The following is a 72,089-nucleotide window of genomic DNA, read 5'->3' as shown; positions in this document are numbered from 1 at the left end:
TGTTCCTGCCGGGATGCCCGCTACTGGTGAGACAGAGGAAAGGGAGTCTAGACAGGCCCTTAGAAAGCAAGCAAGCACCAGGCAATTGCTGGAAGCACCTGGATGAGTGGGTCTCTGGAAGTCCTAGTCATAATGCCTATCATCTTCTGAGAAGGGTGGGTCCGGTTAGATTCACTGCTTTGAGTTTCTAGAATGAGAGGGTCACGAGCGTGTGAGTTGTAGTCTTCCACTGGCATTATTTTGCGTTAATAACAGTCACAAAACCCAGTGTAACTCAAGTGCCCTCCCGGGCTGCCATAACCTCTAAACCTCCAGAGGGAAAGCCATTGAGCAAAAGCTTCTTTGACATTTTAGCCACTTCTGCTAATACACAATAAGCACGCAAGTAATTAGAGACTAGTTTCGTTTATTTAACACAACTCATCCTTGCTCTGAGCCAGAGAAAGCCCTGATGCTGCTGCCCAATTATAGGTCAGAATAAATGACTAAGGCAACAATGTGGGGGAAAGGCTGCAGAGAGACAAAGAAGAGAAATGCCCTCTTCAACTAAGAGCAGAGAGAGAACAAACTACGAGCATGCTTAGAGGGTCAGAGCACAAAGCGAGCCTGGAAATTTTCCCAGTCTTATGTGAGAACCAGGAGGCAGGGGTGAGACCACTGAGAGCATTTAGGGTTTTCACTCCACAGGCAACTTAGAGACCCATGGGGGAATCCCCTGAGGACAGGGGTGACATTGTCAGGAGCCCACCAATGACTCTTTGTCCCATAGTATATATGGGACATATTGGAAATATATGGGTATATATTTCCCTTTCCATGACCGTTGGACTTTTGACCTCTTTGGCCTTTTCTGTAGGGTTCGTGCACTTCAACCTACTGAGATCGTAAGTGAACTCTCTGGTAAGCAACTGCCCATTCCTTCTGAGCAGTCCCAGCAAGGACAGCTGAGCTCTGGGCCAGCTGCTTGCCTGACAAGCTTGCATTTCCAAGTCTGTCGGGCCACCACTCATACTTCCTTCTACTTAGATGGATCACATGCTCAGGTCTGTTTTACTGGTGGGTCTTCTATGCATTTCCTAGGGTTGCAGCAAGAACCAATTCTGAAGGCTACAAGTCCAGAGGCTCTACTGGAGGATCCTTCCTTGCCTCTTCCAGCTTTTGTTGGCTTCTGGCATTTATGACTCGTGGCAACATGACTCTAGTCTCTCCTTTTGTCTTCATGTGGCCTTCTGTGTGCCCCTGAGTTTCAAATCTCCTTTTTCTTTCTCTTATAAAGACAATAGCCATTGGACTTAGGGCCCACTCTAAGTCCAGAATAATTCTTTTCAAGATCCTTACCTTAGTTACAACTATTTTGGACCTTCATTTCAAATAAGGTCACATTCTGAAGTTCCAGGTAAACATATCCTCTGAGGGACACAATTCAGCCCACTCCAAGACTATCATCAATGATCCTGGTTCTTAATCCAAGGTCCCACTTCACAAAGTATGCTCTGTAGAGCCCTAGCTCTTTGAGATTCTTTGAACATAAAAGGAGGAAGGAAGGAAGGAAGGAAGGAAGGAAGGAAGGAAGGAAGGAAGGAAGGAAAGGAGGAAGGGAGGAAAGAAGGAAGGGAGGAATAAAGAAGAGAAAGAAAAAGAAAGGAAAGGAAGGGTTAAGATGTTCTGTGGTCAAGTAAGTTCAGAAAGCTGTGTTCACTCTTGAAAAATCGCAAATCACAGTGGCTTATTAAAGATTTGACATGTCCTGCAGTTAGGAAGCTGTTTAACTTTGTCAAAGTCATTGTTTCCCTAAACTTAATTGACCAAAAAGAGCTTCTTCTTTATTTTTAAAATTTTATTTATTTATTTACTTTTTAAGTACCACATTATTAATGGCCCACGGGATGAACTGAGAAGTACAGGGCCCATGAAGTTTCAGTAGACAAACAGGAGCCTCAAACCTCAAACCTCTATTATCTAGTCTTTACTAAAGTTTTTCTTGGTACTCAGCAATAGTCCATGGCTGGCCCCCTCCATCTTTTCTGTTCACCAAGTTGTAAACAAGCCCAATTATAGCATAACATCATATCCCATGAATTCAGCCAGGCTGTAGGACTGGTCTCCAGAGGCAGAACAAGTTTCATAAAAACATGATCGTTTAAAGTCTTTGCAGGGAGTTAGTTTGGTCCAATCCCAGAATTAGGGAAAACAAGCTCATTTCATAATTTTTCCATCATTTCTTGGTCCAGGGGCTCCTTCCTTTTGGAGTTAGGCTTGCTGATGTCTCGCACCTTTTCACTCAAAATAGGATTAAGTTGTCCAAAGATTGACATTCCGATCCTGATTCTACCAAGAAAGGCCTGAAAAGCTTTGTGCAACTCACTGAATATTACAATGAAGCTTCGGTTCCTCAATCTGAAAAATGGGTTCATTTAGTTTAATGACCTCAGGGGATTATTTTTGAAGATCACATTTGAAAATAGATATGAGAACATGTTACCAGCTTTAGAGAACCATCTCCTCACAAGAGTTTTCATGGTTATTCTACAATAACTTTTGGAAAGAAAGTTAGGAAAGAAACCTATCTTTATCTTTGAAAGAATTAAGACAGAAACTGTTAAAATAACGGTGCTCATATATAAATTATACTTGAGCTGATTTTGCCCATTAATAGTGTTTTAGGAAGAGCAAAATCTCTAGTATACCTTGGGAGCAAGAAGGAAAGAAAGAAGCAAGGGGAAGGAGGAAGACAGGGAAGAAAGGAGAGAACGAGAGATGAAGGGGGGAGGGAAAGAAAGGGGGGAAAAAGAAGAGAAGGAAGAAAAAAAAAAGAAGAGAAGGAAGAAAAAAGGAAAGAAAATCAAGAGAGGGCCTGGCTAGGGCCAGCTTCATGGACAAGCACCCCAGGCGATAACACAGGGCCCCAGATTGGAAGGGCCCCGCACTTGCCTTAATGCTCTGCTGTCACCATCTTGAAACTCCTAATAATTTTGAACAAGGGCCCCAGCATTTGCACTTTTCCCTGGGCCCCCTAAAGTACATAGCCTGTCCCAGGCCCCACCCTTCTTCCCTCCTAACCCTGTGAGAAGTTGATTGAGAGACCCCTTCTAGCTGAAGCTAGACAACATTCCAACTAAATTGATCCTACAATTTCATCTCTGCAAGTAAAGCTCACCATTAAGGAACCCCCTTCCAGCTCACCAAACACTAAAACCCAATCCTTGGAACCGCTCCAAGTCCTGAGTCCCTTCATATTTTAAGTTTACGCATTTTGAAAAAACCCAGGCCACAAAGCCAGCTAGACCATTTTAAATTATGGGTGTGGCCCAAGTGTTATTTTTAAGCCATTAAATGAATCCTTTCAAAGCTTGAACTCTCGCAAAGCTACTTCTGTGCCGAAAGCTTTTTAATGATCAGAAAATGGGAATTTGCAATAAAAATGTTGACACAAGCCCACTGCAGGGCTTTCTCTGCTCTCAACGCAGCACGTGGGCACTATGGGAAAACACAGGGCAAGAGCGCCTCACTGACAAGAAGCAGAGTCTGAGCAGGCGTGGAGGTCAGCGTCTGTGAGTTTGCCAAGCTGGGATGGATTATGTCACAGGCCTCTGCTGAACAGTCATGCCAGTTCTGTTGGCCAGTACCGCCGCATGTTTATAGTAACCAGGTATATTCAGATTTTACTTGTTTTATTATGCTTACGCAGGGTGTGCAAGAAAATGGTGTTGGCTCCTACTTGCCAACTCCTGCTTGCTCCGAGAAAGATAAAGGTTAAGAGAGACTACCGAGCGGATCCATGTTGATGTTCAGAAATTGTCATTTATTTCGGTCATAGAGTTTATCGGGTCACTTTTAGGGACCCCTGAGTTCTCTTTCTCCCCATCTCATACTTCTTCCTTTAATTTTGTTTTAATATCTTGGGTATTTGGACATCGCCTTCGTATTTTTTATGATCTTGTTCTTTCAGGTTCAGAAAGCGAATGCTGGGTACTTTCCTCCCAACATCCACTTTGTGGAGAGTGGAAGTGGAATCGGTGCTTTCCTTTAATGGCGACAACAATGGTTTAATTTATGTGGCACTGCATGTTGCCAAGCCATCTCAGTTTGTACCCCGTCCACATCACCAATGACGGCACATCTCACAACAATACTTGTTAGCGGCTGGGACCGATTCAACAGATGGAGTCCAAAACAATGTTTACACAAGTTCTATAAAAATAGTGGTTTTAACAACACATTGGCAATTTTATGGTAGATTGAAGAAGTAAAAAGAACCTACTTATCATTTAGATTAGTTTTTCCCATAAGATTGTGAAAATGTTAAGAGAGATTAATCTCAGAGGAAAGAAAGAAGAAAGAGAAAGAAAGGAGAAGAAAGAAAGAGAAAGAAGAAAGAAAGAAAGAAAGAAAGAAAGAAAGAAAGAAAGAGAAAGAAAGAAAGAAAGAAAGAAAGAAAGAAAGAAAGAAAGAAAGAAAGAAAGAAAGAAAAAGCGAAAATACCTGGTATGGATTAGAAATAGGGGGTATTCAAATGGAGGGAAATCTTTCAGAAAATATAGAAGGTTGAGTATGAGACTTTGGTTTAACCAAACTGCGTAACATCTACAGTAAAATCATAATACTTCTTAGGCGGTAATTGGTATCTTTGCCATCCATCAGAATTCAATAAGAATTATCATCACGATTGGAACTTAAGAGACGATTGAAAAACTTCACTAGGGATTAGGCCTCAATGTGACTCAGAAGTTAAGCATGTAATCTACATATAACCGCAAAAATCCTGGAATTCTAAAATTAAGAAAATTTGCGGGAGTGGGGGTCATGTAGTCTAGCACCATCCGATGGAACTCTCTGCAGTGCCGGACACGGTCTAAATCTGCACTGTCTGGTACTTTCACCACTTGCCACGAGTGGCCAGCAAGCATTTGAAATGTGGCTAGTGCAACTAAGAAATTACCTTTTTAATTTTATTACATTTAAATGTACATGGCCACAGGTGGTGATGGCTACCAGAGACATGAGCATCAAAGAGGTTCGGGTTCAACCTTCTGGTTGCCGAAGAGTAAGGGAGCAGAGGGGCCAAGGCCTTGTGCAGTCTCACGCAGACTTAATGAAAAACAATCCATCTCAAGAGAAGGGGGCACAGTGGTGAGCCCCGGTTCCTGCTCCATAACAACATGCAGAATGGCTCCAAGTGAAGCGGGAAAGATCGGGCCACATCTTATATGTTTTTCATAAATCTCAAATGAAGCAAGTTTTAGCTTTTGACAGATTTTTCCTGATGTTACACTTTTTCATCCTGTTGTATACAAAGTCCGAACATAATTGTAAAACTCTTGAATAGGTGAGGCAAGTTAAAACTTGGTCGCTCTATGGTGGTCTCCCAATTTGTTTCCTTTTGTATTTTTACTGATCTGAGAAGTCTAGTTCCAAAGTCTTAGGATCGCGTATTAAACCCCAAGAAGGCAGCTCTTCGGAGTCGCTTGTACCCTCTAATTATGTCATAATTTCTCAGAAAGTATTCATTTCTTACACCTCTTTTAAAACCTCCACAGTGTGTACGCAATTGCTAGACACATAATAGACATTGAATAATTCCTCACTGAACAGAAATAGATTTTTAAAACGATGTCCTCTCTCATAATGCAAGCATGCAAGTTATCTGAGAAAAGTAATATTTTAAGCGATTGTCGGTCATTAACTCAGATTTTGCCATAAGAAGTACTCTAAATATAGAGCATTTTCTAACTCATAAAACCCTTTCAGCCACAGTCTCTCGTTTAATCCTAACAATATTATGAGACATAAAACAGAAAACGGCTGCGATTCTTGCGCTGCAGTCGGAGACCAGATTCAGAAAGGTGAAGTAACTTACCCAAGGGTTCACAGGAAATGGGTGTGGGGCCGGGGCCACAACCGTGTGCTGACTCAGAGGCCAGTTCTCTTTCTAGCGCATCTCAGAAAGAATGAGGGAGGAGATGAAAGCTGGAGGTAGACCAGCAATGTCTTTTCAACAAACTCACATTTAACAAACACCCTTATGGGGCACCTTCTGTGTCCATGTTCCAGGTGGTGGGGGAAACACAAAAATAAGAGGTTCTAACACCAAGGGCTCTCCAAGAAGTTCCCCTGAGAAGCAGGCACTGCAGAGAGAGGGCATGTACTGAGACCAGACATCAGCCGGGAGGAGTGACATTGGAGGCATCCAGGGTGCAAGGCGCTGTCCCAAGAGGAAAAGCCCAAATGACAGGGACAAAAGTAGGTCTGATGCACCCAAGGCAACAGGAAGGCACTGGATTCTTACCCCTCCACACGCACAGATTTATTGTGATGTAATTGACCCATAACATTGTGCAAGTCTAAGGATACAACATGATGATTTGGTACGGGTTGATATGGGCAAAATAATTACCACAAAAAGATTAGTTGACACTTCTATCACCCTCACTTAGTTAATTTTGTGTGTGTGTTGGCAAATTTAAGAGCAACTTTCTTTTTTTTTAAAGAGTTTTTATTTATTTATTTGAGAGAGAGGGAGCAGGGGAGGGGCAGAGGGAGAGGGAGAGAGAGAAGCCCAAGCAGACTCCCTGCTGCGTGCACAGCCCGACGTGGGGCTCCATCCTAGGACCCTGAGATCATGACCCAAGCCAAAATCAAGAGTAAGAAGCTTGACCAACTGAGCCACTCAGGTGCCCCTGAAGAGTTACTTTCTTAGCAACTTTTAAGTGTATAATACAGTATTGTCAACTATAGTCATCACGCTGTAGAACAGAATCCCGGAACCTAATTATCTTATTACTGGACATTTGTACTCTTTGACTAACATCTCTCCATTTCCCCCCACGCTCCCACCCCTGGCCACTAGCAATCTACTCTTTGTTTCTATGAGTTCAGGTTTTTTTTTTTTTTTCCAATTCCACATATAAGTGAAATTATGCAGTATTTGTCTTTCTCTGTCTGGTTTATTTCACTTAGCAAAGTGCCCTCAAGATTCATCTGTCTTATGGAAAATGGCAGAATTTGTTTCGTTCTTGTGACTGAATAATATAATAATATAATACTCTACTGCATAGTATACATCCATCGATGGACACTTAGCTTCCATGTGTTGGTTATTGTAAATAATGCTGCAGTAACCACAGGACTGCAGAAATCTCTTCAGGATAGTGATTTCTTTCAAATACTTAACCAGAGTGGGTTTGCTAAATCTTGTGAGAATTCTATCTTTAATTTTTGGAGGAACCTTCTTAGGTTCTTCCACCGTCTTCCATAGTGGCTGCACCAATTTACACTCTTGGCATTGGCGTTTTAAAAGAAGAGAGTGACAACAGAAGAGGCCTCTGGAAAATGAACGAAAGTGGAAATCAGCATCCCCTGCTGCCCAGGCACTTCTCGGTTTCCATTGCGCAGCTGTGGCAATTGTACAAATGCACACAAACAATGGAAGCAGCTCCTTTGTCTCTAGTGATTGTCTGCGTTGCTAAGTGTCCCCTCCTAAGGTAGTCACCGTGTTGGGTGTGGCCTTTCCTAGCTAGTTAGAGCAGGCCACATCCTCTGTTGCCAGTTCCTCTAGGCTACTCTCCAGATCCAAAGCCAATTCCAGGATTGTCCTCCAGTCCCAGGCTGAGAAGGTTGTTTGAAACACAATTCACAAGCTCCATCAGTGAGCTGCGGCGGGGGCGGTACTGGATTACCATGAGCCCATTTGCCACATCCCCCAAAACAGCTGCCAAAGAAGAAGAGTCTGGAGGCACAGGAAAGAGAACGGAAGTGAAAGAAACAGGAAGGTCAGGGATATGGCCGATACTGAGAAGGAAGGGAGAGAGAGAGCAAGAAGTAAAGGTGCAGCTGTGGGGAAGGAGGTGAGGGACAATAAACCATGGCATGAATCCCAGAGTGCTCTGAGAGGCCTTGAGAAGCTGTCTAGATTCTAGAAGGAATACACCCAAGCCCTGTCTCCAGGCTAAGAAGGCAAAAACACTCTTTGGAATTGATGAGGTCTTTTCTTTAAAATATTTGTAGACGGTAGGCATCATCTCTCCTAGTAGCCAGTTTCTACATCTTATCAAAGGGGTGGCTAACGGAGTGCTTCCTTGTACCAATCAAACACCCCCCACCACCCCACCACCCCCTGCTTTAGTGTTTTGTTTTCTCTGGCTTAGTCACCTGGGACATTTAGGGCCACTGACTGGTGGTAAAATGGGCTCCCACCCTAAGATTATTGGGCTCTTCCTAATGACTTATGACATATAGCCTTTGCCATGATTCATCTATTCCCTCGACAAGCACTCAATCATTTCCTACGATATTCCAATCACTCCTACTCAAAGCCAACGTTAATACTTAGGCCAGTCACTTGTAATATAACACGTTACAAACAGGATCACTTCTTAAAAAACCAGTGTTATTCAGGTGAATAACCAACAGATGAGTAGACACACACCGATTCAGTTTCAACTAAAGTGTTTTTGTTTTTTTTCTTTAAAGGCTCTCCGTTCTAGATTCCTTGTGACTGTCCCTCTGAACCTAGTCAGTCCATGGACTGAGGACATATTTCCCCAAATTCTTTTGTGACTCTGCTAAACCATTCCTTACTCAAACCTAGGTTTTCTACAAACTCTACCAGGTACCTGAAGAAAAGAAAATTTTTGTTTTTGTTTTTGTTTTCTGACCCTTGCTCCTCCTCCCCAGGTCGCCTGTCTGTGTAGCTGAGCCCCACTTCTTTCTGACCTGTCCCGACACACCAAACAAGAGGCCATTTCTGGAACTGAGCTCCTATGTGAATCAATTCTCTTCTCAGTTTCTGTAACTGGCCTTTCTCTTTCACAGGGACACCTGTTCTTCACAGTTGCATCTAGAACCTAGAGCCAGACTGATGGGACCAAAGCATCTCTTGTCTGTCGATTGCCAATAAGCTCTTAGCAACTGACTCAGTCAGTTTATGATTGTTCATTCATTCATTCATTCATTCATTTACTCATTCAAAACATTTATTGATTACCTACTCTGTATCAGACACAATAGATGCTAGGGCAATAAACACAGGAAGGGAGGGAAAGAGAGAGAAATAGTGAGCCCTGTATTCTAGGAGTTTATAGTCCAGTGGAGATCAAAGGTAAATAAATATTTATAATACAGTGTAACTAGTACTATGATAAGAGAAAACATAACTTGCCAAATAAGTGTAAAGACCATCCAACCTACACTTAGGACCGCCCCCCCCCCCACCCTAAGAGATACCATAGAGGCCTATGGGGTTGACATTTCAATATTAATAGAGTTTCTTTGTTCCACAGTATTTTTCTTTAATGTACCTATTTTCTACCTTTTGAATTTTGGCCATCACACGACATGTATGCACCACAATGGTCATGCCCATTTGTCACACGTCTTCCTGATTCCTAGTGCCTCTCCTCCCCTGCCTCACTGTCTCCTTCCAAAGGCACCATTGGTCCTTCACTCCACAGGCTGATGCCTGGCATGGCAGGGACTCTAGATCCTGCTTCTTACAGGCTGTCCAACATGCTCTGCATCACCCTTGTGCTGCCATATTTATCCTTCTTTTCTGCATCTTTCTGCACGAGTGACAAAGATAACACTGAGGATATACTGATGAGGAGATAGACACAATCTTTGCTTATAACTTTTAGGATAATTTTAAATTTTCATCACAAAATCTTTATTGTTACAATACACAGATTTCACATTGGGTTTGATATTCTAATATTTTAAGGGTTAACAGCGTATAAATCCTGATTTGTTAAATCTCTCTCTGCCTAACTCCAACATGTCCGGTGAGCCCACTATGGAAAAAAGGAATCCAATCCATGTATGTAATTCCAGTTTCAGTAACAGCTAGAAAGTTATTGAGAGTAATTTGGGTTGAGGGATTTGCCTCATTGCCTTAACAAGAAAAAAGTTGCAAGAGACACTGTTGTTTTTCTAGAGAATATTCTGTGAAGTTGGCTAGGGCTGCTCCAGGAGCACCACCACTTAAGCCAGAGTGTACACTGAGGAAAATTTCAAGGTGGGAGAAGCAAGCCCTCAAAACACAAATTGTTATTTGATTTAAAGACCTTTCAGGATTAGTGTGCATGGTTCTAAGACCCTTCCTGAGTCCTTCCTGATGAAGGTACGGAACCTTCCTGTTAGCCCCAAGACTCAACCTTCTGAAGAAGATCCCATTAGGTTTGGCCTGCCCAATAAGTTCAATGGTTACCCCAGGAGTCCTGCTTGGTTCTTGTAACACTGGTTCTCAAACTTCAGTGTGGATCAGAATCATCTGGAAAGCTTGTTAAAATATATCCTGTCGGGCTCCACACCCAGATTCAGTAGGTCTGTGGTGGGGTCCCAGGAATCACATTTCTAATATGTTCCCAGGTGCAAATATTGTCAGTCCAAGGACCATACTTTGGGAACCACAGGTTTACAAAAGCCATAATATAAATCGTCGCCAATTTGCAATTCCCATCATTTTTATCATTGTTACATATTGAGTTCCTCTGGATTGTGTAGGACTTAACCAAGTAAATCAAAGAGAAAGTATAATTTGGCAGTGACACAATTACTAAAAGGTTTACAATTCTATACATCCTTCCAACAGCTGTGTTCTGTATCCTCTTCTTCCAAATGGATTTGAAAAATTCCATAAACATCCTTCAAGTCTTACTGGGCTCCCCTCAGACCCCCATACCACCCCCCCCCCATGTTTGCATGGGCCTCCCCACGCCTTGCTTCCTCCTGGTCACCAGGCTCAATCATCAGTTCTTCCAACTGCTCTCACCATAAAGGAGTACAAATGCTAGCCCCGCAGGAGACTAACTCAGAGCCGCTCTATCAATACAAACTTTTGAATGAGAAAAAAAGTAAGAGAAGCAAAGTGGAACATCTCTTCTGGGTGGATTGCCTGATTCCCTGTAAGCCCAGGATTTTTTTTTTTCAACTGGGGCTTATGAAAATCTGCTTATTTGCATGATCTTATTGGGCAAGTTTTTAAAAGCACATCCTTTCCTGACAGAGCTACCCTTCTGTCCTTTTCTCACTTTATGAGAGCCAGTTGTCTCAGGAAAATTAAAAATACTGACAAGCTTTATATATGTTCACTAGCTTTAAGGGCTAGAGGCATAAATATTTGACTTTAGCATGTGCTTGTTTATTAATTATAGGTTAATTTTTATTTGAATCACGATCTCTCTATCTGCCTACACAACAATGAACATGTACATTCATTGTTATCACTGTTTGCATCAGAGAGCCATTAATCAATCATTAAAAGTTGCTTCATATCATCTGCAGAAGATTATTAATGTCTTATTGTTGAAAAGCTTACCTAAGCTGATGTTTGCAAAACTGAAACAGTTCATCACATTTGGCATATTTTGGTTTTTGCTTAATACACCAGCCTATCTTGTCCAAATGAAAGTATCAAATGACAAAGATCACACTGGGAAAATACTGATGGAGAGATAGATGCACAGAGAATGTGTCTAGTTGAAAGCATCCAAATATGTTTTCATTGGCCAGAATCAGTAATGAAGGTGTGTAACTAAAAGAAGCTGGGATAGTTTCATTTTCAAATTTAGTGTTTAGCCCAAGACATTTCTATTTTTAAAAACCCCTATGAATATTTTTCATTTCCTATTTTTCTGTTTGTTAATAGTTTCACAGCTTTTCACTGCCTTGGATTGTTCCAGGTGGATGATATTTTCCAAGTTCTAACAATATGCATCATTCAACCTTCTAAGTAAGAGTTATTAAATTTTTTCATCTCTCTGTCTCTTCAGCAGGTTCTCTGTGCTTTAAAAATAAAGTAAGACATATCTTTTAAAAATGTGAGCCACATCCTCGGAAGAAGTTTTATGTAGTTGTCAGAGCAAAGGCCTGGCTCTCCAGAGCCTTGGGTACGATTGCCTGCTCCGCCACATTCTCTGATTTTGTCACTTATACCCCCAGTGCCCCACTTTTCCCATCAGCAAAATGAGGACGATATTACTTCTCATAAGTGTGATGGGAATGAATCTGTGTTGGTAAAATGTCTTGAAGTTCTGTGATGAAAACAGATAATGTGAAACCAGTTATTTGCCCAGATCCTTATTCCCTTGAGCCCAGTGGGAATTAAAGAAATACCTACTCTAGGAGGATTCAGAAGGGTGAGGCCCTGGCCTCTTGTTATGATACTTATCCTGCAAAGAGAAACAGGTCCTTAAACATTTGTGTTGTATTGTGTTGTTTTGCTTTCTTTTTGTTTTCTCCCCACTAGTGAACTAAGAAAATGCTGTAAGATCCAAGGGCCACAGTTATATACTCCGATCCAAGGAAATGAAGCACCCTGGCATATCATCCTCTGTTACTCAGTGGGAGAATTTCTAGATCTTGTCCTCAGTAAATTCATTAAAATGAGAAGAGAGGCTTTTTGTAAAACATTGGGCAGGATAAGAAAAGTCTGGAAGAATTAAGTTGAAAAAAATCATAATCCATTTTCCTGTTGAGAATATCAGGGCTGCAGAATGTGCTCAGGTGAAGGAAATGGAAGAGCATGCACCTTATTTTAAATATAGGCACAGCAAATAAATAAATAAATAAATAAATAAATAAATAAATAAATACATACAGGCGCAGGCGTGTGTGCCTGAGTGCTCAGTTGGTTGAGCACCTGCCTTTGGCTAAGGCAGTGATCCCAGGGTCCTGGGACCCTAAGCCTAAGCCTAAGCCTAACACTAACAACCCTACATTGGGCTCCCTGCTCGGAGGAGAGCCTGCTTCTCCCTCTCACTCTGCCATTCCCCACACTTTTGCTCTCTGGTTCTATCTCTCTGTCAAATAAATAAATAACATCTTAAAAATGATAGTAATAAAAAATTAAAATTAAAAAAATAAATGTGTGCACGCACACATGCACCCATACACTTCTATACCCGTAGAAGTAAAGGAAATAAGAAATTAAGGAGAAGAGAAAAATCTTACTGTGAAAATCTCTTTTCTATGATGATTTTGGATATAGGGAAAGCAAAGGCCTTCAAGAAACATTTTAATGTTAAACAATATCCCATCTATCGTCTAGAGGCAATTTGACAGCTGGGGATTGAACAGACCTAAGTTCAATTCCTCACTCACTGTCCTCACAGATGACAGCCAGTAAGCTTCATGACCCAGTTTATTCTGCAAACCTAAGACTGTAATGATTTAATGAGTAGCTATCTGTAAAAATGGTATCTTTGTTAACCTTTGTTCCATGAAAAAAATAGGCAGTGAGAAACTTGGAAAAGGGTAAATCTTAAAAGCTTTGGTGGACAGAAGGGGAAAAGGCAAAACTTTTATCAAATGTTCGCATAAGCCCTGTAAATTAAAGACAAAATAGTAGTTCTACGATACAGCATAAGTAACATGAGAAATATTCATTTAGCATTCCACTTATTATAGATCTCCCAAATATAAGAAAACCAAACAAGGTCAATGAGTCACAAACTGAAAGCAATTGAATGGAACCCAACCAATCATTTAACTTCATGTTGAATTGTACCAATGAGAAAAAAAAAAAAAAAGCCCTGAAAGTGACTTGCCTAAGGTCACTCGAGTAGTAGCAGATGGGAAGAAACAATTCAGATTTCATGAATCTGGGCCTATTGCTTTTCCTACCACACTTCCTCCTTCCACTTCTTTAAGGAATATTCCTTCTGAGACAGACAGAAAATATAATTTTATCATCTTAGCTCTAAATTTGTGGTGTGCCCACAAATTAGAGAGATACTCATCCTCAGATTATTAAAGGTATTTCATTTAAGAGTTTCAGTCATTTACTTTGATATAACAAAAAAATAAGCACAGCTATCTTTACTGATAAAGATGTCCCTGTTCGCCAGGGCACAAAGCCAGATGACATTTCCCATCCAGCCTTGCAGTTATATGAGCCCATGTGATTGACTTCCAGCCAATGAAATGTGAGAAGTGACACATGCCAGCTCCCAGCCAGGCCTGTATAAACCTCCCACCTGCTATCCGTCATATTCTTGCAACATTGACCAGCTTGATGCATGCGAGGCTGGTGTCCTCAACAGTCCCAAGTTGAGGATTGTACAGTCACAAGTTGAGAGGAGTCTGGGTCCCCGAACCCACATTTGGACGAGGGTCACCTCACCCATCATGAACGCTTATTTTAGTCTTCACATAGGAGAGAAAAGAACTCCTAAGATTGGCCTCTTGGATGTAGAGACATACGCACTAAATCAGTTAATGGTATCTTCCCTCACATACAAACTCGAGCACAGATTATTTACCCATTTTTGCAAGTGCCTGTGTGGCTTTCTTCCATCTTGCAGAGGTCACGTGGCATTCCTCATAAAACCGTGATAAAAGCCACATCGATTTGACATTATCTTTTAAGACAGTGTGGCACAACATGAAAATAATTCTATTGTTGATGGCAATGAAACACATATCTAAAATAAGACACGGATGATTCAAATAAAAAGGAGTAAAAGTTTTAGGATGTGCAGATACTTTTAACTCAGCTCAAGCTGCCGTATGGTTGCCTCATGCCTTGTATTTCTAATTACATTTACAAGGAAATTTGGTCGTCAAATTAGGCTTTAATCCGACAATTCCAAAGTCACATAAATTAGTGGACTAAGCAAGAGCTCATGGCATCTGGATGATTTGAAATGATGTGTGTTGCAAATGGAAACATATCGTTTGCAAATGCCCATTTGAATAAAAAGCTCTATAGCTTCTACAATCAAAGATATTGCAAAGATAAGCCTAAATATAGAAATACAGAGACATATGTGTGACTTCAGACACAGGAGGGTGGATTTTTGTGACATGTGTGAATTGTCTGTTGGAAGCCTTTTTGTTTTCTTTTTCTTACTTTTATCTTCTGCCTTCCCCGTGGCAGCTCTGCTGTTGGGATATGAGCAGTGGCCACGTTTCTCACTCTTCAGGCATGTTTTCTTTGGGACCGAGGTTCATTCTTTAGCCTTAATAACTGGGAGAGGAATTCTTAACCTAGACCGTAAAATTGTATTATTATCCTATGAGGTTAAAGGCCCTTTGTAACTATGCACACTTAACTTCTGACCTTAAAGAGATTTTACATATGTAAAACTCTCAACGGGGGAGTCTGAAATCATCCTCAAACTAATCTATGCTGTATTAACAAATTGGAATGGATATTTAAAAAGTACAGTGGCAAAATTGCAACTCTGTGGCTATTAAACCTAATTTGTCCTAAATCCCCGCTGATGGATTTATGCCCCCTGTCTCTTTGGAATCAAAAGCTTCTCCAGAGGATAAACTAAAAGAGGCTAAATAAACATCAGCAGACTGAATGGATGGCCTACTGCAATTCTGTGCCTACCGAGGTATCTAGCAACAATACAAGCTCTGAGAATAAAAAGTGAATCACCGAGTATTACTTCACGGAAGATTATAATAAATTCGCTGTGGTGCGTCCTTGCAGTTATTTTATGACAGTAAGAATCACATTGTACAAATATACTGTGGAAAATCAGCGTCTTCTTTAGTATTTTAGAGGGACACTTGATTTGAAGACATGAGGTGAGTTCACCTAAATAGAAAAGTTGGCCCTGTATCAAATGGATGAGAATCTGAGGGGCTAACCTTTCAGTATTTCTGTTCAACATGTCCCTACAAGATGTAGGATTTTATTTAAGAGAGCCCCAATGGCTCCTAATTTTGGTCAGGTCCTTTGCAGTGGAGGTACCTGATTACATTTCGGAGAAGAAAGGGCAAAAATTCAAGCTTGTTTGAAATAAACACTTTTACTTTCTTTTTCTTTTAAATATTTTATTTACTTGTTAATGAGAGACACCAAGAGAGAGGCAGAGACATAGGCAGAGGGAGAGGCAGGCTCCCTCTGGGGAGCCTGATATGGGACTCAATCCCAGGATCCCAAGATCACAACCTGAGCCAAAGGCAGATGCTCAACTGCTGAGCCACCCAGGTGCCCCTTTACTTTCTCACCTAAAGGGTTATGTCCCTCTCCAACCTCAATACAAATAAAGAAAGAAATAAAAGAGTTTTTTGAACATCCAAGTCAGTGTCTTTGAGGCACGCACAACCTCTCAACTCTGTTTTCTTCTACAAGAGACTTCTAACATTTTGCCAAGGTAAGAGCATCAGAAATACCGTAGCCACAGAGTTAAATTTTCCATAAAGAGTTGTTGGTCTCTTAGATTTTCTTCTTGTTGTAGTTCATTGTCTATCCAATCTCCATGTAACCCTATTTAAAAACAAAACAAACAAATAGAAACATAGCCACCTACCCTGGTTACCCAGAAACTTTAAATTTGGAGAAAGGTACCAGAAAAGTTTTCAATTATTACATTCAGTATGCCTTTGGCTGCTTAAAAATGGAATCTGTCACACGAATACATGGCACCACAATGGTGTCTTTGGTTAAGGAGTCAGACCACCAGACTAGACAGCTGCTCATGTGGACAAATGGAAGACAGCCTTCTTGTTCTTGTGTCAGAAACAGGATCCCAGAGAGGAGCAGCCATCCTGAAAGGATCTCTCAGAGGTGGCACTGGCTACTCTGGAGAAAGTGAAGAATGACTACCTCACTACAAGAAGGCGGTGTTTGTCCCTTGTGTCTGGGATTTATAAGCTAAGAACTGTGTGGCCTAATTCTAAAGAGATAGCTCCAAAACCGAATGCTTCTGTCTTATTTGCGAGACATCACTAAGTTCTTCTAAGTCAAATTTTCCCAGCCAAGTCTTCCTTCAAAAATGTCCCTTAAAAGAAGGAATATATGAAAATCAACTGTATTTATATATGTACTCGAAGCAAAAAACCAGAAAATCAAATTTAAAATAACATTTAAAATAACATTAAAACTCAAAATACTTAGGAATATATTTAACAAAAGATGTGCAAGACCACTATATTGGAAATTATAAAATATTGCTGAGTGAAACTAAAAAGGGCCTAAATAAATGAAGAGATATAACATAGTTGCTATGAACTGAACTGTCTCCTCCCCAAATTCACATGCTGAAGCCCTAATGTGCAATGTGACTCTATTTGGAAATTGGGCCTGTAGGAGGTAATTAAAGTTAAATGAGGTCATAAGGGTGGGGCCCTAATCTGATTGGGTTCGTGCCTCAAAAGAGAAGTAGGAGATACCAGAATTCTCTCTCTCTCTGCCATTTGACGACATGGCCACAATAGCTGTAGGCAAGCAAGGAAGGTAGACTTCAACCAAAACCTTGATCTGGGACTTCCCTGCTTCCAGAGCTGTGAGAAAATATATTTCTATTGTTTAAGCCACCCAGTCTATGGTATTTTGTTACAGCAGCTCGAGCTAAGACAATAGTCTTGGATTTCAAAATTCAGTGTTACTATTAACGCTAACAATGTTAATATATTGAATATTAATATTATTAAGATGTCAATTCTTCCCAAACTCACCTAGAGATTCAATGAAATCATGGTCAAATAAGTTTTCATTGGCTTTTTTCCAGAAATTGACAAGTTGATTCTAAAATTTCCCTGATGATAGAACCTAGAAAAGACAAATCCCGAAAAAGAGAGGCAAAGTCAAAGGACAACCCTTGTCTCCAGATTTAAAGATTTTCTCTAAAACCAGCAATCAAGACAGTGTGCTATTGATGAAAGGAGGTCAATGCAACAGAATAGAGGGCCCAGAAATAGGCCTACACATACCTAGTCAATTGGGTTTTGACAATGATGCTAGGGCAGTTCTGTGGGAAAAGAAAGCGTTTTTAAAAACTGGTGCTGGAACACGTGGATAGCCACATAAAACAAAATGAACATAGACCACTACTTCACACCACAAACAAACAGTAATATGATATAGATCATAGATCTAACCATGAAGACTAATACTATAAATTTTCTGGAAGAAAATGACATTCATATCCAGAAAATAATTTTCCAAGAGGACGCAAAAAGCACTAATCACCAAAGAAAAAAATTATAAGTAAAACTTCATCAAAAATAAAAATGTCTCCTCATTATGAGCATTACAAAAATTATCCTTTCAGTATTTTCTATTTGCCCCATTCTAGCTGTGCGTGTGTGTGTGTGTGTGTGTGTGTGTGTGTATAGCAAAGGATATGTATGCAGCATATATAAAGAATTCTTACAACTCAGTAATAAGACACATCATTCAATTTAAAAAAAGAGAAAGGACTCGAACAGACACATCACAAAATTTCAGTAAGACCTGAAAAAGTGTTCAACATCACTCACTAATTGTCAAAGAAGTGCAAATTAAGTCTTGGTGAGGTTTCTCTTCACATCCACTACCGTGGCTACAATTAAAAAGACTGATAACACTAAATTGGTAAGAACGTGGTATAACTGGAATTCTCATATATTGCTGGTGACAGTATAAAATGGTACAATAATTTTGGGAAAATTAGAGTTCTTATAAAGTTAAACATATACCCACCTGCCAATCCCATTCTTTGAGATCTACAAGGAGGAATAAGAGCATTAAGTTTGCAAGAAGTCTGTACATGAATGTTTACAGCTGCTTTATTCATAATAACTGAAAACTGTAAACAACCCACATGTCATCACCTAGGAGAATAGATAGAGCAATCGTAGTATATTTATACATTATAATAGTATGCAAGTAATTAAAAGGAAGAAACTACTGAAACACAGTAATGTGGATGAATCACATAACCCTTATGTTGATGCACAGCAAGACACAAATGAATACCTACTATGTAGTTCCATTTATATGAAGTGCAGGAATAGACCAAACTAATCTATGATATTAAAAGTCAGAACAGTGGTTGCTTATAGAGATGAGGATTGATTGGAAGAAAACACAAGGGAAATTTCTGGAGTGTTGAAAGTGCTCTATTTCTTGATAAGGATGTTTTGTAGCATGTGTATATATATTTGTCAGAATTTATAGAATTGTACACTTAAGATCTGTGAATTCCAATGCACGTATATTTTATCTCAAAAGAAATGTAAAAAAGAAAAATAGTGAAGGAGAAGTACACTAGAGGAGATCTGAGCTGCTCCAAATTTTGCGAAATACCTAATTCTGCCCTCCAAATGTTCTCTAAGCTCACTAAATATTCCTTCTCTACCACTCCCTCCCCATCTCAGGGGTTTATCTAGTCTCCAAAAGGAGAACCAAGCTATGAAATGTTAAAGTTACAGAGGAAAAACACCAAGACCAGGCAGGAAGAGTGGAAACATTTTATTCTATCATCGCAAATATTTAACACTTTTTAGAATTAAGTGTATCTCTTATCGAGTGATGATGACTAATTATAATGATGATAAGTCATTAATATTTGTATAGTGATTTATAATTGACAGAGTGTTTAGTATGTGAGAGAAGGTATGCCTTGGTGCTACTTTAAAATCTACAGCTTCCATTTGTTTGTTTACTTTTCTAAGTGTTGTAGCCTCCTTGGAGTATTCATATTTCCAGCTAATGAATGAACATCAGAGAATGATTTGTTTATCCATATACCTGTACCCAAGAATCCAAAGAATCACTTCCATCTCCACTTTTACAATCACAAAAAATCAATTCTGCTTTATTCCTTGGGTTCTAAAACTTTAGGATCCAGTGAGTTGGAGTCATACTGGATGATTCAGTACTTTAGGCTCCTATTTGTTACTCATTTATTCACCATACAATTATGTAAGTACTAAGTACTGTGTGCTGGGCGTTTTCTCAATATTGGAGTTTCATTGTAAATAAATCCAGAGTCTTTGCTCTCAAGGACTATCCTGTAGCAGAAATTTAAATAATACAATACAAGTGTAAATAAAGACATTTCAAAATGTTACGAGAGTACAAGTGAAGGAGGTCTAACTGTGTAAGGTCCCTACCCTAAATCTCTTTGGAATGAAGTAAGGTGTACATGAACAAAGAAAATCATGCAGAGTGGGATAGAGCTCCATAGAAAGCATCAGAGGTGTTACACCCAAGGCATTCATGAAGAAAAGCATGATTTAGCCTGGGGAAGGTGTATGTAAGATGGAAAGGAGATTAGGGTGAAAAAAAAACTATAGGCAGAAGAAGGAACATAAGCAAAGACAGAAGCCTAAAGGACTAGGTGTGGTCCTTTCTCCAAGTGTACTGGGTGAACAGAGGCACGGTGCTCTGGGTAAGAGAGGATAAGCCCAGAAAAGGAACAGGATCGAATCACAATGGACTTGGTATGCTAGGCAAAGAGCCTGGAAGTTGTTTTGTAGGCTAAGAGGAACAGTTACCACTTTAAAAAAAGACACTGACAGGGTGCCTGGGTGACCTAGTGGTTGAGTGTCTGTCTGCCTTTGGCTCAAGTCATGATCCCAGAGTCCTGGGATTGAGTTCCTCATTGGGCTCACTGCCGGGAGCCTGCTTCTCCCTCTGTCTATGTCTCTGCCTCTCTCTCTCTCTCTCTCTCTCTGTCTCTCTGAATGGATAAATAAAATCTTTTTTTAAAAAAATAAAATAAAAAAAAATTAAAATGACACTGATGTGATCAGGTAAGAACTCTAAACTATGCCACTGGCCTCAGTGGATAGTAGGGGTTCTCAGCCAAGGTCTATCTGCACAGGGCATGAGGTGCATCCAAAAGCGATTTTGTGTTCATGGCAGTAAAAGTGCTGCAGTTTTGAATGACATACTACTTTTATGTGTATTAAAATAAAGATTATCACTCACTCACCTGTGTCTCCTTCATTCACTTTAAAACACTATACTGCATCTTCCTTGTGTCTCTCTCCACCCTTCTCCCCTCCTGTGGACCATGAACCATATTCATGTGCTCCCTTGCTTTCTGGGTTAGGACAATAGGGGCATGAGCAGGAAATTGGAGGGCAAGATGATAAATCCGGATTTTTTTTTCCTTCCCTGCTAAGGTGGTGCCCTGGGGAGGCTGGCTGTGCCCCTCTACTGAAGGTCACAGCTCCTGTCAGGTGGTACTCTCACATAGCTTTTTTTCCACATCCCAGCAAGTGTTCCAGTAACTGTCTCCTCCTTTACCTACTCGGCCAGCAGGTCTGAGTCCTCCCAGCTCTTACCAGCCCGAGATCCCACATGATCTTTTGTTCCTTTTCCTCAACTTTATCCATGCCTTCATAAATAGTGCCTTTTAAAAAAAAGATTTTATTTATTTATTCATGAAAGACACACACACAGAGAGAGAGAGAGAAAGAGAGGCAGAGACACAGGCAGAGGGAGAAGCAGGCTCCATGCAGGGAGCCCGATGTGGGACTCGATCCCGCGACTCCAGGATCACGCCCTGGGCCAAAGGCAGGCACTAAACCACTGAGTCACCCAGGGATCCCCCCAAATAGCGCCTTTATCAAGTCTTAATGTACCTGGTTTAAGTATGCCTTCTTTTTCTGCAGGGATGCTGACTGATATGCATACTCTTCTCTCACACTTGCTATGAAGCAGGAACTCTTCTTGGCCCTGACAAACAGCAGCAAAGATGACAAAGTCCCTCATGTTTTGAAGCTTAAAGTGAGGGAAAGTTTCAATAATAAATAAATTAATACATATAATATAATACTTCGAAGTTTATGTGCTGGAGAAGAAAAGGGTAAAAGGATTAAACAGCTATGAACTACAGGGGCTGGATTAGGGGGCTGGCTCTGGGATCCTGGTTTGAATAAAGACCTGAGTCAAGCTCATGTTGTTTTTCCCACTAATTTTAAGCTCATCCACATTCCTGATACGATTTCTTGATTGGGAGTGGAAAATAAAGAGAGAGGAACAGAGCCAAGACATATTTAGGAAGAAGATCCACCAGAGCCTGATGACCCACTTTTGTTAGAAGTTGGTTCTTCATCAGGATTGTGGGATGGTGGCATTCCTAGGTAGGAAGCAAATGAAAAAGTTGATTTGGTAGAGAAGAGAAGTTCATTTTGGGATATAACTGAGGTTGAGTTGCCTATTTGATATTCCAATGAATATATTCATTTATCAGTTGAAACTACAGATGTGGTGCTGAGAGCAGGAGTCTGGGCTGAGGGTATGAACACACATTCATCTTCAGCAATGAGCAGTAGCTGACTCTTTGGGAAGAAAGAAGATTGTACAAGGAGAGAGCTTAAACGAGAAATGCGCCAAAACCAAATTGACATTTAAGTGTGTGAAGAAGAAGGATGAACCACTAAAAGAGAGTAAGGAAGAATGATAGGAGGAGGAGGAAGAGAAAGAGGAGAGAAGAGTCCCTGGAAATACAAGAAACTTCAAGGGTGTCAAGGTTGTCTGGAAATCAGGTAAGGTAAGGATTACATGGAGTCCACTGGATTGAGCTCTGGTTGCATCAACCAGAGCAATTGCAATAGCATAGGAACAGAAGCTCGGTTAGTTTGTGTAACTTATTTTTATTTATTTGGCTTTTGTGAGGTTTTTTTCTAACTTAAATTCAATTAACATACGGTGTATTATTAGTTTCAGCGGTAGAGTTCAATGACTCATCAGTCTTATATAATATCCAGTGTTCGTTACATCACGCGCCCTCCTTAATGTCCATCACCCAGTTCCCCATCCCCCCACCCCTCACCCCTTCAGCAACCCTCAGTTTGTTTCCTAGGATTAAGAGTTCCTTATGGTTTCTCTCCCTCTCTGATTTTGTCTTGTGTTGTTTTTCTCTCCCTTCCCCTATGCTCTTTTGTTTTGTTTCTTAAATCCCATGTGTGATTTAAAGAGTCATGGCTTTGGAGTCAGAGACCTGGGTTTGAGTTTCTATTCTTTTTCTCCTCTGGGTTTGCGACTTTAGCAAATCACTTAGTCCCTCAGAGTCTAAATTCTTTCCTCAGGTGAAAACAGAAATAAGACCTTTCCCTGCCCACCCATGTGTTTTTTTGAGTCAAATGAAGTAGGCCAGTAAAAATACATTGTCAACTACAAATTGTGTCATGTAAGGTGAGGTATTGCTGAACTAATAACAGAGGTGGCTCACTTTATGCAAACGAGCGATTTCCCAAAAAGTTGCACAAATCAAATAGTAGTCAATGTTTTAAATTAGTTTGCTACTTAAAAACACCTACAGTGAATGTTCTGGAAAAGGTCAAGTCTTTCTTAATGTGAACAGTCATTCTGCTATCTTCCTTCCTTCCTTATTTCCTTCTGTCCTTCCTTCCTTCCTTCCTTCCTTCCTTCCTTCCTTCCTTCCTTCCTCTGTGTCTACCTTTTTTTCCTCATTTTACCTATATTGTTTCTTTAAATCATGACAACATTTCTTAAGAAATGAAGGATACAAATAAAATAAAGATTAGTGCCTCTTAGAAAAGAAACTGTAATAAATTGGGATGGGATGGGACCAAGACCATACCTAGGGAGGCAGACTTGAAAAGAGACCATACCCCTGAGGAGGAAGAGAGACAAACTGTGCTTCAAAGAGCCATGCCTACCAATGCCACAACTGCACAAAGGGCCAGCAGCCTTTTAAGCCAAAGGGCCATCTACTGGCTAAGAAACACTCATAGGCATCCATAGGGGACCCAAAACATCAGGGAAAAAGCATAGAGATAGTTGGGGGGGGGGGGTGGATCTGAAAAAGAAAATCAGGTAATAGAAACATAAAAGGGAAAGAGGAAGGAAGGTGAGAAGAGAGAAAGAGTGAAGAAAAATCAGAGAATAACATTAGAGAAAGAGACCATAAACTTCAGGGGTCAAACTTGGATAGTCAAGTCCACCAAGCTTGGGGCCCTTTGACCTTGAACCCTTTCCTCAGCCCATCCTGAGCTCCTTGCTTCCCCGGTTGATGCAGACAGCCACACACACCACCTGGACGTCTTTGCCACCCAGGTGTGACTGTGTGGCCTGCACAGGTGGACCCAGAAGAGAGCAGTCTCCGGGAAGCAGCCCCGTGGGCCTGATGCCTCGCTAGGGCCCAGGCTCTCGGGGTATGAGCTCCGCTCTTGGTGTGAACTCACTTAACTATCCCCTGTGCATTTTTGGCTAGTCTTTTCTTCTACCTTTACTAGAAATTAGTAACTCTCTCCATCGCATCTGGTTTAGAGATTCCGGATGCTCTGTGCGCTGGAAACTACAGCCATAAACCGCTAAAAATTACCACATTATTTATTCAGAGCCATCAGCTTCCCTGCCTCCGATGACCCCATATTATCACACTCTGAAATTAGAAACCCTGCATTTGCAATTTGACTGTGTTGGATCTAGGTTTTCACAACATGTAGTTTGCACAGTAATAATACTTATAGATCTTTCATTTTTCTACAGAAATTAATTGCTTAAACCACAATGATTTATAGTCACACTGAACATGATTATTAATTTTCCTGATGATTATACCTGTGGGCGGCAACAAATCTACTTGTGATAGACCTGGCTTTGAATTGCTGCTAAAACTAAAATGTCCATAAGGTAATAACAACTAATTTTTACCTTAATCAACTTACACTTAAAAGAATTTAATATAGGGCACTTGTGCCTTGTGGGGAAACTTGTTTGAAATATAAGGTGCTGAGTTATTTATGAGAATAATTATATATTTGTTACTCTAGTTTGTACTGGGAAATCAGGATCTGAAATGAGTCTGAGATACATTAAAAATATAATGAACTCAGCGGAATTGTACACACTAAAGAACTTTTGCACTAAGGTAAATATATAACCTGGCATAGCTACTCTGGTTATGGAAAAAAAAAAAAAAGATTATTAAAGCTCACTAAACCGTGCTGCTTTTTTTTTTCTTTCCTTATCCTGCTAGTGCCTCGAAGTGCTATCATTGTTAACAAGAAAGGTAAGGCATTGATACCTAAGAGAACAATCTCGTCCTTCCTTCCTCATCACTCACTCTAAAATTATTTTCAAAAGGCCTTGCTCATATATTCCAATCAGTGCAGGTCCCTATCAATCATTCATGATGCAGGAAGAGAACGTTGGTCTGGGGAAACTGAACCCGGACGGTGCAGTTTTGGGTCTCACAAGCACTGCCCCCTTCATTTCATGGTACCGGGTGGTTCATTCACTTCGGTAGATTTGTTTGTCTGTATTGGGATACAAGTTACCAAAAAGATAAGGCTCTGATTATTGGTTGATATGCATACCTTCTATAATTCTGTATGTTCATATCCCAGAAATATTTAAGGCTTTTTTCCTGATTGGTGGCATTATGCAGTTATGCAAATAATCTGTTATATCTAGGCACATTATGCCGTTATGTAAATGATCTATTTCATTTATATTTCCCACAGAGTAATGGGGTAGGGAAGAAATACTCTCCCGCATTTCCCCTGGTTTTTAATGAGTTGTTCAGACATATTCAGCTGGTGATCAGTCTTGGGATTTCTGGGCGGTGTGTGATTTAGCCTTTCTGACCACCGTGACCTGCCTCTAACTTTCCTATTCAATTCGGAAAATTTTTATTGAGTGCTTATTGTGTGCAAGATGTTTGTGTAGATGGGGTTGACCCAAAGGCCCTCGGGGGGAATCTGAGAGGGATGCTATTTACATTGTGATCTTCCCTCCCTGACCATCTGGACACATGATGAAGGTTGGTTTGGCTCCATCCGTTTTAGAACTTCTTAGCCATATGAGAAAAGACTTTTAAAATTCAGAAAAAAAATTTTAAATTAAAAAGGGGAAAATTTAGAATGGCCAATTGTATGTTATACAATAAAATATACAGAGTAAGCGAAATAATTTAATTATAGATATGGCTGTAGACAACAGGCTACAATTAAGATACAAATCTAACCACACTAAGGACCTGGGATGAACTAAAGTTCCCTTGCATTTGGAAGTGAGTTAAACCTATGCTTAGTTGCCTAACATCTCACTTCTGGTCTCTTGCACTATCACACATGTTTGCCTACTGTTCAACAGGGATTTAAACTAGAGCCATCATTTTCTTTCATCAAGACTGAAATACTAATGATAGAGAATATTCAGCCTCTCTGTCAGCAACTGCTCTGCAGTCATTGCTGCATTTTGACAGAAACTTACTGAGCACCTACTATCCTGGTCAGGGCACCTGCCTTCACCTGGAGAAAGAATAATCCCAGAACAAACGTGCAAATTGTGCCAGCAGCTAGGAAAGAGAGGCACTGAGGCTGTAAAGTGTCCCTGTCTGGTAGGTGAGAGAAGGTTCAGACTTTTAGGTCCTAAGTCTTTTGCAACCACATTTAGCTATAACAGTATAATTTGATTAGCTACTGCACCTGTCCGTGCGAAGACTGGCTTGTATTTCTCAGGATGGACAATCTATAAAGTCCTTCTGTTTCTTCCCTCCATGGTAGTCGTAGTGAACAGGATTTAAAAGGAAAAAAAAAAATGACCTCTTCTGGATGTGAGTGCAAATAGAACAATTTCTCATGTGAGTACTCCACCAAAAATCTTTCTCCGGTGCTTAAAAAAAATAACTAGTTTCTTCCTGTGTCATATTATCTTTGTTGTTTAACGACTTCACGATCAATTTTCTGCCTGTTGAATCAGTACTAAGTACTCAATTGGACATGTTTTTCAAATCCTCTTGTGAGTGGAGGAATTTGAAGAGGAAGATAAACAAAAAATAAGAACAATTCTTAAAACTCTCATGAGTCTGCACATTCTCAATAGAATACATTGGTCATTAAGGGTTTCTTTTTTTTTTTTCAAGATTTATTTATTTATTCATGAGAGAGAGAGGCAGAGACACAGGCAGAGGGAAAAGCAGGCTCCTTGCAAGGAGCCCAGTGTGGGACTTGATCCTGAATCCTGGGATCACACCGTGAGCTGAAAGCAGATGCTCAACCACTGAGCCACCAGGTGTCCCCCATTAAGAATTTCTGATTATAATTCAATTCAGTAACATTTGCTATGTATAATAATCATCTTATTTTTCCCAGCTATTCACTCCTGTTTCCCTGCAAGAATATTCTACTTGTGATCTTTGTTATGAGACTTACAACATTTTCCTGGGGACCCACCTTGTGTCAGGTTTAGACATGTGACTTGCTTTGGCCAACGAAATGAGAGGGAATGTCAGGTGTACCTGGTCTGAGTAGAGACAACCGATAGAAGGAAGGAATACAACACCAAAAGGAAAAGACTCAGGGAGGGAGGGAAGGAAGAAGAAGCAGATGAAAGGAGTGTAGGAAAAGGTATCACTGAAGATGAAGAGTGAGGAGGTTGCGGCAGGGAAGCTGGGAGAAAGGGGTAGAGACAAAAGCAGTACATCAAAAGCACTCTGCAAACATCAACAAAAAATAAAGCTAATGGCAAAAAAAAAAAAAAGGTAGATTATTTAAAAATGAAAAACTTTGAGAATTCAAAATGAAATGGAGTAACAGAGGATGTCAAATGAATTTTGAAAATGTATCATAAATATGAAAACAAGAAGAAATGTCAGAGGAGTTAAGGCCGTAGATGAATACAATGACAATGGGACAAAATGGAACTGGGGGTGGAAAGAGAAAGGGTGTAAAGCAGTCCATTACTTAACACAGATGCACCAGAGGACATGTTAGTGAATGAAGAGTTAAGAGTAGGAAACTAGAAAAGCATTGATTTTTTTTTTTTTTTGGTTTACTATTATCATTACATTTTGTCTTTTTAACTTTTTATTATTGTAAATGGATTGTACCAACAGTACCGGTATTGAATATTGTACATCATTCTCTAGGTGATATTACATATATAAATCTGGAATGGTATTGGATGAAAATGCACCCAAAAGGGAAAGCACACATAAAAGTCAAAGATAAACTATTACTTGACAATGTGCACCAAAAAAAAAAAAAAAAAAGAAAAGAAAAAAAAAAAAGATCATCCATTCCAGATTGTATACCCTTAGCTCTGTAATGCCAACTTTAATTTATGTTTGCCTTTCTCGTACATTTTCAGATGTGTGAAGTGGAATCACAAACTAATATTTGCTTTGGTGTTTATTAGCAGGAAAATCATCTCTCTTTGTGGACAAGTCAGGGAAGGTGATGGAATCTCACCACCGCACGCTTTGACAGGCAGAGGTGGTCTGTCCCACAGACAGGCCAGTTCCTTCAGACACCTCCATGTGGCCTGCTCCCCTACATCGCCTGAAGAGGTAAGCTTCTTGCTTGCACATTATTTCTTCTAGTAGGTTTTTCACACACTTTTGTCTCAGGGAATTAAGTCCTTTCCTTTGGGACTAAATCTCGTGTTAACTAAGGAGAGGATTGAGGCATCAGTACCCTTCATGCAAGAAAGAAAAATAAGATTCTCTCACTGTATTTATGCTTGGTCTTTGCCTGGCCAGGCTGAAGTTTGCTGTCTTCAAAAGTAGGAAGTCTTTTGCAGTATAGGCTGCTTGCCAGATTGGGTCTGGGCCTCATGGGCTTGAGATTTACTGTTTTTAATCTTTTTACTGATGGGCATTCTAAATACCTGTTTCATGCAATGTTTAATTTCAGCACAGCAGGTATTAGTGTTTCCAAAAATGGGAATAAGCCGCCTGTTTCCTTGAATGATGAAATGCCTCAAACACTGCTAGGTTTTCACATCATCTAGCCCTTTATCCCCTTAACAGCCAGTGCCTGTTGCTTTAAAAATGAAACTTTTTTGGATTCCCATGACCATTTCTAAGATAATTTTCCATAGTCCATCTTGCCCACTAAGAATGTAAAACTTCACATCTGTATTCATTTGGACACCTTTTGAACTGAGATTAACACACAGAAGAAAGGTTGGCGGCTGCCTCCCTTTGACAAGATGGCAGCCGAAGGACATCAAAGACCAACAGTCTCTCCACATTTTTCCGAGCAGATGTTGATGACACAAAGAGAAATTATCTTCAAGATGCCAGCAATTCCACTGACAATGTCTTTGTTAATATTTTCACAATCTGGGCAGCCCTGGTGGCTCAGCGGTTTAGCGCCGCCTTCAGCCCAGGGCGTGATCCTGGAGACCTGGGATCGAGTCTCACGTCGGGCTTCCTGCATGGAGCCTGCTTCTCCCTCTGCCTGTGTCTCTGCCTCTCTCTCTGTCTCTGTGTCCCTCATAAATAAATAAATAAAATCTTAAAAAATATATTTTCACAATCTAAAGAAACGTTCAATCTTCAGTGCTCAATGAAGAATTTCCCTCAATGAGATGTGACTCATGCAGCTCTCACAAATGGTAGACGAATGTGCTCCATCCAGTGTTTCAAAGGGAAGCCACTTGCCTTTTTAATTGCTCCAAGAAGGCAGGCCAAAGGAATCGACCACACGGCTACAGCAACTTACCAAGCACACCCACGTCTCACACAAACGCAAACGTGTGCATACACACTCTGCAAAGGAAAGGGGGGAAAAGTAGACATTTTCATATGGGTAAAGGGTAAGTCAACCAGGCATTTGAGAGTGAGAGTGTTCCTCATGTTACCAGAGAAACGATGTCAGTCAATGAGTACGCGCGCCTAACTGGTGTGGTGTGAATTGCTTTCCACATGAGCTGTGCGATTCTCTATGATCAATGCTCTTCAATAACATATTTCCAGGTCTTACCCTTTTCTATTTCTTCCCCAGAGTCCCCTCTTACCTCTTCCCATCAAGTCCATCTTGGTAAGCAATAAACACATAGATAAAATTAAAATTTTATAAAAGATTCTTTGAGAGGGAAAGCATACAACTGTGTGGGCTCAGCCCACCTCCAGAAGTAAAGAGGAAAAATTAAGGACAAAGGGCTCAGATAAAATGTCTTGTTCCTTTCAATCTGCTCTCCAGATCGCAACCAGGATGACTCCATAGATCAAAGCTGATGATAATATTGAGAAACTAAGATTGATAATGATATTGATATTGATAATGTTCATCAGAGCTGCCACTTATTGAGTACTTAGCAAGTGCCGGGCATCCTAGTAAATATTTTCTATACTTGCCTTCCTCTGATCATATTTGTTCCCTGTTGAAATGGCTTTCCTTTGCCCTCGGGATAAAGTCTAAACTTTAATAGCAGCATAGATAAGGCCTTGCTAAAGCTAATCTCTCTTTTAACCTTCCCGTCTCACGTCCCACTCCCTTAATGTTCTACATGCCAGCCTTCAAGGAGTTCTTTTGGTCCTTACACACCTTAGCCTCTTTTACTTCAGTACCAGTCCCACTTCGTTTGATGGCCTCAGTGTCCAGGTCACCTGCTATAGGGAGCTTCTCCTGACCTTCCACATCTCCGTGAGCTGTCCCTCCTGGTGCACAAAAGACCTGTGCTCACTGCCACTGGTGCACCCATTCTGATGTACTATGATGTCCTGCCTCCATGGTCTCCATTAGACCATAAATTCTATATGAACAGAAGACAGAATACCAGACTTACAGATTGTTCCCAGTAAATATTTATAGAATCAATCAATGGATGAATAAATTCCTATCTCTATCGCATAAAGGGAGAGGAAGCAAACATGACTCTCTTTGTCTTGTAATATAATGCCACCTTCCCCAATATGGGAGTCTGGAATTCGGTGTCTCTGGTGTTCATGTCAGATGAAGTCTGTTCCTAGCCAGAGAACAGTGGGACATTTTCCTGTAGTCGAGTGCAGCATTCTCTAAAATGGGCTGTGCAGGATGATCTTTTGCTATGCAGGAAAAAGTGCTGAGATGCTCATTTATATTTATACTAAAAATAAGCTTTGCAGGGGCACATGGGTGGCTCCGTAGGTGAAGCATCTGACTCTTGATTTCAGCTCAGGTCATAATCTTGGGGTTGTGAGATCTAGCCTTGTGTTGGGCTCCTTGCTGAATATGGAGCCTGCTTTAAATTCTCTCTCTCCTCCCCCTGACCCTCTCTTCCACACTCACATGAGTGTGTGCACTCTCTGTCTCTCTCTACTTCTCTCTAAAAAATAAATACATATATACATAAAAAATCAGCTTTGCACATACTTCCATATGCATTGCCATATGAATCAAAATGCCCACCCGGATTTGTGTGTATATCAGACAGCCCCGAGTAGCATGCTGACCATGGGATTCAGAGGCAGGGAGTGACAACACACACAACATGCAATCACATGCAATCACCGTCCCGATAAAGTGGATTTATGGAATCTGTTATCTAACTTTAGTTACACTAACCTCACAAAGTAGTCACCTTATGTTTTAAAATTGCTGCAAAACCACAGATGGAAACTAATACAGATTGCAAAATCTGCTGATCAAAGCTGATACCGGTGATACAAGCAGGAGTGGACACACATACTCTTCCAAGCACATGCCCATCAACGGCCACATTACTAACTAAAATAAGGGCAATATAATTTTATATGACAAGTCAACCAAAAATAATAAAAAGAAATTTCAGACCAGCTACATTCATTATTATAAGTGATAAATTTTGCTCTGGGTGTTGTGCTTGAGATATTAACTGATGATACCAGCACACATATATAAGTTATAGACAAACAAGTAATAGATGTATATCCAAAGGGTTATTTGTTTTTTCTTTTTATTGAGGGCTGTCCAATAAAAAATTCTTGAAAAACATGGGTCCAGGGAGGAACAAATCCCTTCCTTCTTGCTCATTTCACCTTTCACTCTGTCTCCCTCCACTCTTTCAAAGCCTCAAGTCAGCTACTCCTTTAAAGGCCACTTTATGGCCTGTCCTAGCCTGTGATAACTACCCGGTTTCAATGTATCTCTCATCCAGGTCAACCCTCTACTATTGTAGAAGTCAAGCCACTGAATCAACAGCCAGCTGTGGCTTTTACGTTAAAACTGTAAGGTGCTGGAGAAATATCACCACTGGATATTCCCTTAATATCTTTGTTGGTGCAAAAATACACTAGCAACTCCTGAATACAATGAAATATAAGCCGTAGTCCCTGCCCTTGAAGAACTGGTTAAAAGAGAGAATGTGTAAACTGTGGAAAAATTGACTAGTGTCACTGGTGTCCAAATCTTCCTTCTTTCTCCTACTCTTAAGAGTGGTAAGCAGGACTCTTTCCAGGGTCTCACAACTGCGAGTAAGCATAGGCCCCGCAGCCTCAACCCCATATTTTCTACTCTTGATATTCATGAGTGCCATTGCAAGGGCTTTCACCTCATCACACAAAATGCTTTATGAAAATCCACAATGGCCCAAACTTTCAATACCTAATGATTTGGACTTTACTGGGTCTGGATTGAAACTGCAGTACTCATCAATATACAAGGTTTTGATGATTTTACTGGAAATCCTAGAAATGGAACAGTTGTCTTGAAGAACGAGGGCATTCTTTGAGAGTGGTCTCAGCGGAGATTTCTAAGATCCCGCTTAAAATTTGACATATTAATGATCTCCTATTCAACTCAACACATTCGCTACTATGAAAATGTTTAAAGGAATTCACTCACCATTGTCCTCGTTAGTTGGAAATGAGTGCTTATTGATCACCGGTATTGATCCTCTACTTTAGATAAAAACAATACTTTTCAAAGTACCCTCAAAAGAGTTTAAGGACTAAAGTAAAAATGTAACTTATGCTGGTTACCAGGTGATTGATCACAACTGATTTTGCTGCCACAAAACATAACTTACTGTGACACTGCTTATCTGGGCCCTGGAGTCGGCCCCCATCGAACTGTGTATTATGTATGAATGATTGATGTGGGTTTGAATATTTTGTTAGATTCAACTTTCAATCCATTTTACATAGCTGACTTACATAAAAGATGAGTCCTACCGAAAAGTTCTTTGGGAGGAATGTAACTATTATGAATTTAAGTGATCTCTGGTGATTTTTGTTCATCTGACAAAGTTAAATCCTGCTTTGTTTAAAATCAGGGGGCTGATATCAAGCCGGGCTCCTTAGGGCAGTATTTTTCCAAGTAGAACATCTTTTTTGTCCATGTCAGAAACCAAAAAAAAAAAGAAAGAAAGAAAGAAAGAAAAAAAAAAAAAAGGATAAGAAACTAGCCAAAACCCCACGAAGGTCAGGGAAAGACGGGCCCGTCAGGTGTGTGTGTCTCTTGGGAACTGTAACATTTGAACTTTATATCCCTACCCACCGTAATTCAACCTTCTTTATTCATATCATTGTAGCTAACTGAAATATATATTTTTAACATTTGCAAGGGATTAGATTAAAGCCCACACAAATGGCAGTGGACACACAGCGATAGAATGCCTTCTCCGTCAGATTCTGGGATGTGCATTCATGATCTCTTTGTCCACAGAAGGACGGGGTTTGACGACGTGAAATGACAGCTGTTTTCATCCCAGCCATTCTCGTCCCCACAACAGTCCGTCATTAGAGATCATTACTGTATCACTATTGTTCACAAGGAAGAATACAGCCTCTGCCTTCGTCTGTCGGAGATATAATAAGTCTTATGGAACAAGAGTACCCTGAAGGGCCTTCGCTTCTAAAAATGATTAAACTTCATTCAAATCCCAGCCTGTAACCCACTTCTGGGCATAGCATCAAAGTCAGCTCCATAGGTGTGATCTGAGGCGGTATACTATTCCTGCTTCAGGTTTTGCACAAGACTGGTTTGCATGCATTATCCTCAAAGAACAGATTGCCTTTTACCAAAATCCTATGCATTTTGGCACTTGGTGAGTGTCTTAGATGGCATTAACTGTAAAACATTTCTTTTTACATAATTATGGCTTTGTTTTGAGTGTGTGCTAAGATGGTTGTAAAAGTTTTAAATGTGAAGGGCTTGGGGAATAAGAGGAAAAATCTTTGAACAAAAATGAAAGCCTGTTGTTAACAATTAAAGTTAAAATTTTTTTCCTGACAGTCTTTCAAAACTTCAGGAAAAAAAAAAAAAAAACACAACACGCCACGTGGTTATTTTAATAATTGTTCCCCAAATTACACCATTAGCAGAAATGTATAGAAAATACAAGTTGTGATGATTGCTAAACACCTGGAGAATTAGAGCTATTGTTTTCTGGGTATATTTATGTAGCGATGCGACCATCTTTGTCAATAACTGATAAAAATAAATGCAGAGAGACTTGGTGCTCGTTCTAATAATGAGAAACCCTTCTCGGCGCTCAGGAAAGGCCTTTGCCTCAGGCAGCACTCAGACGCCTGGATCCACCAACCTCGCCATGAATGTGTTAATTGACATGCTTGTATAAATTTTAGTAAAGCCATAATATTTTTGCATGGCAACTATTAAAAATATTTTTTTCTCTTAATTTCACCAGGGAGGCTGAGACTCTGAATTTTTCCCCCTTGCAGGAGGGAATAATTTAGATTTTCTTCCATCCCTGTCAGAAGTTGAACAGACGAACAAAACAGATTCTTCAGAGACAATTTTACACAGAGTTACATCCATCCAATTCAATTATAAATTAAATTGACTAACGAACCATAGCTCATTATGGGAATCAATTACTCAGAACTGTCTTTGGACCAAAAATGTGGAAAATAAAAAATAATGGTCATACTTCAATATACCAGATTGTCAACGTTTGAAAGCTCTGTTTTTCTCTAGCTTGGCATAGTCCAACGCCAAAAAGAAATGATAATCATTTGTTTTACTGCTCCTAGAGATGTTCTCGTTTTATGAAGACTAGTTAATTCTTGAGTTTTGATCTCTTTGGGACGAGTACCTCAGGCTTTTCTGAGATGACAGGCCAACCCTGGAGTCATGTAATCGCATGGGGATCTTTCAGATCAACTTATGCAAATGTGTTATTAAAAGGAGCCTCGTTTTAGCCTCTAGTGCCACCCAAGCAATAAGAGTCAAAAATCTTGGGAGGTCATGTTAAAAGCATTTTATTAATAAAACGATTCTAGTAACAGAATGGGGTGTGTGGAGGCTGTGGGGGGGGCACACCTCTCTGGAGCATTTTCAGTCCAATTGTTTGGTAAAAGTAAATCCACGGGGAATCCGATGTCTGCCTTATTTACCGAGCAGTAGGCCCTGATAAAGAAACGGTATTAAAGCAATAACACTCTGTAAAATATCTTCCTCCCTTTGTGGTCCACAGCCCAGAAATTTTCCATCTGTTACAATGAATTAAAAAACTGTTCTGCTTTGAACATGTGTAGGTAAAGGTGATATGCACCAGCACATACGTACATCAACATAGGAGACATGTCATAACACAGTATGGGGGTCTGTTGCCCACATATCGTATCGCATTAAGATGGTCAAAGAACTGTGCTAAGACTATTTTTTTCAAGGAATTAAACTCCTGAAGATGCCTTAGTTTTCTTTTTCCTCATGTACTTCTTATTCATGCACACTTGGAGAGTAGCAAGAATAAATATTTCGAACTCAAGTGTTCACCTAAAGAACTAAGATCTCTAAAAAAAACACTCCTATGTATATTTTTCTCATCCAATGAAGCCAAAAGGAAATTGTTCACCCAGGAAAAGCTGTACTATTCATGAAAACAAGTTAATCCTCATAAATATATAATTCAGCATAATTTTGCTTAGAACCTCATATTTTTAAAACATCCATTTCTTAAAATGGATTGAATCTGTTTGTTTCACTAAAACATTATTTTTTTAAAACATCAGACATGAAAGAGAAGTGGCTGGAAAATTTCAAATGTGTTTTTGGCTGATACAGTGAGAAGGGGGACAGATCCTCCCTTATTTATTTTTTTGCCATTAGAACAAGGGAAAAGAATATTGCTTTCCCGTTTTGTTCAACCAAAAGGGAAAAAGGATGAATGGACCTGTAATTAGACATATAAGCATTTAATACAAGGTCCCTTGAAAAAAAAATCATTTCAATAAATGGGGTCAAAATTCAGAAATTCGGGATCAGGGCTTGGAACTCAGAGTTCAAAGATTACATAATGTGTTTTGGATTGAATCATTTAAAAGGGAGATTGATCGCGTTCTACAATAAAGAAACACAACCCAATTTACTTATTCAATGGCTTTCTGTTTTGTGAAAAGCGAAGCTGTGGGGTCAGGCTTGGATTCAAATCCTGACTCTGTCCCTTCCTATCTGGGAGGCAAGAAACAAGTCAACCTCTCTATGACTCAGTTTCCCAATCCTCAAAACTGGAATCACGGTAACACCTGTTTCCTAATGTTGCCGGGAGAATCATGCACACAAAGTACTTAGCAAAATGCCTGACATACGGGAAGACTCAATCCACATTTAGCTATTATTTCTATCCTGCTTGGTCTTTTTATTTTGAAATTCTAGGATATGTAACAGCATAATTTCAAACCCAAAGGAAGAGAATATTCTCTTTCACTTTATTGGCAGGCACTTTGTGAAAACAGGATGAGGCTCTGTTTTTCCAATAGGCCGCCATTCCAGCCTTGCTCAGTTTTTAGGGTTGCTTACCAAGGTTGGAGTGTGCACTCAGGGTCTGCAGCTAGGCATTGAGGGGACTCCTCGTGCAGCTGTCTCCTGAAGTCCCCTCCTTCCCAAAAAGGCCGCAGCCCTCCCCACTCTTGGCCACATCTGTCAACCAAGCAGTGCTCAGAGTCTACCCTGCCAGCATAAGGCCATCACAGAAGATCGCTACTCAGGGATAGCTGCCCTGACGGCTATAAACACTCAGGGAAATCAGCTACACATTTCTGATCACCTGTCGGAATTTGGAAGGTGCACTTTGTAAAGGCTGTAACTATGGTTGAGCAGGGTGTTATGTGACTATTTTGCTCTTGAGCCCTCAGTCCACTGAATATTAGTGTTATCAGAAGTAAATACCTTTCTCTTTACTCCTTCATGTAGCGATAGGCAGAGAATCTAAGTTTGAGAAGCTGAAATCAGACTTGCTCTATATCGCAGTATTTCTTGGCAAAGCCTTCTGCTGTTTTAATTTTAACCAATTAGAAGAGCCAATCTTCTTTTCGTTCAGAAATGTATTAAAAGATATCACATTCAAAGGCTAGACATGCCCGCAATTAATTACTGGTGTCCAGCTAAAGGTCTACCATTAGCTATTGCCATGACAACCTTTAGAAGGCCTTGGCCCACCTGTTGCAAGATAGAAAGAGCATTAGGCAGTTGGTTCCTGCACTTGGCCTCCCTCTGGCCTATGGGGAATTCGTACTAATTAGAATTAGTTGTCCTTCTGTAGTCCAGCTCCTGACACAAATTGCATTCTGTAGCTTTTTGTTCCACTTGAGTTCACAGACAAAATAGCCCATGCCATGTTTGAAATGAAGCAAGGCAATATAAAAGGATTTTATGTAATTGGCTAATATACTTTAACATTTTAACTAATATCTTCAATGTCGGTTTCTTGGAAAGGAGCTTGTTTACTTTCTTCTCCTTTTACTCAATAGTTGTTTACGATCATACAGTCCGTAATTTTAATATGGCTTGTTCGGGTGTCATTAACCCATTGTCAGGCTCAACTGCATATAGAACAAAACAAGTGACCTTTAAAAATGATAGTTTGAAATGGCCCTGTGGTGATGGTGAAGAGAAGTACAAACGGCAAAGAAAAGGAAAGGGCCATTTCTCACGTCTCACTAAAGAAAAACTTGATCAAAAACAAGAGCCCATGGAGGAAGAGCCATAATGAGATAGAAGAGCCAGGAAATGAAAGGAATGATTAGGATGTGAGCATGTGTAGGTTGCCAGAAAGAGTGGTCCACAGATTCTGTAAGAGCCAATGAGACTCAACCACCGGGGCCCACAAAAGGAGACTTGAGAAGAGAAAAATTTGTCGATAGTTCTCAGGTAAAACTAACTTTTAAGGCTAACTTTTAACTTTTAAGATCCCCGGATATATTAGGAAGGAGGGGAAGAGACACCACACATACTGTACCTCATGCTACACCTTTCTGTGCAGAAGGGGATGAGGGCGTTGACAATAGAACAGCATCTTCTAATAAGTAGGTTCTATGCGATCTTTCTCATCTCACTGTGGAGTCATTTTAGTTATTTCTAGAAATAGTAAGACTCCAAAACACAAAGCAAAATTGATGATGTAGGGAATCCCTGTGCAATTTTTCACAGAGCTGAAGGAGACTGGAGGCCTCAGTTTACCCACTTGAGTTATGAACTGGAAATAGGGCTTGTTTCCGTGTTTCATCTTCCTGGTCTAGGTATCTGAGTTTCCAAGAATTCATGAGACAAATGATCTCAGGCTTTTTATTGACTCTCTCTCTATACAAGAGGTTTTCTAAGGAAAGTATCTTAATCTTCCCACAAAAAAAAAAAAAAAAAAAGATACAGTTTTTATTTTTATTTAAAAAAAAAGACACAGTGAGAGATAAGAGAGTGTTCCTTTCACAAAAGATGTGTTCTTAGTTGGGGAAGACAGTTGCAAAAACCACCATTTGCTTGTTCATGAAAGAGGAAATGTAAGTAGTTTTAAAATAAAATCTATACACATCCCAAATTCATTCTCCAAGCTACCATATCAACCTCATATTGTTCAGAATGGGACTGAGGCCAAGAACAAATATCTCTCTTCCTTTCCCTGACTTTGAATCTGAATTCTGAAATGATAAGAGGTACTTTAAAATTCTTAAAATAGATGGATTTAGGAATGTCTGAGCCAAGGTAGTGCCTAGTTACTCATAGATAAGCCGGAACTGCCTTCGTGAGTGTATTAAATTGAAAATGTATAAAATGTGCAAAATGTGCAAGAAAAATCACTAAAAAGTCCAAAGAAATTTTCAAGTCTCCATTTAACTGAGAAAATCACCTATCTTTTCAATCTTTTGTGTTCTATTGTAAAGTATTGTAGAACTACTGGGGGACAATAAGAAAGTCATTCGTTAGAAAACAAGAACCTTCCAGATGAAGATGCCAATGTGTTTATCAAGGAGCAGGCCTCTCCATGTTTTCTGTGTGTCGGGAAATTTTGAATTTATTTATTTGTTTATAAAACTCTCCTTTTCCCTGAGCCACTAGGGAGGAAGCAAAAAAAGGTTTTGCTCGCTAGAGCATCAATAACAGGTAATATCAATAATAATAACACACATGAACATTAACTACAAAACACAGTACAAACCACATTACACCCCAGTCAGGTAGGCCAGGCTAGTTAATTGACTTGCCAGCATGAAAAAAAGCTGATCTGTATACAGAAACTTCTCCGGTGGCTTGCCAGAGTATAAAATGCGCAACCCTGAAAAGCATTTCAGTTAACCAGAATTCTCTAGTGGATAGTGGCTCATGAAGGGCAGAGCCTCCATGGGGAAGATACAGAGTGGATCCCTCTCCGATATTGTCTGTGTTCGTGGAACTGCTTAAAATTGAACTCATATTTACATTAAGATTTATCCCAGGATCCACCTTTTCCGGTATGCCTTTCCTCGTCCTTCCACTCCACTCTCAAACATTGATGAGGTACATTACTTATGTTCTGTGCCTGCCTGTAGCTTAACCCTTCACTTTTTTATTGGCATTCTCTCCAATCTATGGATTTCCAAAGTACAGTACCTTGATTTTCCTATGAATGCCAAAAAAAAAAAAAAAATAGACCTAGAAATTAGTTTTACTAAGAAGGACCCAACATAAGAGCTGAAAAAAAGTCCCTACCAAAGTTCTACAACCTCCTATGTATGTGCTTACCCTACTGGTCTGTGAGCACTGGAAGAAAAAATGAGTCCCCCTAATATTTACCTGTCACAGAGTTGATGCCTGATAACTGATGAATGAATGCATGAATGAAAGAATTTCATTATATTCTGAGGATCATAATAAAATAGCAGGAAAGCTTGACATTTACCTTTACCCCATCTGCTTCACAAGTTGGGTGAACAGGCCATTTTGGAGGATTAACGTTTTTAGTGAAGAATTTGTACTTTGGGAAAAATGCTGCCAGTAGCCAACTCTTCAGAGAAGTTATGCCCCTCCAATAAAGTGTTTAAATGAGCAAATAATATGTTCCCTTTGATCCTGACAGAGGTCAATCTTCTGTCCAAGCTCTTTTGGCTTCTGATGGAACCAGAAGAAGATAAAGGATAATTTGTAAAGCCCAGGAGAGGAACTGTGGTAAAGCCTGGAAGTTGGAGGTCTCATTGGGGACCTATGGACATATCCACAGACAACAAAGCAATGACCTTTTCCCTGAGTTGATTGCTTATGATGACCTGAGACTTTTCTTCTACTTCCTTAAGGGTTGCTCTCAACCGTAATGCAACACTGGGGCAAAATTAGGCCTTAAGCCAAAAGTCAATGTGAGGTGATCCCGAACTGATGACCCCTATGCCAATCCCAATAACCTCTTAATTTCTATTTATAACATTCCAGAATTCTGGAGCATCCTTAGAGGGGAAATTAAAGGAAAGATGAGACTCCTTGTGATTGATAGGTAGTTCTAAGATCTGGTGTCTCTCCAAATAGTTCATCCTTTGGATATGACCTTTCTTTTCATTGCTTTATTTTCAAGTCACCAAGGACTTTCAGTGAAAAAATCATGTGTTGTGAAAGGCCCCAAAGGATGTGCACAAAAAAAAATCATGTATCAAAATTATATGAATTTGTAATTCATAATAGGCAAGATGCAATTTAAGGAGATGGTTTTCCACCATTGACCCTGCTGTCAAAATAAATGTGGAGAGGATAATTACAGTAATTAACAAAAAAAAGTTAATTTTACTTTGTCAGGAGATAAGGTTCAGTTTGATTTCTGATTAAGAGAAGATCGATACCAAATGATTTGTCTTCATAGCTGTTGATTGTTATAAATTTAGACCTGTTGATTTTCATCAGGAAAACACTCAGATGCTTCAACCACAGTCCTCAGCTCTTCCCTCCCAATCACTAACCCATGGTTTTTTTGCCTACTCAGCAAAGAAGATTTACATTATATTCTACTAAGCCAAACACAAAAGTGTGAGAGTCTAGAATATACTTTTTGGATGAGGTTGCTTGTTTCCTCGATGGAAAATAATGTTCCTCAAAGAGCTCCTGGGCCTAAGCACTGCTTGATTATGGTCCTCCAAGAATCATGTGATCCAGCAGCAAATGGAATTCCTCTAGCAAACAAGCCTCAGGAGTGATCATATCCTCTGAATCAGGGTTGAATAATCATGTGGCAAGTTAAGAAATTGGTGTTTTGTAAGATTAATAAGCTCCAAGCTGAGGGGGCATGTGTGAACACACATCTGCTGTTGGGGAACTCTTGGCATCAGTTTCGCCTGCAGTGAGGGTCCAAACACATTATAAATGGGGCAGAAGAAAATACACATACTGCATTTCTTTAGTAATTGAAGCAATTAGATAACCTTCTTGGTTCTTGGATGCTTATAATGTTCCTCATTAAGTTTGACTGTGTTTATGAACACTTTGTGGCAACTGTACCTTTTAAAAAAAAAGAAGATAAATGGAAGACTTCAGTTATCAAAGCCTGGTTGGGAGGTAAGAAACGTGTTGTAGATGTGGAGGCCCTCGGTTTTCTTCCCGTACCATGCTAAAATAGACTGCGGTCGAACCTGCACTTGGTAAGAGGCTGGGTGACCTTGAGTAAGTTACAGCACTTTTCTTGGCTCATTTTCCTTTTCAAGACATTGAGGGGTATAAGATGACCACTGGGTTATTTCCAGCTCTGACATTCAGGGGTTCATAATCTCTACCAGGGCCAAGGTTGGCAGCACCTACCTGCAGAAAGATAAAGAGCTGACTGCTTTTCCTAAAAATGCTAAACTTTCTAGTCAAGAGGACACAAAATCTTTTGTTATGGTTGTTTATATGTAAGAAACATTTTGTTTTAAAATGACGTAGCAGTTAGCCAATGCTGTAGAGCAAGTCACACCAAAGCTGAATGGCTTCAGACAATATGTATTTATTAGTTTTTATGAGTTTGTAGATCAGCTGGACAGTTGGCTGATCTGGGAAAGGCTGACCTTACCTTAACAAGACATGTTCATATGTTTTTGTTCAACTGGTGCTTTGGCGGGGCTGCTGGTGTAGGACAGCCTTATGCACATGTGAGGCAGCTGGGGGGCCAAAGGTGATGAAGCTATGGGCCTCCTGTCATCCACCAGGCTAGATGAGGCTTATTCTTTCTTGAGATACAAGCTCAGAACTGGAATTACTTTTGCCATGTTCTGTTGGCCAGAGCAAGGCACAAGGTTAACCCAGATTCCAGGAATTGGGAAATAAGATTGGCCTCTCGATGAACGGAGCTAAAGGGGTCATGTGACAAAGGCCATGGCTGCAGGAAAATGTGAAGACTCAGTCATTTTTGTCACCAATCTACCTCAGTCACAAATAATGTTTTAATGGCTGTGAAAATATAGTGATAACCAAGATCCAATCATCATCTTCAAGAATATCTGTTTAGACTGGGGAAAGAACTAGACACAGCTAATTAAAATGCAATGTAATAAATAACAGCAGAGATAATGTGGGACCTAGAGGTAGGGCAACTCCTGCTCAAGAGACTTGGGGAATGCTTCTCAGAGGCAGTGACCTTTGAGCCAGGTCTTGTTCAGGGCTGGATCCCAGTGCCTGACATGGTTCCTGGCTTACAGTAAGCACTCAGTAAATATTTGATGAATAAATAAATGAAGAATGAGAAGGAGTTGGCATAAAGCGATTGAAAAGAAAACCATTCCAAGGAGAAGAACCAGTATGAGGTATGAAAAAAGAACTTAACATTTCATCTGTGAGAATATTTATTTTTTCTATGAATATTTGCTAAATGTCCACTATGTGCTACACACTAGGGATAAGGAACATGAACCCTCAAGGGAATGGGAATGAGAATATACCTGTGTGTTCGCTCTCCATAGTGTGAGAGAGAATATGCCTACCTCCCCTAACTCCTTATGCCCTACTCACAGAAACATCACCACGCCACCGCTTTTCATGTGACGGAATCAATACTGGTGAACTCAGTAAGGATGCAATCCAGTGGCAAATGCTGGGCTGTCCTAGTGCATGAGCTCAAACCTCCAAATGCACTCACTCAGTCGTGGCCAGAGCCTTTGTTACTGTCTCATCAGAAGCCCTCATTTTTATTCCTCTTCCAAAGTCAAGTGCTTAAAAAGGATATGGTCCATAAGCAATGGGTTACCAGTTGGAATCCTGGACTATCTTAGAATACTTTCTAGGTTTTATGGAAACCATATTTTGGTCCTGGGACATAAACAGGCCCAGCACAGCTTTAGCAGGTCTTGTAAATACGTCAGCGCTCTTCTAAACGGCATGCGCTGAGTGGAGCTCCATTTTTTTCGATCTACCCCATGTTATTTAAGGTTAGTTGTCAAAGGTATAATATCATAAGAGGTTTGCAAAGGTGTCTGACTGGTGCAAAAACCTTTGTCAGTAAGTGCCAAAGCCCTATGCCTTGGGTTTTCTCCATGTGTTTAATACCCATCCAAAGTGGAAAGCTCATATATCCTTATCAATCAAATATACCCAGAGAAACCCATAAAAGCATAAAGACAATACATAGATTAAAAGGATTATATGTCCCTAAGTTTGGCGGCTTGAATTCTGTTAGGCTTACCTCGATTTAAGGACTGCAGACAGAAGTTCATTTCCATGGGCTGAAATACAGCTATTTTGTCTACTTAACTTTGTAATTCTAAGTAGATATCCATGATATGCAAATACTTAACAACGAGTAGGACATAGGTACTGACCAATCAGAATGGGCACAGGGAGGCCCAGGCATGCCAGCCATTAAGTTTTAGTTATTAGGTGGCAGGGGGTTCTGGAAGAGGCATGGGGGCTGCTGCTGCTCTGCTGGCAGTGATTTGGCAGGCGGAGTAACTGTAGAGCTGCTATGCTTGACCAGTCATCACAACTGGCTCTGTGCCACGAGGCAGGTACCTGGTCCACATCTGATGAATCCCTGTCTTTCCAGTTATGACCAATCGTGGCAAAGCTCATTGCAATATACTTCATAATTGCTGATTTCTAATATTGAGGGATAAGGTTGATGGGCCATGTACAAACTGACAAATATACTTTGCCTTTATTTCAAGTGACACCAACAACCAATCTTTTTTATTGTAGGGAAGACATTATACATTTAAGAAGACCAGGATGAGTAACAAATGGTTATGTGAAGTCAGCTAGCTAAATGTGTCATAAAAGTGAAAGAACTGCCAAGCAAATGTAAAAGCAGACCTTGCTTTGGGGTTAGCAATGTCAACATTTCCTTTTCTCTTCCTGCCATGTCTCCCCCCACATTCTTTGATTCTCTCAACCCCACTGTCGTTAACTTGTATGACTGGTCTGGAGGGCTGAGCGCTAGCAGTGCAGGCTTGTAAAGGACTCGTGAAAAATGATCCAAGGATGCAGTCTTTGGTGCGGGCGCTGGGCTTCCTTTCCAGTTCCTTGTTTTTCTGATCTTTAAAGGCAAATTCTTTGCTAGTGCAGTAAGACTGGAGCTTGATAAACAGAACAAATGTTATTTTAAACACCATAATAATAATAATTTAATCAAATGTGATTTGCTTTTAATAACTTTATTGGCCCCTTCATTTTGAAAAGTGGCCATGTGAATGGCTTTTGCATTTTTAACAAGAGAGGAAATAAATGATCCTGCCTGTAGGAGCAGGAGACTAATGCTGCTTATTCCCACACTCTTTGTTTCATGGAACGAAGGCAGCAGACCCTGCCATTATAAGCCATTGGCCTTGATAAAACCAATGGCAGCAGTGGGCCTGGTCCTTTCCCGGAAACTTGAAGGTATCCACCAGGCAGGTCAGCACTAGCATTTGCAGTGTGTCTAATCATTCGCAAAGCACTTTCACTAACGTGCACTCCTTTAAATCCTGGGAGTCCTATTTCACAGAGGAGACACTCAAAGTAACACCGACTCACTCAGTGCCATGCCATGAGTAAGTGGTGGCTTTGGGACTTGAACCCTGTCCTTCTATCTCCACATTCAAGCCCCTGCCTCTACACCATGGTGGATGATGCGTCACTATAACTAGCTTAGGTGGCTCATGCTGTAAATGTAAAAACAACTGAATTCTGTACGTTCCTAAACCATACCCCCGTATACCAAGGACGGTCTTCAAAAGAAAACAAAAATAAATAAACAAGTCATCATTAGACCAACAAACTGCCAGAGCGATTCGCATTAGAAAACTTCATTTGCTCACACCTAAAACCCTGTCTAACGTAAGTGGTTTCTAGTGGTAGCAGTGCCTATTGCTACTCCCTACAACAAGGGGATACTGTTTCAGAACAATCTGCGAATTCAGGATGGGGCCATCATTAAAGCTTTTGTAGGCCTGTTAACTTTCATTCTGCTGGAGCCCAGAGCTCAGAGAACCAACCGTCCATATTTTATCCTTCCTCTTATTTGTGAAACTTGCTTCACCCCAAGTAAACTTTGTAAACTAACTTGATGTCGCTGTGAATTCCAGACAGTCAAGCCACATGGCAGGTCAGAAGGACCACAGATTGGTGAAATTTGGTGATAATGCCAGAACCCAGTCCTGATTCCTTAAAACTGAGTACCAGACAAAGAACAGGGGTAACAAAGGGGTTGGGGTCGAGATAGGGAACAGAAGGTTACATAGGATGCACTGGATTCCCCTCTCTTGGAGTCCCCTAAAAACTGCTTTGAGAAAAAAAAAGGTGACTAGTGAGTTTATTTATGCTTTTTAAAAAAGCACTGCCAATCCCAATTTATCAGTTACTGTCTTGTGACAATTTATTCATTGTTCACTGTTAGAAGCCAGAAGTTACATAGAAATGCATGATTGGTGATAGCTTCTCTATTTCAATATGGTATAATAGAGATAACACAGTGCCCAAAAGCTCTGCAGCCGACTTTTTGTCTGCTTTGTCTCTTTTCATTACTCTATCAGAATCTTCATTTAATATAATCCAAAAAAGCAAGGTAATTGCTTCACTTATCGGTTATCATCGCTCCCGCATACTTATCGTGTCAAAATTATTTATGTGGATAGGCCAGGTTGATCTTGCTGCATTCAGAAGCTTAAAATTTGAATAACTGTTCTGCCAGTTAGGTTATCAAAATTGCAGCATAAGCAATGAGCTTCTCTTTTCTGGATGTTGGAGGAGGGAAAAGGAATAACCTCCTAGGTGTGCAGGGGGAAAGGGAAGCATGGGGCCAGGGTGGCACGCAGAGCCAGCTCTTCTGGCAAAAGGAAAGAGGAAACAGCCACAAGATGGAGAGAGGAGCTAGAAGATTCATTGTGTGGGTCTATGACAAAGCAAAAGAGAAATGAAGTCAACTGGATACTTCCTTTCGGTGTTCTTCCTCAACAGTTCTCTCCAGAATAATCGATACAATTATTCCGAAAGGCAAGACAGGCATTGCAACCTGGGTCTTCACATACCCACCCCTCCCCTTATGAGGCCCTCCACAGATGAGTATTTCAATATGCATTTTCCTCCTTGTTAATCATTTTTCAGTTGTCAAGTACTTCATCGCTTTAAAGACATATTAGGCTAATGTGAAATGTGGCAGGTTTTCAGTCAAGAAGTGAACACTTATTTCTACAAAATCATTTTTGTTCGATAAGTCTTGTTTTGAGGCATCTAAGACTCTTTTGCTCTTTGTCTTACAAATGTTGATGGTAAAAAGAAATTAGAGGGTTCATTCCCAGCTCAACATCCAGGACCGTGGCTATAGGCAGAGACGAGTCAAGTGGATGTACATTTTGATTCTTGCCGAATTTTGTGAACTCTCTTAATGGTACCCTCAGAACCAACAGGGACTTTCTATCCCTCTTGTTTCAGAGCCACTAACCCTCTCTCAAAATGTCTATAGTGCAGTGGAACCCTCTCATATGGAGCCAGTCATTCTCATACTCAGTAAGGGAATGACCAGAGCTAACAGATGATATTCTTGTGATTGTCTTCAGATCATCTTAGGCTAAGTAATGTGTATGTTTTAATATTTTTCGAATTCTCTCAATGTGACAGAAAATTCTTTTTAAACTTATTTACCCAGATCCTGCTGCACTAGTGGCTAGTATCTAATATCAATAAAAAAGATTTATCAGGACTGTCAATTTATTTCTTAAAGTATGGCTGATTTTTTGTTGCAGCTTTAATTCCTCACTTATAGTGGTGAGCCATGGAGCTGGAAGCATGTGAGAGGGAGCACTAGATCATATTTGTGGTTTTCTCTTAGCTGTTTTGGTAAATTTTCTGAGGGATAAATGCATGCTTAAAATCCAGCATTTATATTAATTCTCTGGTAGTTACCACTATTCTGGAAGTTAGAACCAAAAGCTTTGACCTTTAAAGATCCTTCCCAACCCTGAAATTTGATTATTATTTAAGAATCTAACACAATGACGCTGTATTTGAAGAAAGATCCATATCTGGGATAATAGTCAATATCCTAGGGCCCAGGAGAATGTCTGGTATCTAGCATGCATTCAAAAATATATTGGGTGAATAAATGAATGAGTGAATACTCTTTTTCCCTAAACTTCAACCTTGAAAATGCCACTCAACATTCAGCAAACACTGAGCACCGCTATCACCTAAGAGGCCCTGTCAAAGGCCTGGCTTGCATACCAACTCTTCAGAGACCTACCCCTGGTCACTTGGCACATTATTTACTGACTCTGTAGCACCAACACATACTCCCTTGGATTGTCATTGCGTATATGCCTCTTTTATATGCCTGTCTTATGCCGAAGGCAGGGACTGTGTCTATACACTTTATTATTTCCATAATGATTGATGAAGTACTCATTCATATTAAATATAAATAAATATCTAATAAAAAATGAACTGATTCATTTTAAACAATGTCTGAAGCATGGGAACAAAACCATCAGCATTGTACTTCTACCTTAAGCACACCTACTTTCCTATTATTTTTTTACTGTCTATATGTTCATCACTACACATTATGATGCTTCTATCTAAACCAAAATTAGCATAAAACATGGAGGTAGGAATGTTAATGAGTATCTATTGAATGCTTACTTCTAAGAAATGAGAAAAGTAAATTACTTAAACCTAAATCCAGCTTGCCTTTAATGCAAGTCCACTACACCATTTATTTCTTAATTTATTTGTTACATCTGACCATGTGCCAGCCAGTGTGCTGCTACTGAGATTGAAGGATAAATAAGATGCTTCTTCTGCCTTGTCCAGTGATTATATGGTAATTATATAGTTTAGAAATCTACTTGCTATCTACTAGTCGTGTAGCCATGGGCGATTCAAGTGTCTTCTCAGGGCCTCAGCTTCTTTAATTGGTTACAGAAAGATCATTGTTCTGCAGTCATGCTCCTGTGATATAGTTATTATTTCCTGATGCAGCGCCTAGTAGGTAGTAGGCACTCAACAAATGTTCATTGTATCTCAATTTCCAAAATATCAAGGGGACACAGAAGACAGAGAAACTAACTCAAAATATATAGCAAGAAAGGCTTTGCAGGGTTCAGACTGGAAGGGCCAATGGAAAATTTGAAAGATAAAGAGGGGAAAGAAATAGATCCCAGCAGTGGAAGCATTATAGACAAAGGCCAGAGGTGTGAAAAATTTTGTCAAATTATAGTCAGTGGATACTACTACTTGGGTGCTCTAAGAACTCCTCATCTTTTTCTTCTACCTAAGTATTGTCTAATAGTTATCCCCTACTTCAAAAATGTGAGGATTCTTTTTTCCTTCTTAATCAAAAAAACTTATATCAGCATTTATTCTGTGTTATTTCAGAATAATGACTTAGTTTATTGAAATCATCTTGAATTTAATTTTAAATTCTAGAGTAAGGCAGCACCGTCAGTTTTCAGTAATATATGCAAAATTTTAACATATATCCTATATGTTATCAAGACAGGATTTGGCTTCTGAATAATGGCTCTGTTAATATTTTCAATTTAACATCATATTTCTATGTTATTAGAAACATATACACGACAGTGCATGTTTATGCAAAAATAGAGAAATGTGGCCAAAATCTAGATGTCTTCAGTTACCTAGATGTTTGACAAGATATGGACTTAATCCTAATAAAATGATAGCAATAAATAAAATAAATAAAACTCTAATATTTTTACATTAAAAACAGTTATCTAGTTTTAGATACTTAATGTTATGTTGATATAATACATGAATATATATTTCCTCTACTCATTACTGCCATTACTATGTAAGACTGTCTAAAACTTATTTGGGTCAAGGTAATCAGTATGCCTGCTTTTTCACTCTATTAAAGGTCATTAATTCTCAAACAACTTTTTATTGCCTTTTAAAAATAGGTATTCCATTGGCTTTTTCCCAGTGATCTGGGGTCCTGCCAATCCTCCACAGATCTTCACATGTTATCATTCTTGGCTCTGTGATTACATCAATTATTTTCTTGGCAAATCCAAGGTAGAATTGGTCAAGCTCAACTAACATAAAAATATGTAACACCCCAAAGTAAATTGTAGGCTAGTTCAAGTTCTTTTTTAACTTTAATTTTTATCCTAGCCTTTTTAGGTTAGGTACTTCTCTATAGTTACTTTCTTTTGTGATCACGCTATTCTGTACACACATGGGACTGCCAAGAGGCTTAGAGAACAATTTAAAATCATCCAAAGCCCTTAACACTATTAAATCCTACTTGATCCATGAAGAATAATTAGCAAGGTCTGGGGAACTTGTATGGGAATTTACCTATTTACAGTTAGGTCTGTCTGTTTGTGAACAGCCAGATGAGTGTTAGCCAGATTCAGATAAGCATTTAGAGCAGCTCTAAGATAGCCATATAGTTTCTTAATTCAAGATGATGGACAGGACCCTGTATTGCCTCCTTTCCATACTAAATCCTCATTGAAATTACAATTCATATATAAAAAAATAAATAAATCCTTGACAGTTGAAACAATCCAAAAAAAAAAAAAAAAAGAGGAGGAGTAAAGGGGATGACATTAGCAGGCCAGAGAGTATGACAGAGTCTGGGAAGATAGGAAGAAGTTTGGATTCTGTTGTTAGATAAACTCTAGCAGAAGAAATTGCAACCTAAAATACACACGTAGAAAAGAGGTGTCATGGAGGTGGGGTTCATTTTCTTTAAAATATCTCTGGAGAGGCTCCAAACAGGTACAGATAGAAGAAATTGTTAAGAGGCAGCAATAAAGTTTTGTAATGGGAAGCCCATCTTCAGGACAGCTGTGTGAAGGACTCCCTCTTCTTCTTCTATATATGGAGTAGTTGGCTTATTGGCAATTTGTGATACCCCATGCCTGTTAATGTGCTAAAAGAAAAAGCTACTTGTCAATAGAGTTCGCCCTTTGACACAGAGCCCAAAGGCAGCCCTCTCATTCAGAACACTGGCCTTTTGGGGAAAATGGTCCATTCGACTGCAAAGGATATGAAGGCTAGCTATTATAAATATAAGCATATTTATAATATAGTCCTTTATATCCCCAAATTAATGATGAATGAGGGATTACCAGACAGTTAAGGGAAATCAAGTAGAAGAAAAAGAAAGACAAAGGTGAATACACAAAAATTGACGACCAAAGCAGCAGTGGTAATGGAAGGAATAAGAGAGAACATTAAAATTTTCTAATAAGTATCCTCAAAATTTCAAGAATATATTGTATTTATAATATAAAAGAGTCTGCTATGAATTCTTGAAAGTTAAAAAATATATAATCACATAAAAAACTGCAAGCTAAACCACAGCAGATAGAAGCAAAGACTGAAACTTAATGTGGAAGTGGAATTAATAAGACATTCCACAATGGAAAGGGGGGGAAAAAAGAAAAAAATGCACAAAAAGTTATTTCAAGAAATATAAAACCTCACTATTCAAAATGTGATTCACACACCAGCAGGATCAGCATCATCTATTTCATTAGAAATTAAAGTCACAGGCCTCACTTAAGACTTACTGACTCAGATTCTTCACTTTCAAAAGATGTGTAGGTAAATCGCATGCATTAAAACTTGAAAAAGCAATGATATAAAGCATAAATCCAGAGGTCTTACATGGTTTGGAGGAAGACAACATAAACAGTGAAGGAGTTGAAATAATCAAAGAAATAACAAAAGAAAATAGATGAAGACCATTTCCTGGAGATGGGAAAAATATCAACCCAACAATTGGCAAGCCCCACCAAATGTCAACTGGACAAAAATGCTTTAGTTACATACTTGCAAAATTTCAGAACTAAGCTGAAGAGAAAAATTCCAAAAGATTTCAAAGAGAGAGAAATAAAAAGTGCTAAAAAGGAATGACCATCAGATCGACATCAATGCCTTACCAACATCACCAGCTCTTAAAAGCTTGTAAAGCAACTTTAAACCTAGAATACTGCATCGAAAGCAATTATAAATAAAATTTAAGTGAATGATAAAGGCATTTTAGACATAAAGAAGTCAAATAGTTCATTGTACATGTACCTTTTTTATTACTTTTTTAAAGATTTTATTTATTTATTTATTATTTGTGGGAGAGAGTAAGTACTGTGAGCAGGAGGAGGGGTGGGTGGGAGAGAAAGAGAGAGCATCTCAAGTAAGCTCCACACTGAGCCTAGAGCCCAATGCAGGGCTGGATCTCATGACCCTGAGATCATGACCTGAGCAGAAACTAAGAGACAGATGCTTAACTGAGTTACCCAGGTGCCCCTCATCCATCTTTTTTAAGGAAAATATGAGGACAGACTCCAGTAATATGAAAAAAATAATTGAAGAAAGAGGAATAAAAGGAGTCTAAGAACAGTTTAATCCAATCCACAGGTACAATGAAAGAAATCTCATAATGATCAGTAGGCCCAAAAAGTAATGAATAGAAAATAGAAAGAAACCAGAGGGCTTTATGAAGAAAAAATACATACATAAATAAAACTGGAGGTGGATTGAGGATGGCAGTGTACATATGAAAATAAATGTAAAAGAAAGTCATGGTAAAATATGAGGCAAACTAAAATATGACATCATTTTGAGCAGTTGTTGATATATATATCAGATATTATTTTCAAGTAAAACTATAGAGAACATTTGAAAGACACTGGATACAGAAAGAAATGTAATGGTACAATCTATAAGTAAATTATTAAAATAATAATGCTTGCAGGTAAATTGCTTTAAACTAAAAAAAAATGTAAAATATAACCATTGATTTGACAGAAGTCAGCAGGGAGGAAGAAAAAAAGAAAATATAGGCACACTGATTTCTTCATCTCACCTAATACAGGGAAAATAGAGCCTGTCCTAAGTGGTGATTGAAAATCATAGGTTAGGAGCCTCGGTGTCCATCAAAAGATGACTGGATAAAGAAGATGTGGTCTATGTATACAATGGAATATTACTCAGCCATTAGAAATGACAAATACCCACCATTTGCTTCGACGTGGATGGACCTGGAGGGTGTTATGCTGAGTGAAATAAGTCAATTGGAAAAGGACAAACATTATATGGTCTCATTCATTTAGGAAATATAAAAATTAGCGAAAGGGAATAAAGGGAAAGGAGAGAGGATGAGTGAAAATATCAGTGAGGGTGACAAAACATGAGAGACACCTAATTTTGGGAAACGAACAAGGGGTAGTGGAAGTGGAGGTGGGCAGGGGGTTGGGGTGACTGGGTGATGGGCACTGAGGGGGCCGCTTGGCAGGATAAGCACTGGATGTTATGCTAAATGTTGGCAAATTGAACTCCAATTTAAAACAAAAAAGAAAAAAGAAAGAAAATCATATGTTAAGTACAATGTTAAGTAACAAAGACAGTTAATAGAAAAATGAAAACAAAACAAAAAAACAACAACAAAACCCTGAATTTAAAGGAGCATAGGGGAGAAAGGAGAAAGTAAAAGTATGAGTGTATGAAATTTGGCATCTTTCATCCGGAAATCTACAGATACTACCTGAAGTCTTAAGAAAATCAAGAATATGATGTATTCTTTAGAAATATGATGGTAAATACCAGAAGAGCTCAAAAGTGAAACAATTAAAGTCATTAACTTTGGAAATCTTTGGATATCAGTGAAGGGCAGTGAGGATAAATTTTGCTTTTCTTCCACTTCCCATTCATACAAGTTTGAATATTTTAACCATTAAAAAAAAATATATATATATAATATACAAATATAACCATTACAAATATATATGTATAATTTAAAAGTAAAAAATAAAAAAAAACTTCAAGGGGAATGTATATGATAGATACTTAGTTACTACTAAGAAGAATAAGCACAGAAAATTTACTAGTAAGTATCTGTTGATTCAACAAACTCTTGGAGCGCCTACTCTGTGCATGTTCCTGTGGGAAAACTGAGTCTATAACAGTGAGCCACACAGACCCAGCCCCTATCATGACAGAGCTTTTTGTCTATCCATAAAGACAGGCGTTAAACAAATAATTACACAAATACATTGCTCAATACTGTGTTACATGCTGTGAAGGATAAGTATATAATGAGAAAATATAACAGGGGAATTTAAACCTGGGAAACCAAGTCCCTTTGGGCAAAGTCGTTTAATGAGCAAAGTTTAACAAAATTTGAATTCTTGGTACTAACATATAAAGGTTATTGGACACACAGGAAACAACCAGTAAGAATTAATTGTTTAGCTAAAAGCAACCAGTGCTCGCTTCAGTAGCACATATACTAACATTGGAATGATACAGAGAAGATTAGCATGGTTCCTGCGCAAGGATGACATGCAAATTCATGAAGCATTCCATAAAAAAAAAAAAAATAACTAAAATAACAAAATAAAAGCAACTAAATTAGTTCCCACCTAAGCAAAGTTCTGTCCCTTATTCTGTAGAACTCAAAAAGCATTTACAGATTTCCACGGTTTTAAGTTTTCTGAGCTTGAGAAATTTTTCCTCAAAATGAATCAAAAACTTAATTTTTTTTCAAAAAATAATATATTGAAAGCTGACAATGTGGCAATCTGCTGTAAGGCTAGGTAAAGATCAACCCACTTTAACATGTTTTTTTAAAAAAAGCCTAGTATTGCTAGAGCTGTCAAGAACTTCAAGTTGTGAAGGAAGTAATTTGATCTCCTGCACTTAAAAACTATTTACTTACCCATTTCCATCAGCATTCACTCATATAAACTAAGTGTGAGGACCAGAAAGCATATTTTTATTCAGCCTGTATCCAACTGGGATACAGCATAGAATGTGAGAAAGTAGTAGGTCTTCTGATATGATCAGAGGGCTGGTCACCAGGGAAGCCTGTCCTGAGCAGAAGAGTTTGGGGAGAGGGCACCAAAGGAGAATTTTAGTTAAATAATTAGGAGACCATTTTATAATTTAATAAAAGTGTCAGGACTGGCCTTTAAAATAGTCTGGGCTTTCTCATGAGTCATGTCAAAACTGACATGGTAAAGCCAATTATCGACTGCCAGGACCCCATAAATGGGCCACCTCAATGACAATGGGCCTGCGCCTGACTTCTACCTGAGATTCCGCTGCCCTACTATCTGTACTCACCCCTTCTCATGCTTCTGGTTTGGCAACCTGTTAACCATTTGATCAGACTAGAACTGTGGAATTGAGACACTTTATTACTGGTTGTTCTTTGGGAAAGAATCAATTAATGTCTATTCTAAGCCCGTAACTCCACATGCACAGATGCACTGGATAGGATACACAGAAAGAGTTCATGTTTGTGCAAATCCAGCAAAGTCAAGCAAGCAAGTTATCTTTCCCACAAATAAGAAAGTTATATTTCAACTTATTTACTAATTTACTATGGTTCTTAAAATGACAAGTGTAGTAATAGATGAATCCAAGCCTTTTAACATAGAAAAGTCAACAGACACTAGATAGTTGATTGCCTCTTATGTGCATCTTAATCTTGGAAATTTTGCCAAACCCCTAGGAAGCTGAAGTTAGGGTGATAATTTCAAATAAGTTTACGTTTCAGATTGACTTCCTTGGGAAACCCAAAAAGACAGCAGTATTCATTCCTCAGTGTTCCTTTGGTTTTGGTTTTGTTTTCTTTTGGGGGTAGGAAGGGAGTATTTTGCTCTTGTTAAATCACTTTCCAGTATCCTAATCATACTAATAATCCCTGCTTTGGAGAATCTCTGATATTTTGTAATAGCTGTTTCAGAGCCATCTTAGAAACTTTTATACAGCATTTACTGCCTGCCAGGACACTAAGTGCTTTATATATATTAACTCGAGTTATACTTAAACAGCCCTAGATGGTTGGTATTCAGAGAGGTTGTGTAATTTATCCAAAGTCACACAGCTAAATAGGTGGTGGACCCGGCATCTGAACCGGAGCAGTCTGCCTGCAAGGCTCTGGAATATAAAGCATAACTTGTAAATAAGCATCACAGTTTCACTTTGATTTTCATTACTGTTTCATCAACGTTTATCTTGAGGCTTGGCAAGCCTCAGGTGTCACCGATTCCTCTGTCTCCTGAACATTCTCTCCCTTCCCCCTTGGCTCCCTACCTGCATTTCCGGCCTGCCTGTCAGATAGTTAATGATCTGCACACAAACACTTACATGAACTAGTGGAGCTAAGCCTTTAAAAGAATCCTGGGGGAATCCTTTAAAGACTCTTTTACAATATGAATAATCACCCCCTAATTTATTCATCTGCAAATTTTTGTTTTGATATAATAGATTTTCTTCGGGAGGGGCCCAACCTGATGCCTGCTTTTTTTTAGCTCTTCTGAGATGCATCAGCTTTGCTTTGCCATTTTGTAATTCAAGAAACCCGATTATTTTAACGTCCACAACAACCATTCTCCTTTTAGAGTTTATGAAAGTGAAAGATACGTGGCACAAAAACTCTTTGTCAGGGAATATTTCTCGTGAAATGGAAATTTTAGCTCCTCTGACTTACTTGGAATGCGTATTTGTTCAGACACAGGACAGGGAAAATAAAATTTAAGTGTCCAGAATATTATTTCTATCCATTTTAATTTTGTCAGGCCAGACCCAGTTTCCATAGCAGATGAAATTAAATTTTTATATCAACTCACTTCTCACTTTAATGTCAAGAAATTTGCTGTTCTATATGCTTAGACTTTCAAGTAAATATCAGCTAACCCTGATTGCTGCAATCACCTCTTTGACTGATCTAGCAGCTCTGTGAGTCCCACCCTCCGGCAGATTTAGTTTTCTGAGATCAGCAACAAAAACCAGACTAAAGCATCTCATCCCGTACTTTGACAGAAACTAAGGAGACTCAGTATGAGCAGCTGGCCCAAAGTTGCCATCAGGTCAATCAACGGTATGGACGTAGAACTTCACGTCGGGAGCATAATAATGGGTTTTGTCTCCCTTGCTGAACCCCGCATTTTGATTCCAAGTGCTCCCTTCGAGTTTGAGGTTCAAATTGAGCTCTTCTGTTGTAATACGATAACTTACACAGTTAATGGCAAGCGGTGGAGGTCAACATTTATGGGGATAGCCTATTTGCTTTTCCCTGAGGTCTCCAAAACACATTTTCTAAACTCTTCCATGTGGTCCAGACCATGTTATGGATTTGTTAACTTTGCAATACATTTGATTGAAACATCATAATTCTTTCCATGACAATAGTGTCTGATGTTACAGATGCCCAACCAGCAAGGTCAATAGTTGACAGATGGAAGTTGGAGCCAAGCAATCACATTTCCCAAGCCATTCTAAAGAATGTAACTGAAGAAAGGTGGGACTGGGCCTAAAACACACCAAACGGTAAAAAGCACAAAGATAATTGCTTCAAATTTAATGAATCTTTCTTTGATATGACAACCAATCCAAGAATCTCTGGATTCCCTTTCTCTGATAAAAGTCAAAACATTTTTGAGGCGGTGGCAGTTTATCTAAATTACTGTTTTTCCTCCATCAGTCTTTAGGCTTAATCTCATTTGCTTTTATGGATATGGTAACCCTTTTGAATAGCTTTTAACCTTTTAAAAGTTGCCTTGACCCGAAGAGCCTAAAAAATTTTTAATACAATATTGAATAATAAAAATTGAACAATTGAGTGCTTTTCTTACCAGCAGTCTGCATGCAGTGCTCCAGGTCCCAGAGCAGAGTTTCTGTCTGAATAAAAATAAAAAAAAAAAAATTAAAATACCTGTGTATAGCTTGCTTCCAGCAGAAACCTTCAGCTCTGACCTCTGTTTCATTGGCTCCATTGTTCCTTCTGCCACCACAATATATTGGCTTTCTCTTTTCCGGAGAAAGAGTGTGCTTTATCCCGCAGCACGTCAGCTTCGAAGGGCTCTTACTTCAAGTGTCCAGAGCATCATTATGGTAAATTTAAGAAATCCTCAGCTTAAAATTGTCTCTTTCAATTGCACATAATGTAGGTAACTTCATGACTAAATGTTATAGACCAAGCCTTTTGTTGGCTTTGTTTTTTTTCTTACCATAGTCTCTAGGACATTTTCTATTTTGTGTTTGGTTAAGATGCAGGACAAGATGATGAGCTGCAAATGCAGCTCAATTTTTTGTATTAATCTTCGTGTTGTGGAACTTAATTACCAAATTAAAAACAAGATGGTATCCTTGCCATCCTTGGAAAAGGGATGGGGGCCCTCGAGGTGAATGCTAGCCCCCTGGGAGGGGTGGGGGGGGGGTAGGGTGGTGGTAAGGGGTTCCTGGGGAAAGCTGCTGGGAGAGGAGGCCCTTCCCTGGGCAGAGCTACCTCCCACCTGGCAGGCCCGGCTGGGAGCCAGGAGCCACGCTTCCTCCCGCATCCAGAGCCTGGGAGGCCCTGGGTGGGGGGTGGGGGGGATGTCAGTCAGCTGACACTGCCTCCTGCTCTCTCTATCTGAGAGTGGGATCTGCATTTTCTAAGCCAGTTGGCAGCACGCACCACAAACAGCAACGCACCGCAGGCCTGCGGTATAGACTGTCACCCTGTGATAAGTGTGCCAGCTCAGTGGTGCAAAGGTTTTCAGATACCCTCCCTTGGGCTATCGTTCTCTTCCTCCTCCTCCCCTCTCCCCCGCACACCCCGAGCATCGGGCTCTCCAGTGCCCTTCTCCAAATAGTCACAATAACCCATCCCGGCCAGTGATGCTTAAAATTGAACCATGGTTCAGGGGAGCAGTAGGCTCTCCCTGCAAGCACCCTAATGTGTTAAACAGCCATGCCAGGTAGCTCTCTCCCTTCTCAGAACCAACTACTTATAGAGACCATCTGTCAGTGGAAGTTCGTTTTTATGCAAGTTCTCTAACCTAGCCTTGGAAGGATAAACAAACTCTGTACTTAGATAGTTTTCTCTAAGAGCAGCGTCTCCCTAATCGTCCCCTCAAGCCGCCTGCTTCCGCTGGAGGCCTAGAAACAGGAGAGGAGCCGGGTTTTGGAGCCGTCTGGTGACTGAGCACCTACCTCCAACAGGACCACGTTTGTACAGCTGAGGCTTGACATGCAGAGCCCTTTAGACGGTTGGAATTATTTCATTTGGCACCACGATTGCCTCAAATGATACATATTTTCAGGGAAAGAAACACTGCGAAAGAAAACTTGAACCAATAGGGACATTTATTCTCCAGGTTTAAAATTAATTTCCTGTATTTCTCTGGCTTTAAAAAAAAATTCTATTGGAACTGCAACTTTATGAGAAGAAAAATCAAAAACTATTTCTTTTACGCTGAGCCCAGTATCAGATGAAATGGAAATGTAAGGATTTCCTTAGCGTTAACCCGCTGGAATTCTCCAGCTGAGAACTGAGGTCTGCAGGCTGTTTTAGGTTAAGACCTTGCTCCACTCCATGTTAGGTAATCAGATGTCATTTAGGCAAAATAAATGAGAAGTACTCAAGGAATCAGAAGAGGTGAAAGAGCAGAATCTGGTTTGGATAAAAGTTTAATTCTTCAGTTCCAAGAGGCAGAGCCCTTCGAAGATGCTGAGCAAAGTCAGACAGGAGGGGCCGAGTAATGAAGATGGATGCAGCTTGTTATCAGCAGGCCGTTTGCTAGGGCTTGACGTAACCTCAAACATTGCAGATAGCTCAATGGCACTTGCCACTAAACCCCTAATTAATGAATAGCAGGCCCTAAATTAACAATGTGCATTTACAGACGAATTCTGGGCACTCATTAAACGATGGTCAAATACCAAGCAGCAACTGTTGGCTTACTCCTGCTGGATTGCTCCATCCACCGGGCGTTTGGGAGGAGTGGTCACCAGGGCTTTCCTGTCTGCTAGGCCTGAGACCAGCTGCGCAGCAGAGAGGGACGCGCTGCTGCTCGGGGAGGGAAGGGGCGAGGAGATGCGAGCTCAGCTTTGAGCGGGAACACCTGTGCTTGCCATTCTTAGGGGCGCAGAAACCATCTCTGATTTAGCTGGTGCAGCCAATAAAAGTTAAAAAAAAAAAAAAGAAAGAAAGTAAAAAGTTTGAATCCTAACCAACTCTGCCAGGGGAGGAAGGAGACTTTGCAGAGAGCAGCCCCACAGTGCACTTTCGTGGGCGGGCTGGAATGCGCTCTGGGGGCGGAGGGTTGAGACAATGTGTAGATTTGTTTGGCAAAAGCTTCATTAATAAACAATTAAGGGCTTGTGGTGAGGGAGCTGGGGTCTGGCTGCAGCCTCCTCCTGACGGCCCCTCCACTGAAGCAGGAGGCCCCAGCCCCAAAGCCGCCCAGGCCCTGTGACCAGAGCCAACCAAAAGCGCTTTCTGCAGCAAACGGTAGCCAAGCTAATTATCTAGCACCTTCTGTGGGGGGTTTTCCTCTGGATTTCGAGGAATAAAAATGGGGAGCTGCGGGCTTGTAATGTCGCAAGGATGTAGCCCCCATGTGGGAAGGTGTATATATGACTATTAAATAATATTATTACCTTCAAGGCGTGCAGAAGTGAAATAAAGATGGAAGCCAAGTATGAGTAAGAAATTGGAAAGTAAATTAAGTGGAAAAGAAACATTTTTTAAGCTTTTGTGGGAGGTGGCAATAAAAAAGACTCTTGCAAAGCCATGGTGAGGAGTAGAATGGATTTAAGGGGAGAGGATGTTCAGCAAACATCTCCCCTTGAGTGGTGTCTGCTCTGGCTAAAATCCTGAGGCGGGGCCCTTCTGTCGTGAAGGGAAAGCATCTGAGGTTTATGAGCGGTCACTCTCCGGAAGCATCCATGCTAAAGAAAGCACAGCTGCCTGCCCGCTGAGGGCACAGGGCAGAGGCTGTGCAACAGCCTGGGCAAATTCCCCAGGCTGCAGTGCCAGGATCCATGTATGGTCAAAAGCAAAGGCATTCTCTCGTTCCTGTGTATCATTCCCACATCCGGCTTTTCAAATTGGAGTTTGCATACTTTTAGGGACAGTGTATTCCTATGGCCCGTAGAGGCACTATGAAAGCAAACCAGTTGCCAAAGGAGAAAAAAACCCCAAGCTCTTCATCTGAAAACACCAAAGGGACTTGTGTTGGGGCCGTGGCTAGGGGATGGGGGTGCTGGACTCCACACGTCTGCCATCCAAATATTCCTAAGTAATGAATGGGTAGGAATCGAACTGAGGGGAGGGGTGGTGAGGGGAACAGGTGTTTCCCTTTTCCCAAGGGCATTTCTCATTTATTATATATCTAGTCAAAAGTTTCTTTTTGAGCAGACTTTGTCACATCTAGCCAAACAGCGGCTGTGTGAAAAAAAGCACCTTAAGCAATCATTTTAAGAGCTGCCCTCATTCCACATTGTGTGACTGAATACAAATCCTTTATACTCCCCAGTTTGATGATGAAATGGAGATTTAACCTCTGCTTGCCATCATTATCAGTTCACTGAGTTTCTGAGTCTAAACCACAAAGCTCCTGAAAATGTAAGTTACTGGATGTTTGCCCTCGCCCCATTCCCCCCACGCCCAAAGCAAGCCAAATACAGAGCTTACTGGGAGGGGAGAAGATCAATAGGAAACAGTTTCTTATTACAACATTCCCCTGGATTTCTCAGAACTCCATCCATGGTGCATTTCTACTCCCAGTGGTCATACAATTAGGGGGAAAAATAAGTGAACTTCAGACAATAAAAGAGAATGAGCAAAGGACAGACGCGAATCACAGTATCTTTTTCTGCCTCCATTATAATCTGTATAACCCAGCTCATCACGGCATATGTGTATAGGCCACATTTCCTCGGGTTTCAAAAGCCTGGTGGTTCAGTCAGAAATGTATGTCACAATAGAGCAACAAAAGAACTGTCCCTTTCCTAACTCTCGCTGGCAACATCTCGAGATTCCCTGGTCCATTTTCTGATTCACGGGGTCGCCAGAGTGTGTCTCATGTGTGTCCCAAATCACTGCTAGTGTCCTCTGCTTCCACTTTATGGCATTTCCTCAACTTTCTGTCATTCCTGACTCCTAGAATGACACTCCAGATGTGAAAATTGACATCAATCCCCTAGGCCAGATATTTCCATCCCGACATAGTCTCTTTTAAGAGTGTGACCTTGGCCTTGAGAAGCTTTCCTGGACCTAAATAAAAGGAGCCCATTCTTCCTCCATCTAACATATTATCTAGGAAGTTAAAGCCTAGCAATTTATTCTTGGGAAGGTCTTCTCCTTGGGGGGGGGGGGGGGGGGGGCAGCTATTGTCCAACCTGACAGCCATTAATCCTCTTCTCTGTCCAAAGAAAGCTTCATCAGCTCATTTCACAAACCCAGATAAACATGTCTAGGTATACCCATGTATACAGTAGAGACCCTTATTCCGTGATCCTCAAATACACATGATTAGGTGAAATAATTTTTCCAAAAATGGTGTTACCACATACAGGATAATATATTGACCCAGTTGTCAGCTTTATCCTTTAACACCAGTATTTTTGTAGGACTGCCTCTTGTAGGAAGGAAATCCTACCTGCTATAACAAAAGAACCACAAAATACATTAATTGATAAAACATAACAGTTTATTTCTCACTCGAGAAACCCCAGAATGAGTGCTTTTTCAAGAAAATGATCCAGGGCCCCAGACTCATTCCATATCATAGCTCCACTATCTTTAACACATGGCCCCCAAGGTCACTACACTCTTTTACATCAAACTGAAAGAAGGGGGAAGAGAAGCACACTGTTTCTTTATGCCCTCTACTCAACCTCAACACACTGCATACAATCCATTGGTGAAAACCAATTGTGTAATCATTCCTAGATGTAAGGACTGGGGAGCTGAAAATATAGTCCAGGGCTGGGAACTCATTTCTAATCAATAACTCTACACTCTGGAAGATGAGCATAAATGTTGAGGAAAGCCAAGCACCACTACTACTACTACTACTACTACTACTACTACTACTACTTCTTCTTCTCTTCTTCTTCTTCTTCTTTCTTCTTCTTCTTCTTCTTCTTCTTCTTCTTCTTCTTCTTCTTCTTCTTCTTCTTCTTCTTCTTCAAAAACTTTGTTTATTCATGAGAGACACAGAGAGAGAGGCAGAGACATAGAGAAGCAGACTCCATGCAGGGAGCCTGATGTGGGACTCAATCCTAGGTCCCTGGGATCACATCTGAGCCAAAGGCAGAAGCTCAACCACTGAACCACCCAGGTGCTCTAAGCACTTCTGCCAGAATACTAGACTGATTATATATGTGTGTGAGTTACATATTATTTGTATGCATATAAACAAAAGAACTGTAGCAGTATGTATTCAATTTCAATTTGCCCTTATTTTGAACTTTTTATGTTCCAGGTGTATTTAGTTCTTACCATAAGCCAAAAATGAGATAGGTGCACAGTCCAAAAAGAGGAAGTATGGAATCTTAGGAAAACTGTTGAAGAATAAACATGAGTTGGAGAAGATGGTATCAGTGGGAATAGTAGAATGAAGACCTCCAAAACTCTGCTCTGTCATAAAACAAAAATAACACTGGCAAAAAAAAACTGTCAGAATAAAAATTTTCAAAACTCTGGAAATTAACCAAAGGCTTGAATTGAGGAGTGTTTACTCAAGAAAAACAGCTGACTTTCCATAAGAACAGCAAGCTTTATGGTATTACAACTTGTCCTAGTCTCATCCTACTCTGCTTAGTGCTGATGTAAACTTGAAAACCAACAATTCCACAATTAGAGTAAAATCCAGCAGTCTAGCAGGCACTGGAGGGGTCCCAGTGAACTGTCATTATTTTACCAGTCTGCCAATTTCCTGAAAACCTCCATTTGAAGGATTATCTTTATTTGACCTGACTCAGACCTCACTTGGGGTGAAAAGACTTTCCTCTGAAGATGTTTATCAAAAACAATCAACAGCAACCGTACAACATTGCAGTTACCTGAGGTAGTGATAATAGTTGGGACAAATAAGAAGCTAACCAAAAAATTTTAAAATCTTGGGAATGATATTCTCATTGCAGTTTTAAAAATTCTGACATATTGCTGGGGATCTAGAAACCCATGTACATGTATAGAGTTTACACATTTCTAGGTAAGAGCTGAGAAGGTCCTAAACTCACATGTCTGGCTAATCTTGAGGCTCTCTGGAAACAAGATGCAAGGGTAATGTAGAGTTGTTGTAAACCTCCAACCTGAGTGTTGAAGTTGGACCCCAACACATGCAAAACCCTTCAGCAAAGGCTGGGAGACTTACTGGTTCCAGGTATTTAAGAAAATCTCTTTCTAATCATTAGGCTTCCACTAAGCTAACCGAATGGAGATGTCAGTGGCTAAACATGACAAATAAAACAGATTTTAAAAATTAGGTCAAGAGGATCACTAAGTAAACAAACAACAACAAATTCTGGGTCTGATTTCTGCAGTTGCCATGTTATATTACTTTAAACATGCATTTTTCAACAAAGCTGTGAAACATGTAAAAGAAAAAAAAATCAAGAGAAATTGTCCTTGAGGAAGCCCAGATGTTAGACTTAGTAGATAAAGACTTTAAATCAGATATTTTAAATATGTTCAAAGAATTGAAGGACAAAACATCTGAGGAATTAAAGAAAAGTATGAGAATGATGGCTTCACTGTATAGAAAATATCAATAAAGAGCCATTTCTATTTTGAAAGCACAAATAGAAATTCTGTAGTTGAAAAGTGCAATAATTGAAATAATTCCCTAAGAGGGGATCAAGATCATATTTGAGTTGGCAGAGGAAGGCATAAGTGAACTTGATGATTGAGATGATACCATCTGAAGAACAGAAAGAAAAAAGAATGAAAGAAAATGAGCAGTCTGAGATACTTGTGGCACACCAGAAAGGTTATCAACATATGCAAAATGGGTGTCCAGTAGGAGAGAGAAAGAAGCAGAAAAAAATATTTGAGGAAATCATGGCCCAAACTTCCTCAAAATGATCAAAAACATTAATCCATACATCCAAGAAGCTCAATCCTACAAATAGGATAAAACTCAAAAGGATCCATACCTAGATACACTGTAATGAAATTTCTGAAAGACAATGAGAAAATCTTGAAAGCAGTAAGAGTGAAGTGATTTATCATGTTCAGGGAATCACCATTAAGATTAATATCTGATTTTTAAATATAATACCTTAGAGGCCAGAAGCAAATGAGCTAATTAATGTATTTGACATGCTGAATTAAAAAAAAAGACTTAACAAGCAATAATTCTATATCTAGGAAAACTATCCTTCAGAAATAAAGGAAAAATCAAAACACTCCCAGATGAACAAAGCTGAGAATTTGTCACTAGCTGACATGTCCTACAAAAAATACTAGAGAATCCTTTATGATGTAAAGAAAGGACACTAGACAGTACAACAAATCGACATGAAGAAATGGAGAGCATTAGTAAAGGTAACTACTGGATAAATATAAAACACAGTATAAATTTATTTTCTGTTTGCAATTTTATAAGATTTAAAATAAAACTGCGTAAGGAAATAATTATAGCTGCTACTAGGCAAATAATGTATAAAGATTCATTTATATGACAATAATGTAAGAAAGGAGAGGGGCAGGAATGTAGTAGCTAGGAACAAAGTTTTTATATACTGTTGAAATTAAGTTGGTATCCATGCAAACTAAATTATGATAAATTATGATGTTAATTGCAATCCTCATGGCAACCATTAAGAAAATATTCTAAGAATATAGTAAAAGAAACAAGGAGATTAAGATGCCATGCTAGAAAATATTTATATAACACAGAAGTCATTAATGAAAAAATAGGAACAAAAGAGTCATATGGCATACAGAAAACAAATAGAAAAATGGCAGACATCAATCCTACCTTATTGGTAATTATATTAAATACAAATTGATTAAATACTCCCATTGGGCAGCCCCGGTGGCTCAGCAGTTTAGCGCTGAGCTAAATCCTAGATCCTAGAGCCCTGGGATCGAGTCCCACATTAGGCTTCCTGCATGGAGCCTGCTTCTCCCTCTGCCTGTGTCTCTGCCTCTCTCTCTCTCTCTCTCTCTCTCTCTCTGTATCTCTCATAAATAAATAAATGAATAAAATCTTTAAATACTCCCATAAAAAGACAAAAATCAGCAGAATGGATTTTATAAAGCATGATCCAACTATATGCTGTTTACAAGTGACAGACTTTAGATTCAAAGGTGGAAATAGGTTAAAAGTAAAAATGTGACAAAATATCTACCATACAAATAGCAACTGGAAGAGACTTTGTGTGGCAATATCAGACAAAATAGACTTCAGGACAAAAGTTGTTACTACAGACAAAAAAGCACACTTTAACAAAAATATCAATCTAACATAATTTTGGGGCACCTGGGTGGCTCAGTAGTTGAGTGTCTGTCTTCAGCTCAGGTCATGATCCTGGGGTCCTGGGATCTAGTCCTGCATCAGGCTCCACACAGGGAGCCTGCTTCTCCCTCTGCCTATGTCTCTGCCTCTCTCTCTGTGTCTCTCATGAAAAAATAAATAAAATCTTAAAAAAAAAGGACATAATTTTAAACATTATATACCTAACAACAGAAAACCAAAATCTATAAAGCAAAAGTATATTTTATTCCTTCTTGTGGCTGAATAATATCCACTGCATTGATATGACAGGTTTTACTTATTATATAACACATGAATCTTGAAAACATTATGCTCAGAGAAAAAAGCCAGACACAAAAGGCCTCATATTGTATAATTGAATAAATATGAAGTGTCCACAATAGGCAAATCCATAGAGATAGAAAACAGATTTGTGATCATAGGAATTATAGGGATGGGAGATGGGTAGTGATTGCTAAGAGGTACAGTTTTCCAAAAACCTTAGAACTACTTCAGTGCTTTCCTTTTTTATTTATTCTAGGTGAAGAAGAAACACATAGTGGAAAAAAAACCAAGCTAACAAATTTCAGTGTTAGACATACATGCAATCAAATCTCCACTCACCCCTAACCCACGATGTGTGTGTGTGAGAAATATTAAGTTAAAATGTATTATAATTTTTAAATTGATATAACCCACATATTTCAAAATATTTATTTGGACTTTGATATTTGTAATAGTTTTCTTTATTGCTGCATAATAAATTACCACAAGGTAATTTTATTTATTTATTTATTTATTTTAAGTAATTTTATTTATCTGTTTTAAAGGCTTAAAATAACACAAATTTGTTATCTCACAGTTCCCATGGGTCAGGGGTCAGGCATTGATGAGTTGGGTCTTCTGCTCAGTGTATCACCAGGCTAAAATCAAGGTGTCAGCAGGAGCTACGGATCTCATTTGGAGCTCAGAGTCCTCTTCTGAGTTAATTGGAAGAATTCTGTTCCTTGAGGTTATAGGACTGAAGCCTTCAACTCCTAAAGGCTCCACCCTTCCCTACCATGTGGCCTGCTCTACAAATAGAAGTTTCTTTTTTCATACCTAATAGAAAAGCATCTCTACTGCTTTTTCTGATTCTGATTTCTAGACTCTGTTGTAATGTCTCATATAATTGGTCAGGTCCATCCACAATAGTCCTTCTTTTGATTAATTTAAGGTCAACTGCCTGGAGATCTTAATCACAACTCTAAAATCCATTCATCTTTACCATACCATGTAACCGTGTAACCCAATCAAAGGAGTGACTATCTCATCATCCTCACAGGTCCAGTCCCTACTCAAAGAGAGAGAAATATACCAAGTACGGGTCACTGGGATTATCTTAGAATTGTACCTACTACAAGTAGGCTGTTCTGTGTATTTCCACTATGTATGGGGCTTGCTAAGGTATGAGTATATACAAGTATGGTCACTGTTTAGACACCATTTGGGGAGACTTAGTCAAGCCATACATCATCAGAGCTAAACTCCGCTTCAGCACAGGACCTAATAGTAGCTTCCAAACCTGGCTGCCCATCTGAACAACCTGGAGATTTCCTCCCAGAAATCTCTTCTTTTTTTTTAAGATTTTATTTATTTATTCATGAGAGATAAACAGAGAGAGAGAGAGAGAGGCAGAGACACAGGCAGAGGGAGAAGCAAGCTCCATGCAGGGGGCCTGACATGGGACTCCATCCCGGGTCTCCAGGATCAGGCCCTGGGCTGAAGGCGGCGCTAAACCGCTGAGCCACCCGGGCTGCCCACCTCCCAGAAATTCTGATTCAGTGTCAAAGCTGATACCTCTACACACACACACACACACACACACACACACAAACTCTCTATATATTTGAGAAGTTCCTCATGAGCAGCAAGGGTTGATACTCTAAAGCTCTATAACCCACAATTAATGGAGAAAAATAAAAAGAGTACTATGAACAAACCCTATGTGAGCTTGTTAAATAATTAAATTTATACACATACATAACTAGTTACAATATTTAATTTAATCACAATTCTTCCTCACTTTTTATTCATAAGGAAAAAAACTGTAGCATAGAAAAGGAAACCTGTGGTTTCAATGTCAGATATACCTGAAATCAAATCTCCATTCCACTTGCAACTCATTCTTAATCTCCATAAATTACTCAAGCCTCAGGTTCAGGTTCCTCACTAACAATGTGGGGATATCAATACCTGTGCCACCACGCTCTAGGACGATGGCAAGGATGAAACTGTCCAGCAAACTCTTCTTAAACACACATCGCTAGAGGAAAATTGGAATCTTCATTCTCCAGTCTCCTTGACTTCTGGGCTGCAGCAATTCCTTGGGTTTGTCCTGGAGCATCCTGGGAGAACTGGTTCTCCTGTCCCCATATTTTGGGAAAGGCAAGGAAAGCTTTCTAAAGCAGAACTGCCCATCTTTCTCAGGCTGCCTTCTATTCCCACTGTTCAGCCTCCCCTTTGTGGGCTCTGTCCGACAGGGAAAGAGCAGTACCTCTATGCATATTAAAGGTTGTCTGTAGGTGGAGGGTATAAGTTCCCTACAAATTTGTAATACCATATAACACTCCTCCCTCACATTGCATGACACATAAATTGGGCACGCATGGCCAATTGCAGCACGACATACCACTCCTGCACCCACCACACTATACTACCCTTTGCACCCGCCCACCTGGTTAGTCATGATTAGCAAAGCCTCAGAACCAGCTCACTGCCACTGGCTTGCCTAGTGCTTTGCACCCAATACTTCACTTCTGCCACGGGGAGAGGTTAGGAAAGGCAGGACAAGTGGTCTGATCTGAGGGAAAGGGAAATATAGACTTCCGCATAAAATCAGGACATTAACATTTGGGCGTTCATTTTCTTAAACTTTCAAATAATAATAATACTATTTTATCTAACTTAAAGGATTGTTCAGAGCATAAAACGAGATAATAGATGTCAGATGCACTTTGTATTCTGTGAGGCACTATATAGTCACATTTTAAGGGCAAAATCTCAAGTAACATTAGGAGAGAGTGAGTCTCATTCCCCTCAAATATTTTCCCATGTGGCATATTATGCTGTTATCTTGAATTGTGCATGTGTAAATCGCTCTATTGGACTATAAGCTCCTTCGGAGCAGAGATGTCTTGTTGGTTCAGAATTTGGGCTTTGATGAGAGTGGGAGTCATGATCTGAGGTACCGGGGGAGGGGGGGGGTAGATGCTTCTTTGTCTATAATGGATAGCCCAGAGCCACGGCATAGCACTAGAATGGAAGACCCAGGAAGGCAGGGAATTTAGACTCTTTGGTTTATTGCTATTACACCAGTACTTTAGAACTGTGTCTGATAGAGTAAATACTCCATAAATATTTGTTGAGCAATGAATAAGCAAGTGTTTGTTGGATTGAGCTACAATAAGGTAAGTTTTGATAGAGTAACATGGCTGCTGCCTTCACCCCTAAGGGGGCTGCAAGCAAGGCTTCTTCAGAGCCTCAGAGATGCTCTCTCTGTGTGTTCTCTTCTCATCCTCTCAGAATGGCTCTCCCTCCCCCTATCCGCCTCTCTACATTTCTCTAATGCTTCTCACCCCCACACATCATACTGTCCTGCAACTGCTCAAAACCCTTGCTTGGAATTTAGCCCAGGCCTCCCCGTTTATGCTCCCAAATCACCTTTACTCTCCAGCTCCTTCTATTCACCACCTCTCCCATCAGCCTTCCTGCCCTGATGGGTCACAGCAACTTGAGAAATTGCACCCATACATTGTATGGAGAGGGTAGCTGCTTCTGCGTTTTTGTCTCCAGTTTCTTGAGTACCCTTTCTGCCAGAGGTCCCAACACCCTTCCCCCAAATTTCCATAGTAAACTCACCCCACCACTTATATTTCATCATTTGCTACTTACCACCTACCTCATTGAAAGTATCTTATATTAGTAAGGGTTCCCCAAAGAAACAGTACTAATATATATATATATATATATATATATATATATATATATATATATATATAAAGATATACATTATAAATAATTGGCTCACATGATAGTGGAGGCCAAGAAGTCCCCAGATCTGCAGTCAGCAAGCTAGAGACCCAGGAGAGCTGATGGTAAAATTCCAGTCTGAAGGCTGGAAGGCCTAAGACCCAGGAAGGGCTGATGTTTCACTTTGAGTCTGAGGGCTGGCAAAAGCTGATATCTCAGTTCAAAAGTGGGTCAGGCAGGAAGAATTCTCTCTTACTCGAGGGAGGCTCAGCCTTTTGGCTCTATTTGTGCCTTCAATTGATTGGGTAAGGCCCACCCACATTAGGAAGGGCTATCTGCTTTACTCAGTCTTATCAGTCAAATGTTAATTACAAAACACCCCTACAGACATACCCAGAATAGTGTTTGACCAAATATCTGGGTACCCCATGGCCCAGTCAAGTTGACTCATAAAATGAACCATCACAGATGTGTAATTATCACCTTAGGCACCTACTAAACCCTAAAATAAGCTTTTCTGAGGCATATATTTTCTTCTTGTCTTCTAGAATTAAAGGATGGCCCTCACAAGGCAAGTGCTATGAAAGGGAAGAGGTTCACCACCCCAACCTCTGTCTTATCTCACTTCCCAAGCCTGGGGCGCCAGAACTGACCTGAGGTAGGATTGCACCCTCCCTAAAATGACCTTCCTAAAGCCTGCAAGGAAGAACCACTGGAGCTGCAACCTCTTTTGTTCTCCCTCTCTGTTCAGCACAACCACCTTAATGAATGTTGGCTTGGCACCTAAAGCCCACTGACCCTTTTCTTTGAAGTAGCTTACCATGGCTGCCGGATGGCCAACCAGCCCAATCACCAACATTCATGTCATTAAATGTGTCACATAAATAGCATTGCAAGTTTGATTAGTACTAAATACTGTGATAAAGTCGAAAAGACACGGACACGCAAGCAGAAGACTCGCGCTTGAATACTGACACCATCACTTGCTAGAAATAAGCAAACGAACAAAACACTCAATTCACGGAGTCCCAGTTTTCTGGTCTGTTTCCTTATCTACCTCGCAGCACCATTGTGAGCATCAATGAAATTGTGCTCAATCTTGGTAACAGAAATTCTTGCTAAGTGATAATATTATGTTATGTTATGTACTACCTTTTTAACACTAGCATGTATGTACTGTGAAATACTAAAATCGTGTGCTGTTCAGTTATTTTGCATCTTCACGACTTGTTTTTTATAACCCTCCACTCATTACTGAAATAAATAAATAAATAAATAAATAAATAAATAAATAAATAAAGTAAGTGTAAAAAGCCTCTGAAAGACAGGAACTTCAAACAAAGTCTGCTATAAAGCCCCAGGAACCAAATAGAAAAGGGAGGAAAGAAATACAGCCAAACTTTGGGAGATGCAAAAATCAAAGGGCAGAAATGGCTGTGCATAGCTGCAACTAATAGGAAGTGCATTGTCCTTGGAGGGGGCATTTTGTTCACCATAGCAGGACAGAGATACTGCGCTTTAAGAAAGGCCTCCATTTATCATAAAAATGATATCGGGTATCATGCAGACCAGCTGTGAGGCTCTCCAAGGGTGAAAAAGACAGGACAAATTGTGTCCAAGTGTCGAGGGAGAGAGGGTCACAACTCTTCCAGTGCAGCCTCAGAGCCCATTGGGCAGCAACAACAAAACGGCCTTGACTCAAATGCCGGCAAAGCAAAGGTGGGGTCATGTCAGAAGGCATACGCAGGGAAAATTCATATCTCTGCTTTATAATGGATGTTCTCTTGTACTCAAAAAGCTTTGGTGAATTATGAAAGACATTTATCAGACATTAGAAAAATTCCAACGTTGGAAAAATTTACCACCATTTATCAGAGACTTGAAGCTACAATGTATTTTTCACTATGTGATATGGAAACACATGTGCAGTGAGTGGGTGGGTTTCTGGTTCAACACCAAACCCACACTGTCCTACTAGTAATTGGATTCAGCCGAATACAGGACAGTGCACTCCAGGGCACTGAGCATCTTAAAGCTAGAAACAAAACTCATTCCAAATGATACTTAAGCCCAACAATGACAACTGAATCCCCCATGCGAGATAACTTAACCTTCGGTATCACATTGTGATGGGGGCAATAGGCTTGAACATGACCAAGTCAAATGCACCCAGCATTCAACTGTAAACAGGACTGACTCCATCTCAGACCTGTTCTCTCAATCTAAATTCACAGAGGCTTTTCACTTCTAATTGCATCTGCTTCTCCATGGCCCGATCAGTCCTTAATTGCATCTAATTGATCTCCATTTGTACCCTTGAATTGGTGAATCACAACCTAATTTAGAAATGCAACAGTGTTCTACATCTCACTGCCTCTTTTGATGCTCCCGACAGTTGTGTGGAAGTATCGGGCATGTCTGGAAGAATCCTTTCAACCTCCTCCTACGTATGAAAAAACTAGGTCAAAGAGGAGCCACCCCGAGGTCTAACCAACCACTGCTAAATCCCAGAGCTGATAAGAGCGTCCAGGTTTCATGACTCCCTAGTCCAGTGCTCCTTAAAGATGGAAAAGAACTTCTTGGATCTTAGGGCTCTGAGACCCTCACAATGTGCTCCTCTGGGACATCTCGTAATTTCCTCTTCAGGAGCTCCTTAAGAATAGTATAAAGGCATATCCAGCTGGAACCATTTACACAAACTGTACAGCCTGGAGGCAGGGGATGGACTTAATGACCCTAGGCTAATCAATTCCTGCTTCCTAACACAAGGAGTGATTGCAAAGTAATGATCCACCAGCCCCAGACAAACATCACAGTTATACATTA

General features: G+C 39.9%; 1 long non-coding RNA gene and 1 other non-coding gene across 3 annotated transcripts; one reads left to right on the top strand and one right to left on the bottom strand.

The window, feature by feature from the left end:
* Window positions 1-15,769: 15,769 nt before the first annotated feature.
* LOC144318396 (uncharacterized) lies at window positions 15,770-67,847 on the bottom strand. Of its 2 annotated transcripts, XR_013384272.1 has the most exons (6): window positions 67,488-67,847; window positions 56,631-56,676; window positions 18,416-18,438; window positions 17,665-17,702; window positions 17,410-17,503; window positions 15,770-16,219 (listed from the first exon to the last, which is right to left on the bottom strand). It is a non-coding gene; the product is annotated as an uncharacterized LOC144318396 (long non-coding RNA). The 2 variants fall into 2 exon arrangements; XR_013384273.1 differs by lacking the exons at window positions 17,665-17,702; window positions 18,416-18,438.
* Window positions 53,255-53,361, top strand: LOC144319879 (U6 spliceosomal RNA). The gene has a single exon (XR_013385566.1). It is a non-coding gene; the product is annotated as a U6 spliceosomal RNA (small nuclear RNA).
* Window positions 67,848-72,089: the final 4,242 nt, after the last annotated feature.

This window comes from Canis aureus, chromosome 8, assembly GCF_053574225.1.
Source record: "Canis aureus isolate CA01 chromosome 8, VMU_Caureus_v.1.0, whole genome shotgun sequence".
In the NCBI taxonomy this organism is placed as follows: Eukaryota; Metazoa; Chordata; class Mammalia; order Carnivora; family Canidae; genus Canis; species Canis aureus.
The sequence above is the reverse complement of the archived record's forward strand: the minus strand, read 5'-3'. Positions and strand labels throughout refer to the sequence as shown.